The 72,089-nt window shown below is 37.3% G+C and overlaps 2 protein-coding genes across 3 annotated transcripts in view; one reads left to right on the top strand and one right to left on the bottom strand.

Moving 5' to 3' along the window:
• The window catches only part of C1GALT1 (core 1 synthase, glycoprotein-N-acetylgalactosamine 3-beta-galactosyltransferase 1), a 13,959-nt gene extending 9,887 nt beyond the window's left edge, over window positions 1–4,072 (top strand). For both annotated transcript variants that reach the window (XM_050327473.1, XM_050327480.1), the window contains exon 4: window positions 1–4,072. This exon is cut by the window's left edge and continues 375 nt beyond it. The gene's annotated coding sequence lies outside the window, so the exon portion shown is untranslated.
• Window positions 4,073–16,015: 11,943 nt separating this feature from the next.
• Window positions 16,016–70,290, bottom strand: COL28A1 (collagen type XXVIII alpha 1 chain). The gene is made up of 35 exons (XM_050327144.1): window positions 70,170–70,290; window positions 69,119–69,678; window positions 68,463–68,483; window positions 67,849–67,905; window positions 66,557–66,607; window positions 65,996–66,037; window positions 65,300–65,326; window positions 64,160–64,204; window positions 61,606–61,650; window positions 61,188–61,241; window positions 57,309–57,377; window positions 55,774–55,842; window positions 54,545–54,613; window positions 53,548–53,616; window positions 51,971–52,039; window positions 51,180–51,248; window positions 50,378–50,446; window positions 49,348–49,419; window positions 47,566–47,634; window positions 46,929–47,000; window positions 46,258–46,326; window positions 43,200–43,268; window positions 41,421–41,489; window positions 39,894–39,962; window positions 33,078–33,146; window positions 31,499–31,567; window positions 25,153–25,221; window positions 23,059–23,139; window positions 22,932–22,967; window positions 22,690–22,726; window positions 21,827–22,381; window positions 20,156–20,337; window positions 17,653–17,869; window positions 17,036–17,212; window positions 16,016–16,097 (listed from the first exon to the last, which is right to left on the bottom strand). The coding sequence occupies exons 1-34, from the start codon at window positions 70,288–70,290 to the stop codon at window positions 17,043–17,045; spliced, it is 3,480 nt and encodes a 1,159-aa protein (XP_050183101.1). The 3' UTR covers window positions 16,016–16,097; window positions 17,036–17,042.
• Between the last annotated feature and the right edge of the window lie 1,799 nt (window positions 70,291–72,089).

The raw sequence follows: 72,089 nt of genomic DNA, 5'->3' as shown, positions 1-72,089 counted from the left end.
CTGACTGTTTGAGAGTGTGACCTTGGAGCCCTGCTCACAAAGATTTGGGGCCCTAAAGCTGTGAAATAGGAGATTGTTCTATTACACTAATGCCTGGAAGAATTTGTATAAAAAACATAGTGGATGGGTTCACAGATAATCATACAGTATTTCTGTTCCTTTTTCTGTTCTCCTCTCTTTCCTTTCTGTGAAGTCAGTTTTAATACTTGAAATTGGATGCTGCCCAGTCAAACACTTCATGATGGCTTTCTCCAGTGTTACCAACATCTTGAACTTAATTTGTGTATCTTCCCTGTAAGGAAGGGAGAGGCACAATAGTAAGTCTCAAGTCTGCTTTGCCTTAACAACAGACTGGTTATTATGAATAGGCAAAAATTCAAACACAAGATTAATCTGAGTTGTTTCAGAAATGGAATCCAATGCTATGAGTTACTTTTAAAAATTTTAAGCCTCTGTTGTACAAAAAACCCATGAAGTTGGATCACTATGGTTTTAAGGAGAAACCTGGAAATGTTTAAGTTGCTGAGGTGATGCAAGCTGCTTACATATTTGCCTGTGGCTTTTATTTTTCTCTTTCTCTTATTAACTCATTCTGTTGGTTGAATGGAGATAAAAATTAATCTGAGGATTTCTCAACATAAGGTAGATGATTTCTGAAATAGAAGTCTGTCTTCCATCCCACATTCTATGTAAACCAGAAAGAATAGTATCTTAGCTAAGTTACAGTGTTATTGTAACAACCTGGTTTCAGCCACTGTTATAATTAGTTTGTTTCCACTTAATTTTCACATCATTTTACTTAGAGATTGAACTTTTCAGATACAAACAAGTCCTTTCTGAAACTGCAGCAAAGCCAGTTTATTTGGCTGAAGTACTTAATTGCACTTTTCTGAACATTTTTTCTCCATTTAAAAAAATTTTTTCTGTATCTGCTTCTTGTAAGCTTTTTCAGTACAAAGCGGTAAATGATCCTTATTTTGTGCTTTCTGAAGCTGAAGTATATAGTTATTCAGGTAAGCCAGCCTGAATGCAGCAATCTTTCAAAGTGCATTAACTTTCTCCACTACTTCATAAGTATCTCTGCCTCTTAACTGGAAACGCTTTCTTGGTGTGGGACAAAATAGGTGTTTTAATTACAGAATTTTTTTCAGAGGCCAAACCTTTGTTTTATAGAGTTAACATAAAACTTTCTGGTTTTGTCCTTTTCAAATTATTGAATGGCAGTATGGGGGATGGGATTAAGTGTGACATGTAGTATGTCTTTATTCCACACTTGAACAGAAGTTTCTTCATGTTTTTATTACTTTTCACCTTCATCATATTGATGAATTTGGACATAACCTAATTACCTCCAGTCATTGTTTTGGAAAGGGCACATACTGGTAGCAGACAGCCTTAATTACTACTGCTGTCCTTCAGGATGTTCCTGGAAGAAGGTGTTACCATAAAGTACTGGAATTTTTTTTTCCAAAGGTAGTTCTAGTACAGATTGAGGTTCTATCTATTGTCCAAGATTAAAGTCATGACTTTCTTTCTGACCATTGCTCTACAGCAATGGTAATTGCTGAAACAGCTCACAGTGTTGAAATGCTGCATACATCTTCTCTGCCTGAATGTAGGCTGAATTCATATAGTATTCGTTAAACAAATAGTTCTTGCAGGGTTAAATCTGTTGGTCTTTTATAAGCAGGACTGCCTCTGAAGTACTGATAGGGACATGAGCTTTATTTTATGTTCATTGGCTTACAGAAAATTATAACTGCATTGGTTTAAAAAAGGAAAAAGTTTCTGATTTGCTCTAGTCAGATGGATGCTTGTCCAGAGGACAGTGGATGTTACCAAGCTGAGAGGGGCTTCCCTTTGTGAGCTAAATGTTTATCCCATATGCAGCACAAACCAATCATATTGTGAAATCCATATGGAATTGATAAGTCCGCTGGCATTGTTCAAACATTCAGTTAAAGTATTAAGAATACTTAAGGAAGGTATAAAATGAAATCAAGATCCCAATCTAATCTCTTTCTAAATTCAGCCCATGTAGAAGAGCTACTGAACTGCTGTACAGTTCCTTTATTCCTGATTTCTTCCTCAGTTCATCCATGGGGATTAAAAGATTTTCTACCACAACAGGCAGAACTAATCCTGCATATTTTCTGCAGATTTTTGTCATATGTTTGCCCTGTGCTGCCTTATGAAACAACATCATTTTTCTCTTCATATTCCTTGCTATCCTGACTATCCCAACACTGGCTTTCCAGTTTCATCCTGCATAAGTCTCAGGTGGACAGGAGGAAGCAGGTAGTGGGATGTTTGAGCTTCACGCAGGTTCTTTGCTGAGGTGGCAAGGTAAACCAGCCACTGCTGAGCTCATGGTGAAGCCTTTTCTCAGTAGCAGTTCTGATTCTTATCTGCTGCCCATCCGGGACTTGTAAGTTTAGCAGAGCAGGGCAGGAATATCCCTTTCCACAAAACTTACAGGACCTCAGATTGGAAAAATAAAGAGGCAAGTTCCATTTCTGAAGGGAATAAGGCTAAGGACATACTACCTTGTGGTAAGTGGGTGACCTGTCTGGAGAAACAAGTAGCCTTTTCTTCAAACGTCCATTCTTGCTTTGTTTTAAAGTGTCCTTGTGCATAGGCCTCTGAATCTGTTTCTTTTGCCTTTCTAACAGCACTGCAAAGAATTTTGTTTCTTTCCAAACAAGGTAGAAGAGTATCGGGTTTTACATTCTGTGATCATAACAGAAGCCTGTTGTTCTCTTTTGAATTTTATTGCCATAACCATGAGTTGATACCTCTGGAACAATTGGTTTGTAGACAAGATTGGAATTTGAACAGTTAGTATAATTTTCACGTAAAATACTACACTACTATTAGTAGTTTGTTATTTCACTCTCAGATCTTTGTAATTTGAGAAAGTATTTATTGAGTCTGAGCATTTTTGCAGCCCAAGGAAGGCTGTATTTCAGGTGGAGAGACTTTCTGAAGCACAGCAACATCGGCTCACTTAGGCCATGCAGGTTATTGCTCTGTGGTTTGATTTGGTTTTGTTTCTGAAAGAAGTTTCTTGATTTTATAAAATTTGAAAGCTTCTGTTGGCACTGTAGTGATTTAAATGATCCATTTAAAATTTTTGAACTGTTTTGAAATTATTAGGCGGTGGATGTGGGAATGCCCCATAGCGTGACAGAGTAATATTTTAACCTTGTATTAAGTGCTTTTTAGTTCAGAAAGAGAACGCCAAGAAGTTACCTCCTCATCACTGTTCTTAATCAGAGGAGAATATTAATCTTCATTTGCAGAAAAAGACCAATTTTAATCTTCTTTCACTCCCAATTCATTTTTGCAGTCTGTATTGGTCTTATTTAAGAGGTTACACGCTGTTGGTGTTAACATCTTCTCTCTTTTTGTGGAAGCTCTTTTCCCAGTACCTTTTGCCTTTGCCACCAAAGCAAACTTTGTTTTGCTTTGGTGGGAGGTGTATATTAAAAATTGCTTTTTCTTCACAATTCTTTTTCTTTCAATGTTGCCATTTGTTCTGTTTTGCTTTCAGAATTATAAATTTCAGTGAGTAGCTGATAGACTAGCTCTTACAAACAGTTATCTGAGCAGGGTGTTTTGCCTTTGTATGACAGAAAAGTGTGGGATATTTCTCTGCTGTACCTGCTACTGATACTGATAGTGCACGCACAGATGAAAATGGATTTCTCAATACAGGACCACTGGGAAAGGCAGTTTTGTCCTTTTTCTGTCAAAAAATTGTCTGTGGAACTCCAAAAGTGTAATTTGCTTTGTTCTACCATGCTGTATTTAAAATACTCCACAAATGTTATTAATAGTCTAAAAGAACTGAATCTTGCTGCTGGACAGTATTCTCCACTTAAAACCTGTGAATGTTTCACTTTGCAGTTATAGGTAGTCGTGTTCCTAACAGTAGATACAAGTTGGTGACTTGTCTGGAATGATCACCATAAGGATCTGTTTCTTAAATACCTTCTTTGAAGTGCCTTTGACCAATTTTTAGCATCAAAATTAAGTTGAGAATTGAATAAATAAAATAAGTTATCTCATACACAGTTCATGTCTGTCTTCATTTGCCCCTCCTGCATGCTAGCTGTGTGGTATAGCAGCACAGTTGAACCTAATAAAAACATTCTTACTTTTTTTTTTTTGGGGTGGGTATGCGAAATTAAAAACGATTCTCACATATGCTATGATTCTGTAATTCTATATTTATGCTATTAACAAATAGCAATCTACCTTCAAAACAAAGATAGTAATTTTTTTTAGGTGTTAAATAAGTGGTTTTGCAGTGCTAGTACCAGAGTCACATAAGCAGGCAGTTGTTTCTGCATTGTCCTGATTTTTCAGTGTCTCCATGTTATTACAGAGTCCTGAGTGAGCTGACTACAGCTGATACCTCAAAGATAAAGCAAAACTGCTCAAAATTAATCACCTTTGTCTTTTTTCAAATGATTTATTCTTTCAGTGACCCTCTTATTTCTGAAAAAAAAAAAACCAACCTGTTAAGATTTAAATGTTGTGCTTTCTAACCTAGATATTCATGCAGAATAGTATTCAGTGGTAAAGAATATCACACTTTGGCAGATGAGAGGTGTCTTGATGTCCAGAATGCTGGTTGTTGGTAAGGTGTAGGTGCAAGCGCAGTACAGTTGTGTGTTGTTACCTTAAGCACTGCAATAGACCCTGCTAATACTATTAACCCGAATTAATTAGCTGTGTCATTTCAAAGTGCAGGAAATGGGTGACAACCAATTAAACTGAGCTCAAAAGCTGAGATATTTCAGCTAAGGAACAAGAGCCAGTTGAACATAGGATAAAAGCTCCTCTTGAGTTTCGGGCGCAGGTTATGTTTTTATGTGATGCTGCTGTGACTTTCAAACTCTCAGGATCAAACTACACCCAGCGCATTGCAGGGCAGAGCAAAGGCTGTAGCTTCTACTCTAGACAAAAAGTGTTATGCAAGTGTGGGTTTGCTTTTCTTGCTTTTTTTGTTGTTATATTAGTATGTAACAGATGCCACCTATTTGATTACCACAAGTTGTAAGCACACTGAAATATCTTTAAAAGTGAGCTCTTGTCACCAGCTCATTTACAGAAAGCTTAACTGGCTCAAGGGGATTTTCCTAGAGTTCTTCCCTGTGCACTAGTGCCAACTAAAAGGTGATTTAGGTAAACATCTTACACCCAGGAACTGCTAAGTTTGTTCTAAGCTGCAAGGAAGATAAGCCAGTGTATTGTTCATTCTGGCTCTCGCTGCAGAATGTTTAGCAGCCTTTCTTCCATTCTGACAGTTTCACCTTCATGAGGCCCCTCCTGGAGTTCCAGAAATTTGGTGATGAGGGCCTTATTCTGACAACTATATGAGGAGTAAGAAAATCAGAGCCCTGCAGTGAACACTTCCACTGTTCCACACATAAAGAAATTTAACACAGACTTGTTTTGCTCTGCAAAGTGCCTTCTGAGGAGTACGTGGTACCAGCTGGAGCACTGTCACGTTCACACTCTGGAGTGGCAGCAGCTCTGCAGGTCTGTATGTGAGATGGTACAATGCCTTCAGTAAACTTACTGACTTGTAGCAGGTTTTAAAGTCAGCCTAAAGCTGATCATTTCCAAAGCAAGAGTTGGAACCACGTTTTATCATTTAGAGCTGGGTGTTTCACAGTAATGGTTGTTAAATAAGAAGTTAATGTGAGCAGTTTGATTATTTCCTTTAATTTAAACTCTAAAACTTGAGTAGGTACACAAGTTTGCAGTACTATTCCTGAGCTGTACAAAATCAAACTGGTTTGTGTGTGTGTGTGTAGCCATCGCTTTGGCATCTTAAAGCCAAAAAGGCTGGCTTGCTTCTTTGAATTTCTAACCTGGCTTCCAGCCACGCCTTGCCTTCTGATTCTTTTCTGCTCTTAGGATAAAATCCTAATTGGCTGCAAGGAAAGGAGCTTGGTCAATAGCTTCAGTCACCTGAAGAACCAGATCAGCCTCCTGGTGCTGCTGTTTCCTAGTTCCATCCTGAGTTTTTGGTATTCCCCAACAGCTGCTGGATCCTGCATGGTCTCAGATAGTCAAGGTTTTCACTCTTCTTCCTCTGTCTAAGAACTGATCAAAAAGACTTAGATATTAATGTGCATTAGAACCCTGCAGCTCTAAAACCTCGGACTACTACTTTTTTTTGGTTCTGTTTTTCTTTCACTGTCCCACGTGAATTCTTAACTGGGAATCACCCAAATGTTGTGCTCTTAAGTGTTGTCTTCCTGCTCCCTGCACCCAGAGATGGCAAGCCTAACATTTAAGACAAATGTTAACTTAGGGCCAAATCTTGAGTACTTGGTAGAAATCAAAGCAAATGGGTATGTCTCGAATTTTTTTACTGAATGTTTTATTAATCAAGTTACACTAAATATGGGAGTACTGTTAAATGTCTGTTCTCTGACTTTTCTCTCTCAAGTGGAGGATGTGGCTGTAAACTGGAGGCCATATCTGTCCTACATTTGTAGCCCAGATGAGCACTGTGCAAGGATTAATCACAAATCATATGAAAATCACACCTGAGGATCTGAATTTTTCCCAGCACAGAAGAGTGCTTCACCAGCATTTGAACACGTACCATTGGAAGCAGCAGGCTTCACATACTCCACTGTAGTTTCTGTTGAAATCCTAGAGAAATATTGTCAGTGTTTCAAGGACAGGTAGACTAATCAAGTCTAAACCAAATTTTCAAATACAGTTTTGAAAAGCAAACTCTCCTGTTCAGAAGCTGGCAGTGCTTCCATGGGAACAAGGAAGCTTTTGTTCCTACTTGTCAATGCTACCACGTTTTGTAGCAGAGAATAGGCGGTGTCTGTTTACCCAGATTAGAACATCATTTGTCAGTGTAATCAACAGCATCCTGCTTTTAAACTATTTCCCTGTCAACTGGCTTGGGCTTTATGTGCTTTATCTTTGTCAGCTTGCAAAGCTGCATTTCATAAACCTTGTTCAGACTGATTCAAGTAAATATTTCCAGAAGGCATTGGCCATGTTTCATTTTAGCTAAGCCTCATGATTTCTAAATGCAGAAGTTGTCCTATCAAACACAGAAGTTGTCTTAACAAACTTAGATCTGAGTGTCCACAAATTCACACTGTTTCCAGCATCAGCTGTATCTTCTTTCTTTAAAGCCACACAAAAGTACATTTTGGTCTCATTTTAGTAACTGTAAAACTACTAATACTTTCTTCAGGAGAGTAAGTTAGATTCACAGACCCTTTATTATTTCATACAAACCTATTGTAGTTGCAGAAAATTCCCAGTCCATTCATTGGCCAGCACTTCCTGTTCAAGGAACTTTTAGCAATACCAACTGAGAACCAGTACCTTACAGATGTGAAGTGACTCTCTGGTTGGATCTAGTCTTTGTCACACTGGTCAGTCCTGCAGCGAAAAGTTTCAATATTGCTGCATGTTAGTGGTTTTTTGGTGAGTCAGAGTTGTAGATTTTATGGGTATAAAAAAAGCAGGGCTTTTAAAAATACCCATATGTACTGGTGGCAAGCTGACACCCTGAATGCTTGGTCTCTGTGAGCCTCAGAGAAGTGGAGGGCCCATGAGTTACTCTTACATTTGGCATCTAGGAATTTTATTCCTGACATCACTGTAAAATGAGGAAACTATTACAAATGTTTGAAAGCAAGCTTGGAAAAAGTACGTATTTGCTGCTGTGTCCTATTAGCCAAACATATTTGTGGGCTATATGTCTGGGCCCAGGAGAGACTGAGAAAGCTATTGCAGCATATAAATGAACCAAAGATGTTAGCTGGTCCTCTGGCTTTTGCAGTTAGGCAAAGTTAATTACATATGTTCAGCTGGACCACCTTGTCCTTTGACTTTTTAATGTATAATTGCATTATCTAAGATGAGCATAAGGTAAGAAAATGCTGTTATGAAGAACGGGAAGGTCCCATACTATTAATCAGTCAGTAGTAGAGAGATCCTAACATGACTGAAGAGAGCACAATCCCTTTTGATTTTACACTTCCATAATGTGCTACTGCCTGGATCACTGACCTACAAATGTTTCAGCAGGAGCACCTCATCAAGGCTTCACGCGTCTGCTGTGTTTGTCTGCAGTGCTTTGTACTTCCTGCTGCCACTCAACGCGTTCTGTATTTAATATCTGCCAGAATTTTCCCTCTGACTGTCTTCAAGAGCTCTGGACTGTTCAAGAGTGTTAAGTCTGAGGATGAGGCTCACTTTTCCTAGGATATTTGGTGGTATGCAGGAGTGTAGAGGTTTGAGTCTACAAGCTGACCTTGTAGCTGACTCTCCTTTGAGTGGGAATCCTGGGTGGACCGGATGACTTCTGTGATCTCTTCCTACCTGAATTATCGTATAATCCTAAAAGTGTCTTGTCAGCTTTGCAGGGAGATGTTTTGCACCTATATGTTTTACCTTCAGCTCTTCTGTGTCCTGTTGGTCCCTGCTGCTCCCTTCTGCAGCCCAGAGAGCCCTTGCCTGGCCATCAGCAGGGCTGGGTGGTGCCCATCTCGCCCTTCATGCCTCTTCATGTTTTCTTCATTCCAGAGGAACGGTGGTATTGTGAAAGTTCTGCGCATCATTCTGAGGAGTACTACACAAAATATCTCTTTTCTGTCCCATTTTATAGAAGATTAAACTATCTTTTGCCTCAGTGCCATTTCTGTCATGTGGGAAGGGAACTGTTCTGCTAGACTGTGTGACTAACTACAGGATGAGCTTGCCCTCCTTCCAGTGTTATATCCTGGTTAATGCATACCGGAGCTTATGGCAGTAAGGGTCCCCTTCTCGCTCTGTTGCTGTGCAATCACCATTCCTATTGCTTGCTGAACAATGAGATCATGCTTCCTTGGTGTGCACAGCTGAAAGGTTAACCCTGGTGTTGCCACAGTTCCCTTTTACATTACAGAAAACCCTAAGGTCTGATAGCTGCTGGGGATGTAGCTGCTGTTAAAAATGCCATAAAAAACAATCATAGGCAATGTGAGAACAGGATCAAAAATGGGGTTTTTTTCCTTCTTGGAAGTAATAAAGTGGGGCCTGTGCTGCCTGAGAGTATTGTTCCAAATGTTTCTTGAACTCTTTTAGGCTTGGTGCTGTAACCACTTCCCTGAGGAACCTGTTCCAGTGCTGAACCACCCTCTGGGTAGAGAACCTAAACCTCCCCTGACACAACTTCAGGCCATTCCCTCAGGTCCTGTCACTGATCACCACAGAGAAGAGATCAGTGCCTGCCCTTCCACTTCCCTCATGAGGAAGCTGAGAGACCAAGGAGTTGGAGGCCAAGATGTGCATGACTAGCATGTCATAAGTATGAAAAGTCAACATACACCTGAGAGTAAGAATAATCCTGATATGACTGTTGGAATGAGTTTTATATCACAAATAACTTCTAGATCTCATAATAATGCTGCCCTCTCCCATTGTAGCTGTGTGATGAACAGGTGCTGCTGGAATGGGCTCCCATTACACAACAGGATGCTATGGAAAACAGTCTAAGATACATAGAAGTAAAAATATTTCCCTGTGCAAAGTAAACGAATTAAAAACAAACAAGAAAAAGAGTTGAGTGAAATGATGTTCCCAGAATGAAGCCTTGTTCTCAGGGCTGTAACATGAGAAGGCTTTACAGAAAACAGGTGTGTTGGAGCACTGCTAGTTTGAGCTAATTGGAGCAGTAGGTTCAGCCTGTGTCCCAGGGTGTATCCAGGAGGAGTCATGCTGTAGAGGCACAATCCAAAAGCAGAAACTGAAATCTTTATTCCTGTTTCAGACCTCCTGCACCTCTTGCACACCAGCTTATGAGCTCTGGAGCCCTTCGATTTTTATTTATTTGTTTATTTATTGTTAGATTTTTTTTCTTGATTTGCTAGATTTAGCAGTATTACAATGGCTATAGACAAAGGGGGGTTCTGCAGGGGTGATTATGGGCTATGTTGCTCTTTGGCTTTATGGTATGGTATGGTATAGTGCATACAGGCCCTTTTTATAGTTGTTTTCCTGCCTTTGTGTAAATATCTTAGGCCTGCAATACTCAGAATCTGGTTTGCAGCACATCCTGTTTACACAATGTCCAGGTTAAACCAGTTGTAAGACAACTTATGAATTTGTCAAAAAGACCGAGGAGCATGAAGTCTCTACAGTGGCCAGTAGAACATGTAATTTGTGAGATGAATTAAGAGATGTTTTTAAAATGTCCTCAACCTGCTACTGCTGCTGAGCAGGGCTTTGGAAGTTGTTACTGCAATATGACTTGTAAAAAGCTCTTGATGTCTTGGTGTTTGTTTTATAGAGGCATTTTGTTGTTTTCTTCCTGGTGGCACTGCAGGATAACATCGTGGTCCTTGGGCCCTGTACTGCAGTTGCATCATTTAAGTATATCTTACCGACACAACAAGTGCTGTAACGCTTGACTTGAGGACCAGTACAACATCCTTTATCCATGATAATCTAAATTACTGATATGGACTTTAACTTACTTAAGAGAACTTTTGCTGGGTGATTTTCTCTTCTTAAAAGGGAAAGTTTCAACCAGCTTATGAACTGTAAAAAAATCCAACACAACACTGAGAGTGTCAAAAATCTCAAAAAAGCCTGACATATGACTGCTAAATTCTCAACGACTCTGCTCAAAGGATGGTTTTCACTCACACAAGTTCACCTGTGTGCTCTAGAATATCCAGTGAGTACTGTGACTTTTGGTTGACTATATTTACAGTTCATCCATAACAAGAATTAAAAATTTCTACTTGAAACACAGTTTTTCCCTTCAGGCAGAGCTCAGTGGTGCCTCCAGCACCACCCTCATCACTATACTTTCTGCTTATTCCAGAGACTTGTGTATTTTGGCAGCCTGTGTCTTAAGTAACTTATGATCTGCACAAGTATGTGGTGTGCAGTCTGATGCCATTGCAATGAAAATAGTGATTTTCAAACCCAGATTTTATATGTGAATCTCATTATGCATTAATTAATTGGAAAATGCAGCCTCTCTGGTCAGCAGAAATATATCTTACCTATTAATTTGCAATGTAGTTAAGACTTGTAGAAGCTATCCTTTGAGAAAACATGATGCACTAGGGAGTTGCCCTGAATGAAGTAAGAAGTAGCTGAAATTGCCAATTATGTCATTAATGTAATTCGGAAGAATTACTAGCTATTTGCCTTGCATGGAAAAATCTGTCCCCAGCCTCTCTGCCCTGCTCTCCACACCCATGCCTGTGTGTTCAGCCAGGCCAAGACACCCCTGGGCCAGCAGGCAGCAACCAGGCCACAGAATCCCTGAAATCCTTCTCAGAACTGATGCTTTCCAGGTGCTGAGCATTTCTCTCCCCTGCAGCCCCTCTTCCCCATCCCTGCTATGGGAGGGGACGTACTCAGGGGACTTTTTGTGAATTGCTTATTTACTGCTCTGGCAGGTTTTTTTAAGTGCCCTGAAAGCTTTAAGCTGCTGAGAGAAGAGCACCAGCTAAAAAACTCCCAGCAGCATCTGGGATTAGCTGAGTTATTTTAAAGCTAATCCAAAACTCTTTTGGGGGGCTTACTCACATGTTGAGCCTTGTGCTTGCCAGATTTAGTCTTGTCAAAGCACTTATTAACCACTATTTTTACAGTAAGAAATTGTTTTCTTTGTGTCCCAGGGTCAACCATGCCAGAACCATGCCTTCTGCCAAACCAACAAAATGCAAAACTCTCCCTTCTCCCTCCCTGCCCATATGTCCCTGCTAAAAGCAGGGGTTGTGTGACAATGTACTCTCCTCTTTTCGTCTTAGAAATTGCTCTAAAATAGGTCTTATATACATTAGAAAGCCAAAACATAAAGCCTATGAATTACATTTTAGAGCCTTACCCATTTGTCTGAATTTCTACATATTCCTGGTTAAAAATAAAAGTCACACTTAAGTAGAATTTGGCTCAAAATTCGGATTTCATTTATCCCTGAGGCTTAGATCTGATTCTGTACCTACAAAAAAGATATAATAATACTTCTGGAAGTAAAGACCTTTTATTTAGGGCAGTCTCAAGTAAAAAAAATTAGTAACTAAATATACTTTATATTTCTTTGTCGAGCTATCATGTATGGTAGCTGAGATGTCTGCTTACATTTGCCTGTGGGATTTCAAAACCTTATTCTGCTACAGATCAGCTTCAGCAACAACTGGAAAAGCTCTGTAACTAAGAAGGTAAAATGTCACAGAATCACAGAATATGCTGAGTTGGAAGGGATCACAAGGATCATCAAGTCCAACTCCTGGCCCTGCACAGGACCATCCCCAAGAGTCACACCATGTGCCTGAGATTATCATCCAAATGCTTCTTGAACTCTGTCAGGCTTGGTGTTGTGATCACTTTCCTGTGCAGTCTATTTCAGTGCCCCACCACCCTCTGGGTGAAGGACTTTTTTTACTATCCAACTTAAACCTTCTCTGACACAACTTCATGCTATTTCTTCAAGCCCTGTCACAGGTCATGAGAGCGAAGAGATCAGTGTCTGCCCCTCCACTTCCTCTCCGGAGGGTGTTGCCGAATGCAATGAGGTCTCCCTTCAGACTCCTCCAGGCTGAACAGTCCAAGTGACCTCAGCCACTCCTCACATGGCTTCTCCTCAAGGCCCTTCACCATCCTTGTGGCCCTCCTCTGGATGCTCTCTAGTAGCTTAATGCCTTTTTAATATTTTGGTGCCCAAAACCGCATGAAGTACTCAGGGCGAGGCTTGAGCAGAGCAGAGCGGGACCATCCCCTGTGTTGACTGACTGACAGTGCTTTGCCTGATGCCCTCAGGACACAGTTGACCCTCCTGACTGCCAGGGCACTGCTGACTCATTCAACCCCCAGGTCCCTTTCCGTGGCACTGCTTTCCAGCAGGCGAGTCAGCCCAAGGAGAGTGAAATCATTATAAATAATGATAGATAAGTAGCAGCAGGAGGAATAACAGTAGGTAATGGGCATGTCAAAGATCTCAGTGCTGGACCTACAGCATCTCTTATCAAGAGAACTTAGAAAAGTTGCTCTAACTTGCAGGTAGAGCTCGGGTGTCCCAGCACGCACACCTGCCCATGAAGACATTGGCCCATTCACTGAGGGATGGAGGAAGAGGAGTTATTTGGTTTGCTTTACAAAAAAAAAAAAATCCATCAAGTTACCTGTGAGAACTTGCTTTAAACTGTATTTTGCAGGCTTTGAGAAGGGTGTGCTGTACGTACTGATGGTACCAAAAAAGTTAAGAAAGAAACCGTGCAAGAAAAGTGCAGGAATGCTACAATAAATCTATATAGTCCATAAATTTTTTCTTTCAAAATGTAGATGTTGCTATCAGTCATGCTATCAGTAGCATTTTTCTTTTTTAAAAATTTTTTCCCTCCAAAGAATGTGTTTGACAGCCACTTCCAAATGAGGAAACGTGGTAATCAGTTTTCCAAGGATGCTCAAAACTGCAGTGCAGGAAATGTTGCACACCTTCAGTCAATTTAGGCTGACAGAGGAAATCTGTAGTTGTAGAAGAAATAGAAGAGTGCAGACCACAGGATGGTCAATGCAGAGGCAGTGCTATTAAAACAGTCTGAATGAGCCCTAGGGACAGACAGTGACTGAACTGGGTTAAGGCAAAAGATGAATTCGTTTAGATAGTTGTTAGCAAGAGACTGGTACAGTTTCTCAAAGTGAAAAGCTGCTGCTGTTCTATGATGAGCAGATGGGGTACTATTTTCCTGTTAATGTTCGGAGAATTTTTCGAACTCTTAGAATCAAGGACGTCTAAAAAAAAAATTCATCTTACAATCATCAGTTCTATAGAAAAGTCTACATTATTCACTTCTTTTAGCTTTTATGGTTTATACCATTTGGCCTGGTCTAGCAGAAGATGTAAGGATTTAATGATTAAACTATTCTGGCTTTTCAAATTTGCCTGTGACATAAATAAAGGATTTGTTTGCCAGTGGAAACTGTAATGCTCTCAGCAATGATGCTGTATGGTTTTACACTTCTCGGGAATAAATAGACGTTTGGGAAGCAGGGCCCTCTCCTGGTTTATTGCCTCCATGACACCCTTGAGGCAGAGCTGCGTGAGGGACACAGGAGCCAATGCTGCCAGTCGCTGCTCATGCAGAGTTAGAGAAGAGAGGTCCTTTCAGCAGGGACTTATGTGCTTTTTCGTGGTTTACTAAATATCAGAGCATATATTCAGAGTTTGAAGTCTGGGGATACACAGAAAGATCTGAACAGAAAAGGATGCTCATTTCAAGATAATCTGGTTTGAACAGCATACAACTTTTAAATAGCTTTATAGCCTTCACTTTTTCCTCTTTGCTCTAGAGGATTTAGTCAACTCTGCATGAAAGTGGAAAATAAAGGAGTGGTCTTCTCTATAGCACTGGTTTACCTGCATTTAGAAGATTCCTTGTATGCATGTTGAAGAGTAACTGTTAGGGTTTTTTTAAAACCTTGTTAAGTAGCAAATGATGTTGCTATTTGTACTTACTAAAGCTTGTCAGCTTTACCAGAAAGGTTTTCAGTAAACATTATCAAAGATATTGCAAACCCGTAACGTACAGCTTTGTATTTATTCCCAAATTCATCATCCCCAGTATTTCTTAGACAGATCTATGTCCTTGTCTGGAGATCTGGAGCTGAACACAACAGCTAATCCCATCCCCAGAGCAACTGCCCAGGCACAGAAGATTGGAACAGATTTGAAAGAACCTGCAGATTCCTAGACTTCCTTGCAGTTCCAGTGGGCTTTGCTACTGTGGTTTCCAGGTGCAGCTAAAGGTAAAATATTCCTGGTAGGTATAAAATGAAGTGGATCGTCATAGTACACATAGTACAAGGTGATATCTTTCAATTTTACTGTTCCATGTCTCACAGAAATTAGTTGTGCCCTCTGGTGTTTTCTGAGTGAGCATCATAATAGTTCTAAGTATAATAAGAACAGGATGTTTTCTGGGGCTGCTGTCAGTTTTTTCTTTTCGAATTTAAAACTCACTTAACAGGGCCAGAGTTTTGGAAAAAAATTTTTTAAACTCTGCTTCAAGCACAACTTTCTACAGAATTTCTATAGAATTAGGTTTGCATCCTAGCTGCTGCAGACAAGTTCATTTTGCAAGGTACATGCTTGTCATTTGGTTGCCTGGAGGGAAAAACTGTGCAAGGAATCATTTAAACATACCAAGAATTTCCCATACTGTCTGTATAGATTCTAGTCTTTTGTTTGTAAAGAAACAAAAACGATAACAATGCTTGACTTTTTATCAGGTATTGCTTTCCATTTTAATCACATGTTCATCGTTTTCAGTTTTAGCAAGGTGCTCACATAGGATTATGGCTAAAAGTAGAAAGTATATAAGTAAACATTTATATGCATCTTTCAGTGCCTTTCCATTTTTAAATTTAATATCATATATTAGATTTAAATAACTCTTCTTTTTTTAACTCGGAGATCCTGAGAAATTGAAATGTACTGACTAGTGTAAAGGACGTGAGGAATCCTGGTTTTATATATAAATAATAATAATATATATAATAATATATATAAAGATTATATTGATGTTAATGCAAATGTGCTATAATAATGGAAAAAAACCCCCAAACCTCTAATTACCTATAACTGTGTTATTTGCATTCCAAGAAGAGCTCTGATTAATGGAAATCATTATTTATGCCTCTAAATGCTGTGTATTTCAGGAACCACTTACTCTTGTTTAAAACTAGAGCATATTTTATGTTTCCATGAGACTAAGAGACCTCTGTCATTAAACGCTAAGTGTAAGCACTTTTGATATTTTAATCCTGAAAATAGAATCTCATTACTGCCACATGTACTAGCACAAGTTAATGTAAATTGGAGGGAAAAGGTGTGTGTATGTGTGATTGTAAGTTATTGCTATGGTGTTGCAGATAACATACATCATACAGTAATCTGGTTAATGTGCAGACCATACTGGGAGAAGCAAAAAAGTGTGGTAGTAATATATTCATGTTAACACATTATTTTGGATTTTTCTCAGTCAGTTCTTCTTCAGTACACATGAACTTCCAGCTTTAAAGGCTTCCAACAGCAGTCATTGCTAGAAGATATAAGATATTGCCTCATTTTCCTGAAAAGTTTTGAAAATCATGCTCTGCAGTTTTTCTGTTCTGAAAGTTGAAATACAGTATTGAATGCAATTTATTGGGGTTGAGTTACATGGCTTCTGTAAAGGAATTTATGCATCACTGGTAAGCAATCACTCTGAAGGCCCTCCTTCACTCACTAAGTGAATCTAAGGCAGTCACTATAGTCTGATTGGATTTCCAGAACTTAAGGTCCCTCCCCAAAGAAAAGTTATACTGATTTGAGAGGGACAGTTTTCTAAGTGGTGAAAAGAATAAAACAAAGGAAAGAGGATAAATGGTCAGTGGAGAGGAATCACTGAAGGATGGATGCTATGGTCTGTCCTACTCAATATAGTTTTAAGTGATCTAGAGAAGGAAGTAAAAAGAGGTGACAAAGTTGGTGACAATACTGTATTCCTCTGAAGTAGTAAAGAAAATGAGTGGCTGCAAGAAATTGCAGAAGGATCTTGTGATGTTGACTACATAGCCTGTGAGTTTAAAAGGAAAACTGAGTTTTAATAAATGTAAAATGAAACACAAAGAGGGAAATGATCATGAATTCACAAATAATATGACAGATTCTCAGTTCATTCTGTAGATGAAGTGTTGGAAATATAATCTATGAAAATATCATCTTCAGTATCAGTAATGGTCAAAAAACCAAATACGAATGTTAGAAACTGAAAGATAAGAAATAGAGAACAAATTAGAAAACCTCATTTGTATAAATCCATGACTGCCACCTGCACTTCTGATCTCACCATCTCAAAAAGCTTCAGACAAACATTCCAAGGTTGATCAAAGGTATAAAAGATAACACGCATGTATAATTTGAGAGACTTTAAATAGACTAAATCATTTTAACATGGAAAAGAGGTGATCGAAGGAGGACCCAAAGGAAGCAACTTACTTATTCATCAGTCAGCGCAGGTTTCTCGACATTCTTTTTCTGTTTCAAATCTATTGTTGGTACCATTACAACCTCCATACCAGAACTGGCCACAAGAATTGCCATTCCTGTCATAGTACCATTTCACCACATAGTCCCGACAATCCCCTGGTTTCATAGGTTCCAAGCACCTTGGATCTGAAAGTAAATCAGTAAAAGTTAGCTTGGATTCTGGGGATAAGTTATGTTGTCTTAGAAGTGCCTCCTTCAGTAAGTGCCTCCTTTTTCTTTCTTGTAATGCCTGACCAAATGCCATTTCTATTAATGAGTTACCTGAACAGGACTAAAAAAATACAGGATCAGTTTGAAGTAGCACTGCCTAAATCCTACTTTAAATCCTGATTTAAGGATTTAAAGCTGCTGTTTAAATACCTAAGCATGCAATTGATATGCAATGGTATCATCTGGGTCTGAAAATCTGGCTTTGACTGCATGTGGTATCTGAAGACAGAGCACTCAGAACAACCAAAAATGACAAAATCCAAGCTGTACTGGAGGACAGAGTGGGGTTTGCCCATTGTGGTTTTTTTTGGTGCAGACTTGCTACGTAGTATTTGAGGACAGTATTTATTACTTACCTTTCTGGATTGTTGCTACCTGTGTTTGCAACACAGTTGGCTGGAGATCTTCAGTAGCAGTTCCTGTGAAGGAAGGATTCACAGCTGGATGCACAGGTCTGGTTTCAGAAATGTCATAAACTGTGGGAAGTATTGATTCTTTGTGAGCAGAGCTGGTCATGCTGTGGTCCTCAGCAGATCGCAGTGGCTCAGTATATCTGGACTGTGGTGGACTATTCTGCAAAAGGAGTCAAAATCTTAAAATTTTGTCTGGGCTCAGGTGCTATGAGAAACAAAAAAATTGATAAAATTTTTAAGGAAACCTTTGTTAAATAACGTGTGAAAAAATACGAATAACAGCGGGTTGATTTGGACCTCCTTCTAGTGACTACTCAGTATGGAATCATAATTTTCTGACACTGAGAGTGTAATGAAAAGGCAAAGTAAGGCAATCAGTTTAGTCACTAAGACGAATTCATTCAATTTAACCAACATTTCAGTCTTCACTTGGTCTGTAATATAAATAAAACAAAAAATTGAAGGAATTTTGGGTAAGTCAGTGTTGCTTAAAATCTAGTACTCTCACTGGGAATGATTTGACATCTTCAATCTGTCAAGACATGGAAAATGGCTGGCAGGAGAAACAGGATACTTGTTATTGATAGAAAAACACATGTACATTACACTCTTCCAAAGATCTTTTCAGATGTGAAATCCCTTGAGTACAGCAAAAATTTCCAAAACTCCTGTTATGAGGACCACATCCTATTAGTCATATTGTCTCACAAAAAATTTGTCCTTCTCCTTATCAAACCAAGTGAAAAATCACTTATTTTCATATTTCTAGCTAACAGTCAGTTGCTAATCATTACAATTTTAGATTTTACCTTGATAGAAGTGTTAAGCAGCCAACCCTGCACTTCGAATTGCAACCCTTATATAAAAATTTACCTATCTAATGATTAATGTATTCAAGAAGATTTGTAATCTTAGTACAGCATAGTACAAATAACTGCCTTAATCAGACATGTTGATTACCTACTGAGAACAGAAAGGAATTTGATACTCTTCAATATCTTTCCATTTACAGGCCACAACTGACACAATCAGTTTAAGGAAACTCTTCAGAGTCATTGGAACTCTGAAAATTGAAGTCTATGTGCAATTTAAAGGTGCAGGCAGTTTCCTTTAAATATTGCATTTCTTCTCCAAGTCTATGAAAAGACTGTGTTTATTTCTGATAGTAGTTCAACAGTTTTGAAGATTTAACTATAACCAGGGCCAGCCAGAACCAAGTGTGTGAGAATCTAATCCTGTCTGTGATCCTTATCACGTGCTTTGTAAAGTCAGCATCTTTAAATCTAGGTTTACATTTATTTTTCTTCATGATACAGAATGTCATAACTGACCCTCAGTATCACACAGATCTGTCTGGAGGTTTTATAAGCCCAAAACCAAACTCAATCACACCTACCAAGGGAGCTCTTGTTCTTAGAAATTAACCCAGATTTTGAAAGTGAACAATATAATTATTTATGATATTATATAAACAATAATAGAAAGAATTAATAGTGGCTAATCCCTTGACACCTCCAGAGTAAGTTAGTAATATTTAATTATCTCTAGCCCGTATTCAATTCAATTAATATTTAAATACCAGTATCATGGTCCACTATATCCATTACATGCAGCTACAGAAGTTTATACATCAAATATTTCAAGTTTATTCAACTGGTTACAGGGGCAAGCAAAGCTCAGTTTTTATCATTGACTATTTTTAGGCAAAGCAATAAAAACACCTTAGAAAGTTAGTGCTGGTCTACTGCAAAGGTGGCAAATGTCCTAATCTGGTACTACGATAGTTTCTGAAAAATACTGAAGACCCTTAGAGGGAACTAAGGTGATTCACACCTGCAGAAAATATTTATCTGTTGCATTAAAACTCCACCTGTTCTGTCTATCTGTGCAGCAGCACTGTGTTGGAGGGCAGAACCTTAGTGCAGGTCAGGAGAAATGTAAAGCTGGAGAATGAATGAGTAACATGAATGAGGAGTCCTAGAAGCACAGCCCAACATGGAAAGTGAAACAACACTGAAGGTTTATTAACTTGGAAATACAACTGGAAACAACCTGGAACATGTGTGACCACGACAAGAAGTATTGTATTAACAAGCAGCTTGCACATAAATAAATGTCTTATACACTATGTACCTGCCTCAATAGAAATATAAGATTTTTCACTGACTTCTGAGATGAGTAAGAACTACAAAAAAATGTGAGGACTGTTGGCATTTATTGCAACTAAGAAGAAATATTACCCTCTTTCTTTCATCAATGTCTGTTCTTAACAAATAAGTTCACTCTAACTTTGAAAGTCTTTTTAAAATATTTTGGTCTAGCTAACTGACATGTTATTTGCCTGTTAGAAGACTAGTGAGTAGTGAAATAAAGATGGTAAAATATTTGAATTCAAATAAATACACGTATTTTAAAAACATTTGGTAACTGTTACTTCTTTACTCACTGTAGGAGTTCCTTCTGTAGGAAGCATATCAGTCTCTGAAGTGGTCATTTTAGATAACTGGCTATTAGTACCTTCACTGGCAATTCGAGATTCCAGACTTGGAGATGGAGATGAAATATTAAATTTTCTGTAGTCTGCAGACTCATTCTCACAGATTTTTGTGATCAGTTTATTTTCAAGTGCTGAAAAGATTAATGAAATGATTAAGTTTTTTAAGGGTAATCAAAAGAAGTCACAATGATTCAGCACAAGCTTTTAGTGCAGTATTAATACTAAATCTTTAATGATAGTGACTTGTAAAAGACTATGTTTTGTAGTTATGTCAAAATGCAAATGAGAAGTAACAAAGTAACACACTCTCTGAATTATTTGATTTTAAGGCCATGTTGTTCTTTTAAGAAGAAACAGATGAAAATAATAATAATGGCCAGTCTTCGCGAGCAAAGATCCGGGGAAGGTCTTTACACCTTCCAGCCTGCGCATTGGATTTTTTAGGTGAGACACAGTGTGCGCGGAACTGAGCCCACCCTTTAATCCTAAGGTTCATCTGCCGGGGCCAAGCGAGCTTGGACGGTGGCAGCGAGGTTCTCAGGACGTAGATGGGTTACCTTTAAGGGCTAACGAGCTCCACCTGCCCGGGAGTGGCCCTGACCGGGAAGCGCCACGCCCTTAACCGCTAGACCACCAGGGGCTCCACAAACCGATGAAAATACCGAGTTCCTTTAGGAAGCAGAAGGCATAACGGCAAAGGAAAAAAAAAAGAAAGCAAAAAAAAAAATATAGTAAAGAAAAGAAAAGAAAAGAAAGTGTTTGCATGTAAGAAGGAAAAAGAAAAACTGGGCAACACTTTCTACTTATTTGCACAAAAACCCCCTGTGACTAAGAATATTTTTATGTTGAATGCTCGAGTCTGAGTCAGAGCCCCAAGTCTGATCCCAGCTGGGACCAGAATCTTAGCTTGGACTCTCTTCTTAATGCCTTAAATCCAGACTTAACTCCATCTACAGTATCAACATAGCAAAATAAGATTTTTCTCAGGAAAAATGTACTTTATAGGGCTGGTCTATAGTTAGTCTACATCAATATATGGGGCTTTTTTCATGGGTCATTATAGATTTTCTCTGGATTTTCTCCTGATTCCACTTGTGGCCACAGGATTTTTTCAAGCCACATACATTGAAACACAAAACTTACTACCACATCCCATTCCCTTGTGTGTGGCTTCACCACTTTTCCTCTAGAATCAGGATGAAAGCGTAGGTTTCTCTATGAATTTCAGAAAAAAAACTGAAGGAGTGCTTGTAAGAGATAGTGGAGGGATTTCAAGACTGATGACAGCCATAAGAAGTAGAGAGAAGGAAAGAAACAGAAATGTTATATCAAAGTGGAAGGAAATCTGCACCTCTCTAGGATGAAACCATGGCCAAACACAAAAGGACTGTGAAGGAAGGCTGATGCAAGCTCTCACAAAAGAGGAGTGCCCCAAAGGAGGCGTGGGCTCAGAAAACTGATATTCATTGTGGTTTATTGCTTCTGCAAGAGGTAAAAATTTGGAAAGGTTTCATTTGACCAAAGAGGACATGAAATAGAGGAGTGAGCTTTATTCAAAAGAGGCCAAACTGTCTTATATGCTTATTTCAAGTTTCCTCTTACTAAAATAGTTCCTTTTACCTGAAAGTGTTACGAAGTCATCTATCTGGTAAACATGTTCCTCATCAGGGTCTGTTGCAATGAGCTGCATTTCTTTCAGAAAGTCATCAAAATGAGAGTCAGTCCTTTGAACAATCCCAATGACAAATACCTCAATATTCATAGCGTGGGCCTCTCTTACTACGTTATCCAGTTGTATTTTATCCCGGGTGTCTGCTTGTCCGTCTGTTATTACAACAGCCACTTTCCTCACTGCCGGGCGCGCTGCCTGAAACAACTGAATGGCTTCTTGGATCGCAGAAGCTGTGTATGTGCCTTCTCCTAAGTAGGGCATTTTGTCAACAGCTGATTTCAGGTATTCTTTGGTCGTGTATTGCTTCAGAGAAGACACCAAGTCGACTTTATGGCTGAAGTTGATAATGCCAATGCGGGTTGTAGCATGGTTGGCTGATACCTTGTCAATGAATGTTTTCGTAAAGGTTTTGATAATTTTGAAGTTATCTGGTCCAACACTTTCTGAACTGTCAATGACAAATACTAGTTCCAATGGTGTTACTTTACATTTGATACCACAACCTAGAAAGCAATCATTTCAGACATTTTATGAGAAACCACCTTCATAAAAACAAATTGAACTCTTACATCAGATTAACAGTCAGTTAAAGCTCAGTTAATGAATTAATCTCTAGATACTAATACTGATCAACAGAAACAGAGCTGGACCAAATTACTTTAGGTATAGGTCTGGCAACATAGCGAGCATCGTTTTCATATCAAGGGTGTCCTTATACACAAACATGCAGAGAAAAATCTATTCAGTCAAGACAAAAGTCACTGTGTTTTAATTTTACCAGAACAATTTTTTTCCATACTGGAATGCTTACCACATATTTCACTGATAAGTCTGATAACTTCTTCTCTCTGAAAAAGAGTATTAATTTGTTGTGTGTTCTAGTTTTACGAATGCTGAAATATTTATTCATTTATTTATTTACAAAAATGCAGGCAGTGCAATGTCCCATAAACAACCTTGTGTAAGACCACATAACCTTTAAATATTTTCCCAAAATAAACTCATATTGCTTCAAATTAATTAATTGTTAAATGAATTCATTTACATACTTACCGTAAGACCAGGTTCACCTTTTCTTCCCCAAGTTCCCTGAAAATGTGTACAGTGAGATAAATTAACAAAAGCCAAATTTGTCTAACTTCTATTGTGTAAAATTAAGTAATATGAAAATGTAGTTTACCTTTGGTCCTGGAGGTCCTGGATCTCCAATTTCTCCTTTGGCTCCTTTGCTCCCTGGATCACCTTTATCTCCGTAGTCTCCCTAATTTAAATCAACTGTGTTAAACTCATAAACTCAGTCATAACTACAGTTTTGTTGATTGTCAGAGCTGTAGGTAAGGATCGATGAGCTTTTAAGATTAATTTACTGATTTGTGTGTGTATGTGTGTGTGTGTCTGGCTTATCTTTTATGTATTATGGAGAGACTATCTGAAAGCAGGCTCTAAAACAATGTTTATACTGGACCTATGTTAATGCAGACCTATGGAGAGATGTCACTGCCTCAGATCAGCCAATATGCTGAAACTCACTCTCTGTAGAGAAACCAGATGAAAAAATGCAAGCTTGTAAAGAACAAAGGCAAAGGCATGCTTGGACTGCTACATCCATTGGGAAATACATAGTTTCACATTTAGAAGCAATTCTGCACTTTTTCCCTCAACTGACTGTACCTCCTGATTTTCAAAAAGTGGGAGGGTTCAATATTATGAGACAGTTTTCACATAATGCAGGTATAAAACATACTGTAAATACATTTATGTTTTAAACTGACACTTTTTCAAGAAGGATATTGTGCAGGACAGCTTTTTTACTTCTCTCTGGAAGTTACTAATCAGCTTACATTTCACATTAAACTTTAAAGCTTAGGACTTTACCTAGATTACTGTCCATTTTGATATTATTTTTCACTATTACCCATCCAATGGAATCACATAGGTAGCTCCTGTGTTATAGCCTTCACTATGGTGATTGTTACCTATTTTAAGGAACCCTTTTGACTCTCTCAGTCTGATTCGGATCTTACTCAAGCTGGTATAAACCTGAAAATTGTATGTAGCTCCTCCACAGCTGGTTTAAGAAAACCAGTCTCAACTAAGTAAGCTCTTGAAAGACAGTTCCTATTCTATATCACAAAATCATAATATCAAAAGCAAAGGATATCACTTTCTATTACCTGTCCATGAATTGAATCTAACCTCATCAAAGTTAATGTCAGCATTAATTATAATAGGAAAGCAAATGCGGTCTGCTGACTGCTGTGGTACTGCTACTCTCTTACACATAAACATACTAAAACCTGATCCCTTTGGTATTTAGCACATATATGAAATTCCTGCTGAACTAAACTATTCCTTTTCATGTGTGACAAGTCTGCTGTATTAATAACAGACAGAAAAGTGAGTATTTGGAGAGATTTACACTGGGCCACAAAGACTAAACAATATACAAGATGAATATAAAGATCAATAAAAATATTGCAGTTATTATTATAGTATGTGGCGCTTGGTATGTGAGAGAAACTAGAATTAGGAGGCAGAAATTTTTATCTGTATGAAAGAGCTTGGTATTCGCTGTTGCATAAAAGCTCCAAGCTGCAGTAGCTTGAATAAGTCTCAGAAAGTGCTATATAATGTGAGCTAGTGTAGATCATACTGCCATGAACATCATTACTGCAGGCAACACGTGGCTGCTGGTGCTCTGAATAAGTACTGCCTGCCTCAGGTGACTAGAGAGGGGACTGAACTCTTTTTTGGGTAACTTAAAAGTTAGGGAGCACGATCATCTCTGTTCTCCCATGAATACTACCATGTCAGTTCTCTTCCTTAGCCTTTTCAGACAGAGCCTTCATAATAAATGCAATATTTCATCTGTTTTGCAGTTATTGTAGGGGGGCTGCCCAGCACCTCCAGGCATATGCTGTGAATTAAAGCAGGTTTACTGCATCATGCATTTACATCAACACTCATTCCCCCTGGGCACATTGCTGTCACTTGTGTATGAGCAGAGCTGCTCTGCACATCCACTTTGACCAGGAGCCTTGGTTTTGTTTGGTTAGGCAGCTCCCATCAGAAGCTGCACATCTGAGAATCTCTAATAAAGAGACGAAGTATTTAAATTTTCTTTGCTCAAAATTTGTTAGATGTGAATAGTTAAGTGCAGAAAATTCTCACAATTTTTATACCAACAAGAAAGTTGTTCAGTAAGGAAAGATTCAGGCTTGGGCTTCAGTCATTGTAGGAAAAATACAGGAGTCAAACAAAATCTGGGATTTACCTTTGGTCCAGGAAGGCCAATTCCTATTGATCCCTTCTGTCCTTGAAAACCTTGATTTCCTTTTTCTCCCTGAACAAAATATGGAATTTAATTTTAACTGAAAATTAAAGTTAAATCTCTGTTGTCTCTATTTACTTTAGAATATTCTGCATCAAAGAGAAAGCCAGATATTTGTATTATGCAACGAAGCACAAAATTTTCAAGATAAAAGTGGTCTGACACTGGAGAAATAAGCAAGTGGCTATCATTCAGAATATACATGAAACCTTTCAAAGTATATAATGAAGAAGTATTCCTGATTAACTAAATGAAAATTGTCATTTCACTGGAACAAATGAAATACAAAAGTAACCTCACTGAGGCTCAGAGAGTTATTTCATCCTGTCTACAAGAAGTAAAATGAGATCCAAGACAAAGGTTCTCTAGAAATACAAACCCAGAATCTCACCCAGACTTCGTTTTTCTGCTCTAAAGTAAATAAGAAGACATCTCTACTTGTCCCAGTGTGCAGAGCTGAACATCTTTCTGCTGATACTTCAGAGGACAGTACCAGTTTAGTTACAAAGCTCAAATTTGTTTGTAATGATTGTTACACATGCCCTGCTGCATACACACAGACTTGAAAGGCATGTCCATGCTAGCAGTATGATCACACAACGTTACAAAACACAGCTATTATATAAAATACAGAGAAAATTCTTCACAGCATCTGGCTTCCAAAACTATCTTGCTTTATTTAATAATAGGGTAACACAATTTTTTTTTTTTTCAGATCAACTGCTGTATGCATTTTTTAAATTCAGCTAGAGGTGATTATATTCCCTGGTACATAAATCATAGAATCATATAATTCAAATGCTTCACCATAATTCATGTTACATACAATACATAATTGACATAACAGCAGTGCCTGGTGCAGATAGCAGAACCAGCTACAGAGAATGCCAATGAGATCAGGAGCAGTTATCACCTGTACCAAACCTACCCTATGAGATGCAAGTCCAAGGTTAGTCAGTTCTGGTTTTCAGTCAAGAGCTCTCAGACTGTCCCACCAAGGCATCTATTACCAATACTTCTGTTACTGCTCACAGATGGGCCTAAAGGGTCGTATTGCTCATAATGGACAAAGAAATTAAAAAATGTTTCCAAGTATTAAGAATCCAGCCTTTACCAAAGGTGCACTAGTGCAGCAGGACTGGCCACTGACCATTCCTGGTGTGCTGGACAGGGGCTTATGGATTTCTGCAGGCGGAGAAAGAGCTGCAGAGTGCACAGCGCACAGCCTCATCAACCTTTTCTTCCTGGTATTAAGGGCTTCTGACTCCCATGAGTTGGGAGTTCACCAAGAGTCAGGCAATGAGACGCAGCTCCTTGAAGACACTACGTACTATGAGTCATGTCCCTGGATGGTTTTCCCTGTCCAAATTCCAGATTTGACTGAGATCCTGCTGATGTGGGAGCTTCTGCTTGCACAGGGGTGATTGTGGTGCCCACTACACTCCACTGTTCACGCCTCCACTGGAGCAAAGCCTTTACAGCCCTGCCCTGTGGGAGCCTCTTGGTCCACTAGCCCTAACTCAGGGAGCTAAAATGCCCTGCTTGTCACTGGGGCTACATATCACTGACCTTATAACTGCCAGCCTCTTGCCTCTGTGAGCAGAACTTCTCCTGTTCCCCTCTCCCCAATTTCTTACAGCAGCAAAAATTCAGAGACCGTTATGCAGACTCTGGAGACTGGAAAACAAACTGTGATGCACCAAATTACACAGCTGACCCACCAGGGGCAAAACCCAAATTTCTTGCAAATAGGAAATACTCCTAAGGCAATAGGATGCACAAAGCAATTTCTTTTGCACTGTTGTAGGAACTCATAGTGACTATTTAATCTAATTTACTTTAAGTCACTTTTTAGCAGGACTGTGCTTCTTGAGCCCTTCATTTAGGGATTAATGCAAATGGCTCTTAAACACAGTGAAACAGTGTACCATCTTGTTTCAAGGCTTGCTGTTCAGCAGTGGCTTTGACTATCTTTCCTGGCTAGGGTCATCACAGAGCTTCCTGACCAACACCTTTGCAGGTCTGCAGAGCACATATAGATGGACCAGAATTAAGATGTGGTGTGTATTCCAGTGATTCTTCACTAATATTAAATGTGAGATCCAATGAAGCTATAGATTTATTGCTGCTGTTTGTTATTGCCTATTTGACACCGTTAGGATGGTGTTCAGGCAACAAAAACTGAATGAGACCTACTGTTCTAAACAAATTCATGCCTTTACAGGTGACATTTCTCACAAGCACATGTGTGAGTTTCATCCTTTAAAATGTCAACTGCAGAACCAAATCCTGCTTCCACTACTTGTGCAATCAATCAACATTAGAAGGATTTACCATAGATGCCATAGCAGACCATTCAGTAAACCCCAAAAGTATGCTGTATTAATTTAAAAATATTTATAGCTTTTCCAGTTGCAAATCCATGAGCATAGTTAAATTCAAACTTGACCATCAGCCTTACCATAAAAAAAAAGTGGTATGCATGTAAAAATGCAAACTCTTGAATCCCTGACCCTAATATCCCACTATATTATGGATCAATAATCAGTCTTCTACACAAAATGTCATTCTATGAACTGAGTGCAGATCTGACTACGTCTAGACTGTGGTTTTGAAAGGAAACCAAGCATAAAAAAAGAAAACCTGTAAATGTAGCTATCAACATAAAGTTACATGAAACCCATCTAATTTTTGGCATTCCATTCTTACCATATGCACACTGAGATCTCTTACTATATATAAAAAAATACCTGGAGTGATATTGATAGTTCAAATTCAGGAAGATAGTAGATTTAAGCTGATGAAGAGTGGCCAAAAAGAATGAATCTTGACATGTGAAGAGATAGAAAGACAAAACAGATAGATAAAAGCTCAGCAGGCATCAGTATATGGAGGAAACAGGTACACTAGAGCAATTTGCCAAAGCTGTTCAGAAATAAGCTATTCTTAAGAATTATATAAAAATAACCATAATTTTTAAAAGCACTTGTTAAGGAAAGAAAATTGAAATGGCAAGACTGTACCCATACAACTCATGGGGTACTACAGAGACAACACCAGCTGAGTTTCATCCACCACATCATCACAGTTTTGGTTTCAAATCCAACGACAAAGATCTTCCATAACCAGAACACATGTAACTTTCCAACACCCCTAAATTCCACATCCTTACTTTACAAGCATACATTTGTCTGACTGTGTGTTGGTGAACTGTACTCTTGTAGTGGAAAACTTTGATAATAACCCAAGTGTTCTATACCCCTGAAGTATGCTTTAGATATGTATTCATAGAAGTGCCAACATAGCATCCAAACATACATCTGTGTGTATATAAACACATATATATAGAGAGAGGTAAATATATTGTCGTGGTTTTGCCCTGGTTCAATTTGTTTTTACACCTCTTATACAATTACTGTCAGTAATTGTATAATTGAGAGAAGGTTTATGCAGATAAAAAGAGACTGAATTTGGAAAAAAAAGTATGAACATTTATTATTAACAAGTTAAAACTAAAGAACTATACTTATAACAATTCTACTTAAGTAAAAGGTACTATGTATTTACAGAAAATACTTCCCTCCCCTCCGCTTTATATCAGTCCAAGGAGGAGAAGCAGTTTTTGTTTCCATTCTCAGAGTTCCAGGTCTCCTCAGCAATTCTGCAGTACTCTCGTTGTAGCTGGAATTCTTTCTCCTTCTCTGTGTCAGCCTCCAGGGCTGGGCCTACCCCCCTCCTGGATTAAGACCAGAGGCTGGGGGTTACCCAGGTTCTGAAGGTTTTTTCTTCCATAGGCTTGCAAGGGGACACTTGCTTACTATGGATCTTCTTCCCCAGGGTTACAGGGGATAATGGTTTAAGAGTTCACCCCTGTTTCCCTATGGAGGTCCCTCCCCATGGGAGAACAGTCCTTGATAGACCTCTCCAACATGGTCTAGCATGGATCCCACACATGGATCCCAACATCCCTACCTGAGCCGTCTTCTGCTCCAGAGTAGGTTCTCTCAGGGTCACAAATCTCCAGCACCAGCAGCATGGATCTCTCACTGAGATCCCAAGCTTATCCGAGCCATCGCACTCCGGCATAAGCATCGTCCCCTTCAAGGGTCACAAAGTCTTCAATAGGACTCTGCCTTACCTAAGCCACTTCTGCTCCAGCATAAGGCTTTCTCTCTCTGTTAAAGTCACAAATTTCTAGTACATCCACAAGCTCCTCTGTGAGCCACATGGGGGTCTCTTCACCCCAACAAACTTTCACAGGTGGCAGGGATTTTATTTTTCAGTCTTTTCCCTGCTGAAGGGAAGGAGAGCGAAAGGGAGAAGAAGCAGCTCTCCTCCCTTCGAACCTTTCTTTTCTCTCCTCCGACTGCCAGCTTTGACCTTGAAAGTCCTTTATCTCTTCACTGGAATTTCTCTGCAGCGGTTTCTGTCCAAGCAGTTTGTCTTTTAAACATTTTTTTCTTCACTCTCTTACAGAAGAGAAGGGAGGCTTCAGTACTACACCTGCCCCTCCCCGGCCCAAGCCGGGGGAGGAGGGGGCCTTGGCCCTCCTCGGGCCCAGTACTTTTCTACATGGCTGCTGTTCCTAATTTCAACTGTGCACCCAACCTTCTCTTCTGTTTTCTTAAAGGTGTAATTAGCAAAGGCGTCACTGAAAGTTTTGATTGGTTTTTTTGTCCGGAAATCACTTGGACAAAACCATCCTCAGCCCCAGGGATGAGCTGGTGGGCAAAACCATGACATATATAGATATGCAGATAGAGAGATGTGAGCATATTTTGGGTGATGTTTATATTTTCTCACAAACAAAAATTATATAATTTGTATATTTTATCATTTGTCATCTGATACATTTGACTGCTGAAACACTTCTGTTCAGAATGGTGATTATGCTTTTATATACAACCTCACATACCCATAGAATTAACAAAGATATATCCCAAATATTAGATTTTGGAAATACAGCAGAAATGGTTATTAAAGATGGGCAGGAAATAGTTTTCCTATAGGTGACACAAACTTTTCTGGTTTTCACAAGAATAGAGCAAGGAGCCTTCAAAGATTCAACAAAAAAGGGAGAAAAGAAGATAAGAAATTATGTCCTCACATTAAAATATGTAATAGCTTTGTGGTTACTGTTAATTAATATAGAGGCAAACTGCAAATGGATCAGAAACAATGTCTAGACAGTCATGACTCTTAACTGCATAGAGATCTCTGTCTAGGAAAGCCTGCAAACAAAATAAATCAGAACCTGCAAAAGTGACTTAACACAATAGGGGGAGAGAAAGAACAGAATGAAGTATGTTTTTGTGCTATGAAACACCTCACAGTGAAAAAAAGAATTCTCTGCAGAATAAAAAGGGAAATGATTGAATGGAAATATAAAAACAAAAGACATTAAAGATGGAATCAAAGCAAGTCCTGAACAAAGTAAATTCCAAAGGAACCTGTGCTTTTCTGGTAAAGCCTGTATGAAGTAATTCTACAATGAACCAAAGAAAGATTCTCCTCTGGATGATTTTTCAAACAATAGACATTTTCATATATTTGTTTGTTTTATTCAGAATGTCATTATTTTCCAATGAAGACCTGTTTGTCAATGAATTCCACAGTGGCTTTAGTGTCTACAGCAAATCAGAGGACAGAGAGGCACCTTTTCTAATCCATCTAGAACAATGCCCCTTTTACTGACTTACTGGTGATTTGACAACCTAGACTTGGAGACCTGAGCACAATACTCCTGATCAGGAACATATTGCATCATATGCTCAATTTTAAGCACACTGATTTAATAAAAACGAGAGAAACTTGGGTTGTTCTCCACTAGAGCCTCCAGTTTTAATAATTTCTTCTACGCATTTATGACAAGGCAATTTAATAACTTTGAATGTCCAGAATATGTTGTCATATTTGTGTTTCTGTTTATAGGGAGAGAAGTTGTGGTTATGGAAGGAACTGGGTGAATAAAAACCTTCCTTTAATAAAAAATAAAAACTACCCTTTAAATCTAAGTAAATCAGTTAGACATGGCAGAAATGAGTTTATTTTTTCAAGTTAAGTATATTTGCCATGACAAGAACTATAGGAGAGCAATTGGGTGCAACCAAAATTGAAAACTCAGCAGATAAAGTAAATAGTATGTAATGTATGAATAAGAAACTTAAGTGTAAAATGAAATATTGCAGGCATTCACCTACTCAGTGACAGAAAGGAAGAGAGACAATCAATCTCCTTAACAGTCAGTTTTAAGAAGAAACTGGACAGATACCAATTTAATCTGGATTACCTTGCTTCCTTGTATGCTGTTGCCAGGGAGTCCAGGTGGACCAGGCAAGCCTTTCTGTCCCATAATACCCTATGGGAACAGTGAGGCAAAAAAGAAGAATTAGGAGATAAACTCCTGGTAACACTAAAGAAGTCATCTCAAAGTCACTGCAAGCAAAATTAAAACCATGTCAAAGACTAGTTCTGATTCCTCTTTGGTTTATGGTTTCTCAGTGTGGGTCTTAGTAATTATCTTTGGCAAATTCCTAGGGAAGCAAAGGAACAATTAAGCTTAAAATAATTAAAGAATAATATTTGCTCATGACATAGTGTGATATTTTCCCCGTTTTTTCCCCACATAGAAGACAACAGAAAACATCTTTATACTTTTAGTGGCTTCCTATAATCCCTCCACACAAGAGAGGCATAACAGTAGAAGCACAGAGGACCAGAGTGCAAGTAAATCTGTCAGGCATGTTAGCTAGTTCTTGTGCAGACCCTGTGGTGCCACAGTCTCGGGGAGCACCAGGCATTCAGAAAATTGTAAGTGGGAGGGCAAGGATCAAGCGGGATCTGCTGATTTGTGTCGATACAGTCAAAGTCGGGTAAAGCCCTTGTGCTTTGCAGGCAGGCTAATCTAACATTTTTAATTCTCAAAGGCTTTGTGGTAACAGCACAGAGTGTCACACATTTGTAGCATTTTGACACTAAGTCCAAACTTACTGTTGTTAAACAGGCTGTGTCAGTATGATTTACCAAGGTACTGGAATTGCTGCAGCTTTCAGGAACCAAAGGAAATCAGTCACATCCTAAAATGCTCTCTGGCTTATTGCGTTTCTGTAAGGGGCTGGTAACAGCAATGTGTCTTAATTCAGATACTAGTTTATACAAAAGGGCAGTGGAGACTTCTGTTACCCTCTGTTAATTCTAGAAAAGTTAAAAAGTCATAACTATTTTTAAATTAAATTAATGCAGAGAAATACATAAAATGTTTCTCCTCATTGCCTTTGTAAAAATAATTGATGGATACACCTGCAATAAGGAAATCCTGGTAAGTACAGAACTTCTTTTCTTCTCAGTATGTCTTTTTTGAATTATAAATCACTTTAGTGCAGGGAGAAAAAATTGCCCAGATGTTGCATGCTTTTTTATTATAGAATTAGTATTTTGTTTTCATGTTTCTTTCCTAATGGTTTTACTAATCATATTAATTGGATTTGATTTAATTGAGCAAAAATTGCAACATAAAATTCACATTTAATGTATTTTCCACCACAAAACAATATCTTGGAAACAGGATAGAGACCAGCAGAAGAAATGCATCTTTTAACTGATTTACCAGTCTAATAGCTCTGTTCAATTTCCAGCTGTAATCTCATAAAGTTTAGCTGAAAATGCAATTTTTATCCTGTTAGGATCCCTTCCTAATTTGGTTGGTAGAAGTGTATGGTCAGTGACCATGTTTTTATGCTTGATTCCTCTTGCAATTGCACTGATGTAAATCAATAACTGATGAAGATCTTTTGGTGTCTGAAAGACCAGAGTCTGGCAGCCAGCATCACCAAACAGCACAAAAACTTCATCACAGCATCATGACCAACCTTGGGACCAATGGTTCCGATTCCTGGTGGCCCCGGGGGCCCTGGATAGCCTCTAATTCCACGGTCTCCCTGAAAACAGTCACAGAAATCTCAGTCATTTATCACCTAATAACTATTATATCTTTCATCCACTTATGAGGCAGTCAAACTAATGAGTTTAAAAAACAAGCCAAATAAATGCTACATGAATAAACAGCTGCTTCATAGACAGGTATAAAAAAAAGCACCCAAAATACAGCACCAACATTATTTATGCTCTACAGGAAGGTCCATGTGATCAAAATCACCTACAGAGTTAGGACCCTATCAGATACAGAAAAAAAGAAAAGCAAACCCATTTGGAAGCAATACCATTTTCCCTTCACATTTTGCAGTGGTTTACCAGGATGGACAAGAAACTTACTGGTGGGACACAATAGTGATCATGCCCTTTACTGATATTGTGCTTGTTCTGACACTAGAAATATTTAATTTCCAGAACTGTCACACTTAAGCAATTATGAAAACTAAATGAATTTTAATAGCATTAATATAGAAGAATAAAAAGAACAGCCCTTTGTTTTCTTAGAAAGCCTTAATGCAAATACTTTTATCTTGATTTCTTAAGGAAATGAGGCTTGAGAGATACTCTGTCTGTCCTTCTGCTTGTCTGTGTTGGTCCTCTTTTTTCTTCCAGTATATTATCAAGTCATCAGTTGATTTCAGTCAAATTCATCAGAAATGTATGACCTTGAGCATATGCATTCTTGACAGTTTTGATGATAGATAGAGGCTGGGTAATGGCAGGAGATTCGATCTGTGATTTCACTGAGAAACAAAGAAAACCCAGAGGGGACTCATCCCTTAGCCACCAGGAAGAGAGAAGGCAGCAGTTGTCTAGTCAGGGGAAAATGAGTGTAACAGGGAGCCTAGTGCTGCAGACAAACCCAGCAAAGGAGATGAGGGTCAGGGGACATTGGTGATAGTGGAAATACACAGCGATAGAAAAGGCAGTTTTGTTTTCCTCAATCCATAATTGTACAAATGAGGGAATAGGCTCACATTCAAAACATCATCACTGGAAAACTCCCATGAGTTTGAAAAGAAAAAAAAAAGTTCCTAACTGATGAGTTATAAATGCAGAATATTCTGAATCAGGTTTAGCCTGATATCCCTAAACCTATGACTGTAGAGGCAAGTGTAAAAGAAAGAAATTTACTAATAAGCTATTGATCATCCAATATATTAAAAACAGAGCAGAAGAAATTGCATTTCTTGACATAATAATAATAAAAATTAATTATAAAAACTCTTCATTGTACTTATTTTTGAACTGGGAAAAGCTGTAGAAAAGACTGTGCCTACAGAGGGAGCATTCGATCTAGGAGAGAGGTGAAAGTATAAATCACACAAATCACTGATGTCACTTGAGTTGTGGTAGGTGAAATGAAACAACATATCAAACAGATAAAAAAGGAAGGAAAGAAACAGAATCTTTTACTGATTTTCTTTACTTCGTGGGAGGAATGTGCACAGCCATTATAGTGACTGCTTTTAGGTGAAATTCCCAATGTTCAATCTCTAAGGCTAAGGCTTAGCCTGAGCTTATAATGCTTTCCTTCTTGATGTAACATTTGGCTTTGGAATTTCATTTCAATTCTTCTTTCTTTCAAAGCACTGGAGACTGGCCAGTTTGAGTCAGGACACAGGCATGGTACATGGATGCTCTTAGCTTTAAATTGGTGTGCCAGGCTGATTGGGTTAAACTGACTGTCACGTTCAGTTGTGAGGAAATTTCTCTCTCAGACAACCTAAGGCTTTTATGTCACACCTTCCCTGCCAGTGCAAAGAGCCAAGACATTGGCAATGCCCTTGAACCATTTTTCCAAAATTTTAGCTATAAGCTCTTAAAGATTGCAAACTTAAGTATGTAAATATTGTAGCTCTTTAGTCTGGTACATGGTAGTGGGAAATGCCCCTCTACAGTGGGATGAGTGGGAGATATTTCTGATGTTTTAAAATATGTCCAGTTTCTCAATTCTGCCTTCAATGCATTTTCTTACAATTTCCTTGAGATTGTCACATTATTAGGAAATACTGAGAGTCTTGCCAAAGGTAGCCATTTGTTATCAAAGGCTATTTATTGGTACTCAATGTCCCCACAACCATAATACAGCCTTAAGTGGTTTGTAGCACTCTTCATGAGCAGAAGTTGCACAGAGCAGCCAAAGCTTTCCTTGCCCAAGGAAAGCCTCTCTCTGAAACCTGCTAGAGGTGCCAGAGCTAGGAGATACACAGAGATATATACAGATAAGACTTTTCATTATAAGTACTTTTTAGGAGATCCTGGGCTGCTGTGGCCCAAGAAACAGACTGTGAGCTGCTGTGATGGAAGCTGAATGTGAGGTTACCAAATATAAATGATTTCTTATGGTGCAGTATCCCATATACCTACAACCTGCTCTTAGACCAGCCTAGACCACAAAGAGCGTAAGGGTGACTTGAAGTCATCTGCCTCTTCCTCCCATGGGTAACACAGTCTTAACACAGGGTCGTTGCAGGTGAAGGATTGAATTTTAGCCTCACATGCTTAGTTAATACCAGATGTCTCACTGAAAAGCTCTTTTGTAGAGCTTTATAGTAATCCTCAAGGTTTCTGTATTTCTTGGCTTAAAGAAAAAGACTTTTATTTTGCTTTATGAGTTGTGAAGTGGAGCAGTTCTTTTTTTCTAAGGTGTCACACTAAACTGTCCTCCAGAGAATTCATTTCAAGAAGGATTAGTACTGTTCTTTGATGAGGTCTAATTTATTTCCTGCATTGTGCTTGTAGACAAGCTTGTCACCATCAGCAAAACAGTGAACTAGAAAAACACCACTGAAACAAGAAATAAAGAGCTGAGTCAAGACAGTGTAAAGTATGGGATGCCTATGTCTGTTCTGTACCATTTATTCAAGAAAAATTCATTAAATGACCTAATGGTCACTGAAAAGTAAATCTTGGGTTCCAAATATATATGCCTCATTTAGTGTAAAGCATGTGTATTTGACACTCAGAATTACAGCAGACCCTGCAATACTGTAGTGACAGCTAATGGATATAACAGGATCTGTAAGAAGAAAATATTATAAAAAAAGATATTACATCTCTACTTTCCACATTTTAGTTCAAATAGTCAGGCCCCAAGCTGCAAAGGTTCTTTATATTGCAGTTGAATCCAGCCCAAACGTTTGTGCACTAGGGACTGTGCTAGAGATTTTAATAATCTTTCTGCTACCTAGTTACTTGCTTTATTTCTAGTGCTGGGCTCTTGCTCTTGAATGTCTGCAACCCACCTCCTAGCTGGCAACAGTGGTTTTAAATCAAATTTTTTATTGTATTCTGACATTATGTGCTTCTGTTTCAATGCTACAGAAAATAGGTTGCTGCCAAGATTGAATGCATCCCACATGTTACAGTTCTGTTTTCATGTGAATTTGACCTCTGATACATAAAATTCCTGTCTAGCAGTGTGCACATATGTGAGCCATTTCTGAAAGCAGAGAGAACAGAGCTCTGATTCAAATGAGTGAAACATTCCTTTATAATGATACTCAAAGGAATTTCAAATTAACTAGTGTGTAAATTTATGAGTCTCTTTTATCAAATAAATGTTCTTTTTTATATGCAGAGATTGTTGCCATTTCTATATACACTTTTTTTTTTATGTGGAAGGGATAAGAGGTAGCCAGTGCACTTATATTTTATTTGAAAAAAACCAGAAGATTGTCTATTTTATGTACTAAGTTCTGGTGCAATTCTTGCAATTCAAGTAAATTCTTCTTCCTTGTGGAACCTTTGCTACCATGAAGTTACGCAGAGATTAAGGATTCAAAATGGGCAAACAGAAGCAAAAAATCAGGGAAAGAGACGTTTATCTATTTATATAAATATACATATATAAAGTTTCTTTTTTTCCATTGCACTCTATACCATGTCTGGTGTGGATACAAAGAACTAAATCAGAGATGTTACACCTTGTTGGATAAGGCATGCTTTTGTGCAGCAGTCATACACTGCAAAAGCTACAGCTGCTCACTATGTATAGAACAACATACATTTCACCCCACATGACTTGCAGATCAGATCATCCAGTTTAGCTTCATCTGAAGGAAATCCACTTCCTGGCTTGTGGGACCATTGAAACCCCTTTTTGCCTAAGATAAGGATAAGAGTTTCTATTACTAGATATTCCATTATACTATTTCCTGTTGTTGAGAACACAGCTACGCTGGGCAGGGCACGTCTCCGGGATCAAGGACTACCGCCTCCCTAAGATTGTGCTCCATGGCGAACTTGCCACTGGCTGCCGCAAGAGAGGAGCCCCGAAGAGGAGATACAAGGACTGCCTGAAACAATCCCTCAGCCTTGGCCATATTGATCATCACCATTGGTCTGCCCTGGCCTCCAATCGGGAGGCCTGGAGACACACCATCTATAACGCTGCTGCTGCTTTTGAGAACACAGGTAGAGTCGTTCTTGAGGGGAAAAGACAATGCAGGAAGAACTGTGTCTTGCCTAAGAAGACTTTCCACTGTGCCTTCTGCAACCGGACTTGTCTATCTGTCATTGGCCTTTTCAGCCATCAGCGCGCTTGTAGCAAGCGTGGGTAGAGCCCTTCTCAAATCTTCGTCTGCAAAGCCTGGCCATGATTTCCTGTTGTGATTAAGTACTATGAAATTATAAGCCTCACAGCCTGCTATTTCGCTTTTGCTCAGTCAAATCTAGGTCAAAGTAACAGGTCTTTTGCCAAATTTGTTATTAATCGATAATGTTCAACTAACTCAACACAGGTCATATTCCTCCATAAAAATATGCTACCAATAAATCTCTTTACCACTACCATGAATACACTTCACTCCACAGATCTTGAGGAATGGTAATACTTTCTATGGTCATGGGTGGAGAAGGGACCAACAACTAAGGACTTGATGTCTCTATAAAGGAATATGAACAACTCTCTTCAACTGACAAAAATTTACATTACTTGGAGCCAAAATTGGAAACTGTAAGTACTATAATAGGTAACCTATTATTTAATTAAATATATTCAACATTTTATCAAAAGACTTACAGTGGTTTAAGAACAACTGACAAAAAGGCTAGATCCCATGTCCTCCACTGCAAAAACTGGACACATTTTCTCTTACTTTACAGCTTTTACCTCCTTCTTTCTAATGCATTTTATGATACACTATTGCACTTCCATCGCTTCCATGAGTTGGAACTTTTCTAATAATTACACAGCCCAGCAATTCTATGAATTCATGATTATAAGAAGAAAAGGAACTTGTGACCCACTTTCTGATAATATCTCATTTAAGCCAGGCACTATGATTTGCCTAAGTGCATTTCTGTATACTTTTGTATTTGTGATACTTTTCAGAAACACAACACAAACATTGATTTTAAAACTTGCAGCTGTGAGAAATTTCACTGCAATTATTCTAGTGGTTTCCTTTCAATTAAAAAATAATCTTTTATTTCCATTTTGGACTTAAGTCAAATTTCTTTATATTCACCTCCTATAGGCCCACTGAAATTCTGATTTATATTTCTGGGGTTTGTAATCTTTAAACCATGGTATTGTAGTGGGAGATCATCTTATTTGATTACTTTACATGACTTCCCAATTCCTTTTCTTTGAGAAACATTACTTTGCAGAATTATACGTTTAGGAAATTATGAGGAATTCCAGACAAAATTATACCCTTAGACATTTTGTAGTCATAAAAACATTTTTAAAAACATTAATAATAATTTCCTATAAGATTCTAGGATTTTAATGAAATATTTTTCTGTAGTACCAAAAAAAGTGTATTATAAGACTATATCATATAGAGTCTGATATCTCAAATTGGAAAAGATACAATCTCCTACAGAAAAAATTAATTAGTTTAGCAATAGGCATTTTCTGTAAGTTTATCCTGAATAACCTAATTGACATTACTTTTAGTTCTTTAGTAGTTTGTGTGATGGGCCTTGCATTACTTGATGTGCAATGCCTCATATTGATAAGCAGTAATTCAGAATGGAAGCACAAAGCCACGTTTCTCAGATCTCAGTGTCAGACCATTTTGTGGTAATTCTACAGTCAAGTCATTCTAAGAAGGAATGTCCTTAAGTTTTTCCTTTATTGTGGATATCTTTAAGAGGTTTATTGAAGTTTATTTTAAATGGGAATTCTCATGTTCTGGGAACTGAAGTTGAAAGTTCTTTCTGTTTGGGAAAAAACTTCTTGGGCAATATTTATTTTGTTTTCTCATGCAACACACTGCTTGTTTCCTATTCTAGTTCCTTTGTCAGCTTCTTTGTTTTCTCTGTCAAGTTTTGTCTCTAAGCAAACAATAATTTTAGATAAAAGTGTATAGTCTTCTCTTAGGAATCCATTTCTAGGAATTTTAAAAATATTTCACTAGTTCCATGTAACCCCTGACTTCCTTTTGGCCTCATGCTTTGCACTTCTGCAGAAGAAAGGAAGGGCATAATTATTAGGCAATACCATGCTTGTGTTGGAATCTGACTTCCACATGGAAACACCAACATCTAGAAACCTTCTGGGTCTTTGGATGTGTGGAAAATCTGCAGATTTGCATCAAGTCTGGGGATAAAGCAAGAACTAGTTTCTATCATGTCAGAAAAGTCTATCAATCACTAGCTTTTCTTCTAACTGAAATGAAAAGTGAAAAATGAGAATGCAGTACTTTGTCATTTTTTTTATTCTAATCTAATGCATTTTTTGAAGATGCTTGTCTACCTTGTCTATGAGTTAGATGCATTTACTCCTATTGTGCAAGTACCTTTGGTCCAGCATCTCCCACGCCTTTTGGGCCTGCTGGTCCTGGAGGTCCTGCTGGTCCTGGAGGTCCCTGGTACAGCAGAGGAATAAAGCATGTCAGTAGTTGTCCTAAGGGAAGAGTACTTCTATGCTTCAACAAAGAAGAGAATTTCTTCACATTTCTGATGTGTACTGAGTGACAGCCATGCTCAGTCCCAGGTGGAAACATAAAAAGACTATTAGAGTGGTGGAAAAAAAGTACGGCTCTTGACTGAAGAACATTTGAGTTGTTTTCAGCTCAGAGAAAACAGTGAGAAAGCAGACAATGCTCCATGATTCATTAGACATTAGACAACTGGAATACCAGAGGTAACCCACCTAAATTTGGAGGTTAAGTAACCCTGTGTCCTGGTTTCAGCTAGGGTACAGTTAATTTCTTCTCAGTGTAGCTGTTACAGCGCTGTGTTTTGGATTCATAAGAGAATGTTGTTGATAACACACTGATGTTTTGGGTTTTAGCTAAGCCATGTCTATCTTAAGTCAATGACTTTTTTCCTTGTCTTATGTCTGCCAGTGGTTTATGAAGTTGGTCTTTCCAGATCATGGGGCACAGAAGGGCAGGGGAAAGATGGGTGTTACAGCCCAACAGAACCTTTACACATTACGTGAAATGTGTCAGGTATGTGGCATTACACCAGGAATTCTGAGTGAGTGCCTTATGAACTAATTCTGGTCCCGAAGGATCTTCCCAGGAAATCTTCCCAGGAACAGTTTGAACAATAGGAAAAAAAATTGGAGAAGTTGTGACTTATTTGAAAGCTCTCAGGCCCCACCTCAGTGCATTTTGAGTGCCTGCATCATTGTAGTTTGAAATAAAGCTGGATTAGAGACACAAAAAAAATAGTGCTAATGGAATTTTGACGTGGTGGTTGAAGGATGGTAACAGTACTTTCACTCACTAGTGAGAGGCTGGTAAACATGTCTGTATGGTTTGGATGACTGAAATTTAGGATGGTATGTCCTTTTAATGGAATTTGGTAGCTGGAACAGCTGTATTAACCCCCTCTGGAGACATCCATGAGAAAAGCAAGGGACAGAAAATCTTTGGATAAGAGGATTTAACCTCCTAGTATGAAAAGCAGCTGAAAAACCCAGGAATTGAAACTGCAAAATTTGACCAAGCAGATGGTATTAGAAATCTTGAATAGAGAACAGTAAAGAAAAGGGAGGGAGGGAAAAGAATTCAAAGCAGGGATTATATTAAACATGTATAAGCAGTCATAAAGATTTTTATACAATTACATGGTATCCTTTTCATGATGCTGAAATGAGAACTGTTTATATGCAGTTCTGACTGCCTGTAGAGCTGGCACTGTATCTACGACAGGAAAGGACTTCAAAATATATATGAAACATTTAAATTATCTAAAGGAATATTAATTGCACTTAGTTAAGTAACTAAATCTAAGCAACTGAATATTGAGTTATCACATGGTGATTTTCTTTTTTTCCAGTAGAACACAAAGTACAGAATTAAAATTGTACTTACAGCTTCACCTTTGTGACCATCACCTTTTGCTCCAGGGGGTCCGGGTGGTCCAGGTAGTCCTGGGTTCCCCTGAATATCAAATAGTAAGTCAGAAATCATGCCAGTAACTGGATCTTCACAGTGTAACAAATATTAAAAATATGTAAGGAAACTACTTAACATCTTTTTGGAAATATAGAATAGTAGTTAGTAGCTCCTGCAATTTGTTCACAAAGTTCAGGAATTTTTGTGCTGTTTTAATTGGTTTTTGAATTGATTGAATTGACATCTTAGAAGGAGTTTTTATTAGGAAATGATTAATTTCTAGATTTTTAATTGCAGAGAGAAATCTTCAGAATATTGACTTTATCTTCAGCCAGTACGAAGTTAAATTTATTTTTAAAACCTTAAACGTTTATGAATTTGGGGCTAAGCACTGACATTTGAGCAAGGAACTGAATAATATTGAAACATAATATGGCAGCCTTAAGTTGTATGTTACACATTTTGCACTTCCAAGTATTCACATTGGTTCTCTCACAGAGTAATGCAAAACTGCATTCTACAAGGGAAAATAGTAAAAGAAAGAAGTACAACCAGCTATAAGAAAGAGATAATTTCTCTTAGTTCAGCCTAAAATGCTCTGTATCAAGAGACAATCACTCCTGCTGTTGACTCTTCCACTGACTTCCACTAAAGATTTATGCATCTGCAAAACCTCAGTGCTTCCTTTCACGGCCAGAAGAGAAGCAAACAGCAAACTTTTCCTCTTTCCTCATTCCACTGATCGTTTTCCTGACATTTTACGAGAAACTGAGCTTGCAGTAGACTGTTCTTCACAGAACTGAGAAAGAAAACATTACTTTGAGGAATCCCTCAAGATATGCTGTTGGTCTGTGCTGTAGATGTTCACATGACAGCACAAGCAATCAGAAATCCCTACTGTTGCTTGCAGGTCACACATCCACCTCACTCCTAAGCATGATATGGATATGGCCATACAGAGAAAACTGCATGCCTTTCACTCAGTCCCACAGAACCAAGAAATGTTAATAGACTCTACAAAAGAGTGTTGTAGAGTGTTGTAAACAACTTGTATTGTCAATATACATACACATAACATATCCTCAAGAATAACTACACATCAATAGCAAATATTTCCCTGTCTGTTTCAGTAAAGGCAAATAACTAGAAAAATGAAACTAAAAATGACTGAAAACTGCTGTTTCATCCTTGTAATGCATCTGTAAATTTCTGCAACAACATAATACTTCAAGAAACCAAGAATGGAGTCCTGTTAGCAGCTCAGATCTCAGCAGCTGGTCTGTCTGAATACAATTTTGAAATATTTTCAAAATATCTATTTTTAAAATCCTTTACGTTAGGTCTTACTTGTGCTTTTGAATGTGCGAGGCTGGTAATACTGAAATGCTGTTATACTGAAATACTGTTAAAATAACTATTAACTCTTAGTTTATACTCAATAAAGAGAATATTGCTCATAGAAAGCTATAAAAGACCACATGAGCTAATGACAGGTGGAGGTGAATTTGAAGAACTATCTTCCTAATGAACACTTCCTGCAGCAAGTTTCAAGGGTGAGGTATACTCATTTAAACTATTTTGTGTTTCTTCTTTGAAAAGACAATGTTTATTTTTAAAACAGACTTAACCTGGAGTGATGGAAAAATTGAAGAACTGGTAATAAAAAAGTCATTCAGGTGGTGTGCATATTTTCACAACAGTTTTGCATTTGTCTCATGTTTATTCACTTTCCATCTTTTGTCTAAAAACTCCTACCATTGGTCCCATTATTGAATTTCCAGGAAGTCCATCATCTCCCCGTGACCCCTTGGGTCCTGGATCCCCCTATCCAAAAAGAAACAAATTCAAAATTATATTCAGTATATTCCGCGCTCATTTCCAAAGTTTTACTGAAAAGAACAAGTATTCAATTCTTTCTGACAGTGACAATTCTTGAGTTAGGTAATACAAAATCAGTATTTCTAGAGGAATATTTTACTACCTTGATTTGACCTATCTTATACTTTTGTTACTCTGCAACTATGTCAAAGATTTTGTTCTGCCTTTTTGAATAACTTGATGGCTTTAGTTTTCAACTGAAGGTTGAATATCATAATTCAGTTTCAGAGGCCAGATGCACCTGTGGCTTCTGCCTGCTTTTGCTCACACCGGCAAGGCTGCATGACTTCATTTCTACCAAAGCACACAGAGAACAGCAGGGAAATTCAAAGACAAGTGCTGACACAGAGCATGTTTAGAAAGCCTATTGATGCAATGGTGCAGCATTTCACAATTGCAAGCTCCACAGTCTGAAGACTCAGGGAGAAACTTGAGTTTTCCTCAAATATTATCCAATTCAACTGTTTGGTAATCTTAGCTCTGTCAGTGGCTTTCCTGGAAAGCAATCAGGCTTAGAATTCACGTTCCTTATGTTATCCCTTCACAGAGAAAAATTTTCTCCTTCTAGTGTTTGATCTATGGCAACAGATGTTTCACTTTACATTAAGGAACTTAAAAAGAAAATTTCAATTTTCAATGAAACATTTACAGTTTTTCACGCTAGTGAGAAGGACAGGCAGTATTTCAGGAAACATTCACTAGGGAACACAGACCAAATATTCTATCACAATCACTGAGCAGCTGTAGCCATGAGAAAAAAATATTAGAAAAACCAGCTCTCTAATGTTACTGTCTCCATATTAGTAACAGCATAATGGTTGTCAAGGGAAATAAAACTCCAGCCCCCAAAGGTGAGTGTAGCTTAAAATAAATGAACTTCCAACCACAGAATCACAAAACATGCCAAGTTGGAAGGGACCCACAAGGATCATCAAGTCCAGCTCCTGACCCTGCACAGAACTATCCCCAAGAGTCACACCATGTGCCTGAGAGTATCATCCAAACGCTCCTTGACCTCTGTCAGGATGGTGCTGTGATCACTTCCCTGGGGAGCCTGTTCCAGTGCCCAGCCACCCACTGCGTGAAGAACCTTTTTCTAATATCCAACCTAAATGTCCCCTGATACAACTTTAGGCCATTCCCTCAGGTCCTGTCACTGGTCACCACAAATGGATGCAACCATAGCAGTCCAGGAGTTAAGACCTCTGGCAATCACCCACTACTACCTCAGACACTTAGAGACGTCCCAAAAAGACCTCAGACCATGGTAACTCCCAGCTTTGAAAAACATTCCTTGCATTAGAAGTTTACAATGTATTTCTTTTCTACTGCACATACTAGGATGCTTCAGGAACACAATTACTAGTTACCATTGTACATCCATGGTGGAAAGAGAAAACAAACCTGTGTAGCCTGTTGCATTACTATCAACAGTCAGAAACACAGTAGATATTTGTTTGAACAGAGAAATTATTATGGAGCTAAAGAGACAAAGTTTTATATATTTTCTAAAAACCAACTTGCATTTTATAATTACCCAAAACACTTGTTTTCTCTCATCAGCCACTGCATATGTAAGCACTGCTCTAAAATTCAGTAAAGGGTTTGGAAAAACTCCTACAAACTTCAGTGGATTTTGGATCATGACCCATCTGCTATAAAAGTGATATGAACTGTATTGAACATAATAAAATCATAGTGAAAAAGGCAAAAAAGTCTGAAAAATTGTTATTTTTCAGCATGAGTTTTATCAGTGAACAATCTTGACTTGCTTACTGCTCTATTAAAAAATGTCACAGCAATGAGAAAAATGTGAAGTAAGACCAGTGTAGTGAAACCTGTCTTCATATAAGTCATGCCTTACACCATGCCACTTGTGTATTTTCCTCACATAAAATTTGGTACATTCTTATGGTTTGAAACCATTATAAGAGATATGAGCACTTCATGTCTCCTTTTCTGTGTTTGCCTTTTAACTTCAGGTGTACCCTGAGCTTTTTGCATTCCTTTCTTTCTTCCTCCTCCATGCACAAACAAGTGCAAACCACATCATAGCACTCTGTGGTGTCCTAGAGCCAGACTGACTATATTGTATGTGCAATACCCTCATTTACTTTGTGTGGGTGCACATATATTTTTAAGGAAGAAGATAAATGGGGATGAAATCACTTCAAAGTGATAGGATGTAGGTGAGTGATTCATCCTCTCTAAAAACTAACACCAAAGCTGAAAAGCATCAATAAAAGTTGAAGTTATCTGACATATTATAAAAAGAGTAACTACTTTATTCTTAAAATAACAGTGAATTTTCAAATGCTTTTAAAACCTTCAAAGTCAGATTTACTTTTGCTGGATCCACCTATTTTACTCAGCAGGACAACTCCCACTCATGTCAGGCACATTTTCTCCATAGAGAAAATGAGATGGATGAAGCCCTAGCTATCTTGTATATGTAATTTCATTTCAAGCAGTACCTACACTTGGAAGTGACATACAAACATCCCTCTCCCAAAAAGTCATCTAGTTCAGCATATAACTCCTTAGAACTACACACACACATATTCTTGCAGGGTTTTAATGCCATGTTCTAAGATAGAAAATGCATAGTAAATTCTGGAAAAAAAAATACTTCAAAGTGATTCATTGCACAAGAGGGACCAAATCACAACAGAAATCTAATAAGGACCTTTCATTTTAAACAAATGGCTTCAGGAGACAATAACTATGTATTGAGTTCAGCATGATGTTAAAATGGTCCTCAAACACTCTCTGTTAATTTTTAATACTTTTTTGTCCTTATTTCTGAATTCACTCTTGTTGTTACTAGAACGTGGAATTTCAACTTTTAAAAATTAAATACTTTTAATTTTGATAGAAATGTGCATTAGAAACTTTCCAATCTCTGGTCTCCAGGAAATGCATATCAGATAATCACCTTTGGTCCAGCAGGTCCCTGAATAGATGATCCAGCTGGTCCAGGGGCTCCTCTCTCTCCTGGTTCACCCTGTTACAAATGGTATAATCTAGATTTAAATAAATGGTTTCACTTTCTGAACTGAAAATATCTACATATAGATCTACCTGCAAAATAGGCAATATTGGGGAAAAAACTTAAATCAACTTACTGTTCTTGTGAAACCCAGTCCAAGTTTCATGTTTTAAATAACTACTGGTTGAATGACTTTTTTAGCTTTAATTAATTTTTTGTGTCCAGCTTACAAAGCTAATGGAATGACCAGAAGACTTGTAGTATTTCAATTTCCTTATCATGCAGAGTGACACTTACTCACAAAATATTATAAAAGAAAGTTATTGATTCAAAGTAAAAATTTGCAAAATGCTCACGGTTAGAATCACTTGGACAACTTTAATTTAGCTTATCAGTGCTCATACATAACTATAAGGTACGTAATTGTATGTTTACCTATTGTTTCTCTCCTTGGGACCTCTGTGTCTTTTAGACAGAGGATGGAAATATTTCTGCCTTTCCTTTGTTCTGTTAAGTCTCTAAGCATTAGGTGCTTGAGAAATCTGTACATTACAAAAATTCCAAAGATTCTTTTATAAAGTACAGAGAGAAGGGTTACCATGGAGGAACAAGCTTACTTTTGGTCCAACTGGGCCTCGTAGACCTTTATGACCAATCAGTCCTTGGGATCCTTTTTCTCCAGGGTCACCCTGATGAAAACAAACACCTTTTTTTTCAATCACAGCAAATCACACAAATAGCCAAAACCACAGTGATAATGACACCCATAATTAGAAGGGTAATTAGATGCTCCACTCCAACTAAAATCCCACTCAGTTCTAGTATTTGCATCAAGTGTCATGAATTTAACCAGATGGGAGATAAAACCTGTCTGTCTACTAATACATCTTTCCAGGCTTTTAATTTCATATTCAGATATCTAACTAGTCTCCTAGTTTCTCTTAGCTTCTCTCTCCCTATCAACATACTGAACTAATTTGTCACCTCCTAACTTTATTGAAAACTCTGTACTGAATTTTTAGGAAATCTCTACTACCCTATTAACTTAAGGTTCTACATTTATAGTCTGATTTTGCTACACTTGTTCAAGTTATGGAACACATTGCTCTCTCTTAAATCCTTTTAAATCATCAGTTAAAACAGAGTAGCTACTTAAGATGTAATGAGGGAAAAAGTAGGTCAGAATCCAAACCCTTGTAAAATAGGTCCTTCTAAAGTTTGTAATATTTTTCCAGTGTGCATGTCAAGCCATACCTTTTGACCTACATCTCCTCTGCCAGGGGGTCCTTCTGGGCCTCTTGGACCTTGATCTCCCTTTTCCCCCTAAGAGATATTAAGTGGTTAATTACTGTTCATGTAGCTAATTTTATTGAATCAATAGACTTACAAGAAACAATGCTTGCATAAACACTTTCCTCAAAAACGTCAGTAAGTACCTGGTTAATTTTTTTCTTCCTGTAAAAAATAAAGTATTCTGTCATTTAAGCCCCTTCTACTCTCCTGCATCTATATTCCTTTTTTGTACAGACATTTGTAATAGTATTATTTGCAATTGCGTCAATCTTTCATAGGAAGAATTGCACGCATATACTCATATGAGAAAGAGAAATGCTTGCAAAGTTATCAGAAAAGGTCTTGCTTAATCAATTCTAAGCAAAACAACTTTTAAAAATCAGTAGTTTTAGACAAGTCTGTAGCCAATGGCCAATCCAGGCTGCAAATATTTGCCAGGAACATTGCTTCAAATAATTCACAAAGAGCCCACACAGAACTTTCTATTAAGGAACATGACCTACAAGCTGTTCTGTGCACAGAATACCCCTGAATACCCAGGGTAGTTGCTCAGTCCTACTATTTTTACTTTCAATGGAATACAGCAATGAAGGTGACAGCACAAAGTTAATCACCAGAATAAAGGCAATATGCAAGAAAAAAATCATTCCCAAATAAAAAAAACCACTTGTAGCTTTAACCTAACATTTTCTGATATTTTGCTACTGATACAGTGGGATCTTAATTCTTCAGCGGTGAGTGATTTCAAACTTTTAAAAAATTATTAAGTAGTAACAGAAATGCTACATATTTTCTCACAGTAGAAGGCTTACTGCCTCAGCCTGTAGTTTGTTAAACTGGTATTTGCACTGCCCTTTCAGATGAAAAAAAGTGAAACCACAATCTTAAAAGGTGAAAAAAAGTGAAGCCACAATCTTAAAAGGTATTTATTACAGCTTTTCAGATATTTTCTGACTAAAAGCCCACAGTCAAAAATGCTGATTTGCTTACTCCAACTTTTGTTTAGTTCATCAATTCTATGTCAGCCAGCTGCTACCCTCATATACATAAGAGCTGCATAGTAGCAGAGTTTGGAGGCACCTGGATGCTCAGCAGCAGTTCGAAATCAGCCAAAGCACTGACTTTTGCTCACTCAGCAGCTCATTCTTTTTGGAAAGAGTAAAATTAAAAGCTTCCACTTAACTTATTCTAAATTTACTATCGTGGGCACCCTGTTTTGCACCCCTCTAAATTACTGTTTAGCATTTTGAATTTATGTTTCTTTTTCTCTGTGCAGAATTTCTCCTAAAACCTCAAAATTTCCTTTGAAAAAAAAATAAAGCAGCCCTGGTTTCAGCTGTTTGTGCTGATTCCTGTACCAGGCTGACAAGTTTCAGCCACAGCTCACCACCCTGCTAGATGCTCTGTCACATCAAATTGAGCATGACTGCTCAGTGTCAGGAAAAATCTGAACAGGCCATAAGGAAGAGGCTGAAGACATCAGCTCTCTTTTGTCCAAGAAGAAATTTAACACTAAGCAATAGCCCATAAAAGGCAGGGCAGCTAAATCAGTTGCTGATTCAGATGGTAACCACTGTTAGTTTGTTGGAAACATCTCACCCAGTCCCTTATCCCTGGCAAAAATACTGGCACATGCCTTCTTCTAGGATGAACTCCTTACCATTGCATAGCTGCAAATGATTGGTTGTTCTTTCATCACCATTTTTGTACACCTTTCAAATGTGTGAAAATACATTTCCTTACCTTTTTCCCTGACTGCCCAGGATCTCCCTTCATCCCTGTCTCTCCTTTGGGTCCTGGTAGACCTGTATCTCCCTTAAAGAAGAATAAATCATTATATCTGCATACTTCAATAAATTCTTTATTCTGTAAAATGGACCAAACAGTTTGTGAAAATATTAAAGATAAACAATATTTTTGCTCAAATAAAGGTTGTTATTCCAAGTAGGTTAAATATTCTATAGAGACAGTAAACTTTCTACTCATAAAATAAGTATTTTAAATTGCTTTCCAAATTCCCCACCTACTTCTTAAATCTTGTGTTTGTATCAAATAATTTTATATTTATTCAGTGAGCAAAAATATAATTGAATGCTGTTTGTTATTCTGTGCATGAGAACAATATTATATGAATGTTATTTACTTACTAAGTCAAACATCTAGGACTCAAGAAATGGTCAGCCAAAAATGCCTTACTAGAATTGTCAACTGGACACTAATCCGTCACTGGTTGAACAAACTAGACAAGGCATTACTTTTAATATTTGCCAGAAAGAGTTGAAACAATCCATAGGAAGTAGTCCTGCCAAGCACTTCTTCCACGATTTGGAGAAAAAATCATTAAAAACAAAATGTCCATGCCATCTTACCTAAGATTTTGGAAGCCCTACTTAAATCATTAAGGATATGGTTTACAGTTATCAAAGTGGCAGCTGAGGTCAAAGCTTTAAGTGTTTAACAACTCTTTTAACATGTAAGCAAGTACGACCATCACTGTCACACAGACTGGTGGTTTTTTTCCAAATCATTGCAGAGGGACAAAGTTAGTAACCTTTCTAACAGGCCTTGGACATAACTCAGTAGCTTAGAAAACATTTGGGGATACTCTGTTTCAGTTATGGCTGCAGTAACACTTTCACAAGAGTCACTGAAATTCCCTCTTATTCTGATCATACTTAATTTATACCAAAAAATCTTCTACTTAGTTTATCAGCAACTAGTGAAAGAATTAAAAGACCATGTCAAGAGAAGTTAAAAATAAAAGCAGGCTCACTTTAGGTCCTGGCATGCCAGTTACTGAAAGTCCCGGTTCTCCTTTTTGCCCACGTTCACCTGGCTGACCCTGGTAACAAAAAGTCTTTAGTTTGACAGAGAAACACAATGTAGCTTCATTCATTACTTGCACTATTTAACTGTTTTACACATAGAGGTGAATGTGGTGATCCTTATGTGTCCTTCCAACTTGAGATATTCTAAGTTATGAAGTTTTCAGCCAAGTAGTTTTCAATTGGAAAATTCTGTTCTTTAAACCCCCTGACAGCTTGTAGGGCTGCATCTATTTCATTTAAGCTTGCAGTGGGCAGAAAGTCTAAGTGAATTCTTTCAATTTTCTCCTTTTTGGTTTAACACATTTTATTTTTTACTTTAGACCACTATATCAAAAAATCTTTGGTCACTGAATGAAAAATGACCCCAAATAAATTAAAATCAGAAGTTCTGCTTAAGAGAAAGCTTTATTCTCACAATTCTTCCTTTCAGTAGTTCTAAAATAGTTAAAGAAATAGGAATTCCATTCCAAAATTTCAGATTTTGCTTTACCACACTAAGATAAACTGTGATACACAGAATTGTCCCACTACATAACACGTTTCACAGCTACCTAGTTTTGTCTACATTAATATTAAACATTGCTGCTGTAACTGCTACTTACATCCAAAAGTAATGCCCAGAAGAAAATTACTGTATTTCTCCCTGCTTTTGCTATGGAGGCTAATATTTTCCTTTCATAAATCAAGGTGAGTACAAAGCATTCTTCTGATATACAGTCCTTTAAAAAATAATGTCTGAACTATTACCTTTGGACCTGGATTACCAAAACCTTGAGATCCTTTTGCCCCAGGGTTTCCTCGTGGACCCTGTATACCCTACAAAGCAAAATAAATGAGTTAGTGCATTACACTCTTCCACTTCTGAAATTCACCACGTGTCCATCTTTCAGTTAATAATGATTTTATCCTATCTCTAAAAGAAATCAATTTGCTTTCCTTGTCCTCAGGCTTAGTTTAGGGATCTACATTTCATTTTTACTTTGCCACTATCCTATGGATTTCACTGATGTATCCAGTGTAAAGACAATTACCTTTCATGGAGAAAACAAATGGGAAATGTTTCAGTATCTGCACCCAAGTCCTGATTCCATGGGCTGCTATGGTGGAAGCATGAACTCTTTCTCCAAAATTAACAAAACTCAAAAGATCTTTTGGGATGTTTCAGTTTTTCTTTATCCAACTTCTAAAGGCTGTGTTCAAGTTTCAAAGGGCTTGAAATTTAGAAGTGGTGGATTCTTACCCTTGTGAAACTCTTCTCTGTTATATATCCCCATCAGAACAATGCACCTGATTTACCTCCTATGCAAATTATTACGCAGATAAGACAAAATTTACATTTGCTTGATTCTAAGACCGTTCAGATCAGTTGAAATAAGTTGTGTTTACAAGCTTTGCCTAAAGGCTACAGTTTGATACTTTCTAAAATGAATAATAAGTATGAGATTTTTAATGTCTTTACATCAAAATTAGAACTCTGATAAAGTATGAAATGAAAACTATATGCAAATACTCATTACATGTCCAAAACGGAGACTTACCCGGATTCCTGGATTGCCTATTCCTGGTGGTCCTGGTGGGCCCTGTGGTCCTACTTGGCCTTGTTCACCCTGTAGAAAAAGTATTCCCAAGAAGTGAATTGCCATAGTCCATGCTAACTGATTAACATATTTCAACTAAATACAGAACAGCAGTCCTCAAGCTGCATTATCTTGAAGTTGCCTGCTTCTATTTGAATTTAATGTGTCTGAAATACCTGGAAGTCTGCCTATGACAACCAATCTAACAAAAATAATACCTCTTTTTCCCTACAAACTCTCATTTATAACATTAGATGATTACACCTCTAAGTTTATTATTAGAAGGATCTATAGTTTATGTTTACATACTGAGATTAAAGATCTTCTTGTACAGAAACATACACAGTTTCTTGCACAACACTCAGAAGAAAAACTGGCAAGTGTAAACAGAGTAGCTACAGAGTATTTTTGAAAAATCTTTGTCATGTGGTATTGTAATGGTACAGCATCTGGGGAAGAGACAGAGGAATTGTGGCAGAGGGAGTTATGGGAATAGAGGAATAGGGGGAGGCCATGTAGGTACTCAAAGTGGCACAGACACATAAAAAAGTCAAGGATGTGTGACATCAGTCCCTAGAAAACAAAATACAATTAGTTTTATTTATGCCAGAAACTTTTATTTACTGAAACAGTCCCAATCGCTTACTGTTCTGCTCCATGGCTGCATTTTTTCCTACACAGACACAGGAATTAGATGACTCATTCCTGTGCAGATAACCAACCTGTCCTCTAAGGCCTCAAGCAAGATGGTCTGGCACGTGCTCACCAAGTACTTCTCTCACAGACAGGCCAAATCAGACCACACCACCTCGGCTGCTCTGAATACTTTGGAGAGCCATTTGACTGGACAGTGTTTACATTCACAAAGCACTCCTGTCCACTCCTCTCATGGAAGCTGAGTGTGGGACAATGAGGACAGCAGCAGTTGTGGGGACAGGAGGGAAGGAAAACAACAGAGAATAAGAGGAGGGATATGGCACTTAATGGTGAGAAGGAAGATCTGGAACCACTGCTTCTGCTCTGTAGGGCATCAAGGCGTGATGCTTCAGCTACTCTCAGCAGATGCACAAGATACAGGCTGGAATCTCATCATACCAGTGGAATTAAAATTGTTCTGGATCCCTCTGTGGGTGACTGTGTATCAAAAAACTAATCAAAAAATATCAAAAGCCAGAGTGTTTCTTTGTTGTTCCAGGTCCATTAGCTTAGATGACTTATAAGGATTTTTACATTTTAAAAAATATTTTTATAAAATTTAAAATATTATAAGTAGAATATTTCTGAAATAATTTTAGGAGGAAAGAAATACATTTCTGTCTCATACTTCCAGCTGCATAGAATACAGTCCTTAGTGCTCTCAGTTAACATTAACAGGCTCATCTATTTGTATAGATAAATGCAGCCTATGGAGCTGCAGGGAATGGTGTAGCATAATTCCTCACATTCAGGTATTGTTCTGATATTGTGTGAAAAATTCATTATTAAATTATAAATATAATTAACTATAGATACAATCAGAAAAATATTCTGTGCCTCACCTTGTCACCTTTGACTGGTTCACCTTTCAGTCCACGAGGACCAGCTACACCTTCAGATCCTTTTTCACCCTGGAATTATGGGACAGTTTTGAAACTGTATTTGGGAATTTATAAAGAACACCATCCTAGACAAACTGGTCATCAGAATGTGGTTAACGAGGAAAAAATTATTCCTTCACAAACAAACTGACAAAATAGTCAGTGGAATTATCAGTATTAGAGAAAAGCAGTTACAACTCATATCATGCTTGACCTGCATTCATTGTGTTGTTGAACACAGGACTTCAAAAGCAGAAAATTAAATATTAGGAAGAAGGAAGCTACATTTTGAAAATGCAATAATATGTTCATTAGTCAGAGAGATCAGTTCAGAATCTGCTTCAATGACATGACTAATGTCTTTTCCATAAAAGGAAGGAAAATCTTTTTCCTTAGTAGTTCAAGGCTCTAGAGAGTCCTGAAGCCACTGGAGAAAGAGGGATGCTTTTTGATGGGAAGCCCAGTTGTGATTTAATCATAAATGTTTGCTTGTTTGTACTTATTTTTTTTAAAAAAGGAAAGTTGACATATATTAACCTAGCAAACTCTCCTAATGAGATAAAAGTCCATGGAGACTCATACAACCCAACTTTCAGTTTCCCAAAATGGTAAGGCAGACTGAAAAGAGTTGCTGAACATTTTCTTCCAGTACAGAACACAAATAGCTTCATAATTTTTCAAGAGACAATTTATCTCATTATGCTGCCAAAATAAGTTATCTTATTAAACACACAAATAAGAGACTCATTAACTTACTACTGATAGAGGGACTGTACAAGTATTTTTGTAATTCCCTTGACAGAGTTTCTGGACTCAGAGGGATATTCAGAGAGCACAGTGATTCAGAAAACCAAGACCCATCACCCGACATTTTATAGCAACGGAATTATCGGTGGTCTTAAATAACTTAGTACTGTAAATTTGGTCCACAATGTTAAAGTAACTTCCATAAAACTACCTTTTGGCCTTGAATGCCCTCTCCTGGCAGACCTCTCTCACCTGGTAAACCAATGGGGCCTGGTGGTCCCTGAAAGAAAAGAAAAAATATACTCAAATTACATTAGCAATTCAATTTTTTATGACACGTTTTGTCTAACTTGCTAGTATAGGTTCTTGTAACACTTGTGACTCTGATAAGTAAAAATGCTTCCATAACATCTGTCTGAGCCCAGCCAATTAAAATGAAGTGTAGCAACTGTTAATTGGGTGATTTAGATTAGAACAAGCCAAGATGAATTGGTGTGAATTACATATTTAATGTCTAAAGATTGTACTCTTAAAACTCAAATGAACCTGTAGATTTATTTATAATAAATGCATTTACCCCAGGGAAATGTATTCCCTATAATTGATTAATTTCATGAATTTCATAACAAAAATCATCAATTCAAATTTTTTTTCACACAAAATATCAGGTTAAACATACAACATTAAAGAATGTTAGTTTTGTCTTAAGCAAGATCAGAAACAATTATTTTCAGAATACTTTCTTTTCTTCAAAATTCAGCTACTTTCCTTGTTTAAAGCTATTAAATAGTTTAATAGTTTTTAAGGATGGTCTTGATTATACAAAAGTTTTCCACATACTTTTCTGGGGAAAAGCCTTTCACAACCACTAAGTGACTTTCAAAAATACCATTAGAATGACTCTAGTGCCCATCCACATTTGTAGCTTCTTATACACAAGAAAACCCCACGTCATATGCTTCAGGAAGAAAAAGCAGCCAGTGAGCACTAAATCAAGAGCTTGCCAAAGTTCCATAATTCAGAACACAAAAACATGTAATTTGGGGCTTTGTTTTTGATGCGATCCAAATTACTCACAGAGATTGAGGGATGTTTCAGCTTTTGCATTTTCATCTTCCTAAAATTTATTTTAGGCAACTTTTAAAGATTATCCTCAACTCAAACAAGTAGGAGTATATTGCATATATAGGAAAACTGGGCACTGTAATTTTGTTCACATGGACCAAGTAATATTTTTATTTCCCAAAAATTCGTTTGTATGTGGTTTTATTCTCCAACTTAGGCAAGACACAACTATTGCTGCAATACTGGGCTGTCATAGCTGAACCTGCTTCTGCTGCTTCAGACTAGGTACAAGGTGGTAGCCAATATAGCTACTGTCAATTACACTCAGTAAGACTTATTATATTTCAACTTCGAATGCATATGTCACTGACTTACAGGTAATCCTGGCTCACCAATTCCAGGAGGTCCTGGCAATCCAATTTTACCTTCTTGACCTGGAGCGCCCTTGGGAAAAAGACAATTAGAAAGTTCAGTCCTAATTCAACTTGATACTTTTGAGGAGCATAAAATTTTCATATAGATGTCTTATGGTGTCAGCAGAGAGATCTGAAATCAAATGTGTAACTTCTAAAGAAAAGAAAAACCATAAATGACATTTTATAAACATTTGAAAGTACTTTTCAGTTAATACTTGGAGCACTAGATTGCATTCCAGCTCTCATGACATAGGGTTAACTGCTTAAAAGTGTGGTCTAAGAGATGACGGGAATCAGGGAGTTAAGTTAGACTAAATTTGGGTGCAGTACAACTCAATCGTGAAGCAGGAGTGATCAGGCGTGAGGAATCCTCCCCATAGTCTCTGTCTAGGTACTGGAACTGAAGCCTGTTTCAGTGGAATACTGGATTGTATGGAAACTCCAGGAACTGTTTAGTTTATGTATCTTCTATTTATAAGGTTTCACAGTCTTCACAATTCCTCCAGTTAGTTCTGAGGACTATGTGCTTCAAGGATAAGAGCACAGAGGATTTTTATCTCTCTCCAAAGTAGTAAAAACAGTGGGCATGACATTCTTTTTCCACAAACTATTTGTACTTCTGGAAGGTCCCAGTGTTGTTAGTTTTACACAGCATAATACTCGTTTCTGAGCTACTGTAAACCTTCTCTATGTCCTGGGATCTGCCCCACTGCACAGAAAATATACAGGAGTTCAATGAATGTACAAATTAGAGCAGTAAAAGTAAAAAAGTACAAGTATATTAAACAGTGGCACTTGGCTTCAAAAAACTGGGAAATGGCATAAAGCTACAGCAGAGACTCAGCAGCCAGAAGAACTATATTTAGGTTTAGTTCTACCCAATTTTCATTTCTTGTCTGAGTCTGAGATGTAGGTCTCTGACAAAACTCCCATAAAGTAAGTAGTCACGTTTCCCACGCAGATGCTTTTGTAGTTTTCCAAAAGGAGATCTGGCTGGCCAGCATAGGCAGACATGACTTCTAAATTTGCAAGACCAGATCCCACTGTCTAGTCTTTTGCAATAAAATGAGATGGAGGAATGAAATGTTGCATGAGAAAGAGAATCTTATAACCCATAAGAATATCTCTTCCCTCCTGAATGACAAGGCAAACCTGTCACTTGACTGTCATAGTGACTGAGATGTACTTTCATACCTTGAAGTACGGTTTACTCTTTAGTACAAGCATGTGTTAGTGCTTTTAAATGATATCACATAGTTAGCCTCCATTTAAATGGCATTATTTATGATTTCTATCAATAGGATCATCATAAAATTTAGGAGTTGTTGGAAAAGCAGGTCTCTTATCTCCATCCTAGGTGAATACAAAAACTTGTCAATCACTTTTACATTCAGATGATAAGAGTACAATTTTGATAAAACAGCAGGTGGAAACTTCCATCCAAAAAAATTACTTCCCACAGTTAGCACTTTACAAACATATTGCAGAGAGTACCTTGGGTCCTGGTTCTCCAATGCCAAGGAGTCCTGGAGGACCAGAGGGACCTGGAGGGCCTTGTTCTCCCTAAAGAAAAAACCAGCAAGAAACTCTTAATGCGAATGGAACCTTAATCAAATTCTGCCAGAGTGTCTTTCCAAAGCCTCATTTAGGGCTATAGAAATAAATTTTCAAAGTAAAAAAACAAACACAAACAAACAAACAAGATCAAAACCTGTCCTGAAGATGTATGTTTAGATTAGAAGCAAGGTCAGTATTCTGGCCTACAAGTTGCTGAGATAGAAAATAATGTTATAAAGCCATTCTTTAATATGCATCAGGAAAGATAAAAGACTATTTTAAAGACTGTATATTTAAAACTTCATATGGTTATTAGTAAATCTGGCTTTTATCTTCTACGTTCTTGGTGCTACAGGTAATGTGGAATTTACTAAAACCATAAAGTTCTGGCAATAATATAATTATCTCTACATGTAGAGGGGAAAAGGCTGTTTTTCAGAATAGCTTTTTAAAATAACTTTCTTTAGCACTTTCTTTAACATTCTTTTTTCTCTTCCTATTGGGTTTTTCCTTCAGGTGGCATCTAATATCATCTAGAGCAATGGGAAGGAAAATTACCCTTGATATGAGTGTAATGTTTTTATATATTAAAATTGTACCCTTTTAAGCTTGGGACATACTTAACAGCCTAACCCCCAAAAAACACACCCCCATCCCAAATAGTTCATTATGTTAGGATGAGTACCAGTTAGTGCCAATATAAATAACTTCTTCACTTTTCAGGAAGCCCACATGTATTTTAAGGAGCACCCCGTATTTCAGTCTATAATGTGATAATGATTAAACTATGGTAAAAAAATATCTTTTAAATCTAATGATTTTATCTTTAAAATAAACATTGGCAACAACAATGCAAGTAGATATAGATATTTTTAAAAATATTATTGATATTTTGTATTTCTAATTTAGTTGAGATATCTAGGAACTAAACTTGTTTACAAGAAAACTGGATTTTTCAGTCTCCTGGGAAAGATGTAACTTGCTACATAAGTAAGGAAAGAATTCATAAGTCATCAGAGAAGAAGTAGCATCCCTCAGCTGTTCATTCTGGGACATGTGTTTAGGGAAATACGCAATAACGGATTTTTCACAGGATTATGCCAAGATGCTTTTATGGAAATAAATGCTTTGAATACCCACATTCAAACTTAACCTTTTCCTTATAAGTTTGAATACATGCCTATTCATACAACTTTAGCCTCTAGTTGAGAGTCTTACTATGCGAATTAAATTTTCCGGAGAGGCTCCTTACAACAGCAATGGATTTTAAGAAGGGATGGAAGTCTTATGCAGCCAGTGAAACTTCCCATTGAGAGATTAGCCAGCAGCTTAAGAGAGAATAAGAAAATACATATGAATAAAGGAAGTATGAAAAGTTCTTTTAAGTAATTTCTTGGACAATGTTTCTGGACTCCATGCCACCTTGCTTCAAGGCAAGTCAAATTGAACTAGGTGAAGGTGAAATGCCACCAGCCCTCTCCTGCTGGTGGGTGCCAGAGCCAGCAGCACCCAGGCAGCACACAGATGGCACTGTCCCCAGCTGTGCCTGCTGCCTGACACTGTGAGAGGAGGGACTCATACCCATACTCTGCCTTATAGACACATGGGATGGGCTGAGCTGGCCAGATACATGAGTGAACTGTGCCCTTCACAAATGAAACCCAAACCATCTGTAGGATGAGCTTGATCTGGAGTTTATATTTTGAGGAACAGAATCTCCTCTTTCAAACCTCTACATGGTTGAGTAACAAAGAATAAAAGCTCATCAGCGGTGTCCTGTGTTATGTCACAGCAGTACCAATGCCACCAAGATGAAGTCAATAGTTCAGATCAAAAAGCAGAAAGTATTAGCATGGAAAGGCCATGGGCATAAGCAACTGCAGTAAGAATAGACATTTATTTTATCCAAGGCAGTTATAAATAACTGCCACTTTTCAGAGATATTGTGTTATGTATCATGAAAACTAATTTTAAAAGAGCAATTGAATAGTCCTACTGTAAGGGTAAAATATATTGGAAAAACTGGTATGTGTCTGAACCAAAAGAGGCCTTGACCTTTACTAGCTGAATGGGTGTTTATTAAGCTGTAAACAATCACTGATTATCTGTACTGATAACTAAAAAATTTTTCACTCATCTCAAATAAGCTCCAAAATGCCAAAGATTAGTTTTGGCAGTAGGTATGGACAAGAGATAACGTTTAAACATACATATGTTTCTGCTATACTTTTTAGGTATAATTATCTAAGTATAATTGACTTGATGATGTCGGAGGTCTCTTCCAACCCAGTTAATTCTATGATTCTATGATTCTATGATAATTATCTAAGGGTATTAATTAAACTTCTCTGGTAATATTTTTATTATGATAGATGTTTGAGCATGGAAAAACCTTGACTACAGACTTCAAACAATGTGTTGTGGAGTTGAAAGCTGAAAAAAAAAAAAGAATCTTGCTATTCTCACTGAAAATCTGCAGCTAAGGCCTAAAAAGAGACCATAAATATTGTATCCAGGTAGACGGATTCTAGAGAGAGCTGCATGTATTTTACAGAAGTGAAAATGTGTGAAGAGACTGACAGGAGGACAAATAACATTCAACAAATACAGTTTAGTACATAATAAATGTATCTGGTAGTACTATCATTGTGAAATGACAGATAAAAAATTACTGTAATCTGCTGTGCTGAAGTTAAAGTACAACATGACTTTTCCACCACTTGTATGAATAGTTTCTTTCAGATTCATCATCCTCTTTCTTTTTCCACTTCTGAAATATTCCGTAGTAGCTTTGCTAATCAAGAATTTTGTTGAGAAGATGAAGAAATGAGAAGTATGAAAAAGCATTTGTCAGGAAGGGGAAAATCATGATGGATGGCAGTATTCCAAACTTTTTACAATAAACATTTCCCATAACTAAATTTATTTCCATGAATCTTTAAATGAAACTGTTGCCTAAGAAACAAAACATAAGTATTTATATATTGCATCTTTGACAAACAGCTTTACATGAATTCAGTTGCCCTGTATAACTTAGACTGTGTTAACCAGGCCATCAATAATCCTGTGGTAGAAAGTCTTTGTATCAAATTAATAAATGAAATATCTTTCTATACCGAACAATGATGTTAACAGTGGTACCATGGGCAAGACAATTGTATTCATATAAAGCAGTTTTCCAAAGGTTTGCAAATCAAAAGACTGCGTAAATTATTCAGATACTTTATCCAACTGATTTTGCTTGACAAGCTGTAGTCTTTAACTCTAAATTATCTATTTTAAATGTAAGTAAGGTATTAATTGTCATAAAATTTTTCACTTCTACCAATTTCAAAGTTATCTTGAGTTTTTACAGTACTCAAGCAACTAAAAATTACTATAAATACTCAATCTGAAGTTTTTAACCATCATCTACAATTACTTTAAATCTTTAAACACAAGGCATTATAGGCAAAAATATTCTAGGAAAAAACTTCCCGACTGACTTCTTGAAGAAGTCAAGACACATATTGAGGTGAGTGAAATTCCAACCCAAGTGCTGTGGCTCTAGGCAGGAACTTGATTGCACCTTATCATGGCCCTACAAGATATTCTTGGAGACCCAGATGGAGAACTGGTTGTATGTGCCAACAGTAACAAGCCTTCATCACATGATGACACTGTGCAGCACCAAGCAGGTGGGGCACATTATTGCTGTGCAAATAACACCACAAATAAAAAACCTGACAGTAGAGTATAAAGATTCTACAGAGTTTCTGCATCCTCTTTCCCTACATAAATAGCATACGCAACTACTCATATACAACTACATCTTACCTTTCTTCCTTGAATGCCTTTAGGGCCTGGCTCGCCTGGAGGTCCACTGATACCCTACACAGAGGTCATAGTAAAGAATGAGCTGCTTTTGAAGACCCATATAAAGTTTCCTTTTAATTTTGCCTGAAACAGGGTACAGGTATAATATAGCACAATTCTAATTTCTAAAGGACAAGAGTGTTCTGCATCATATCCTGTGAAATGCCAAACATATTAAATACTGTTACCATTCAACAACCAGTGTTGGCAAAAAGGGCAAGATGATTATTTGTCAGGCTCTGCTGCCTTGGCAGCTCTCCACAGAGTTGACAGCTCTCCACAGCAATCTTCCTCCCCACAGAGTTGACAGGTTGTATGTAGAAAAGACTTATAGAATATAATGGGTTTCTTTTTACTTGGTAGCTGTTAGTTCCCTTACCTGAGGTCCCCGAAGTCCCCTAGGGCCTGAAGGACCTTCCAAACCCTGAGGAAAAATAAGATTTGGATTAAAAGGAAATTGCAATTATATGTTATAAAGTGTCAAGAACTGCAGTGTACATGTAATGACTCATATCTCTGCTCAAGCATTTTCTAGGGTTAAAATATTTTTCGTATACAACAAACATTGTGAATAGTTATTCAACATCTTAGCTATTTGATTGGCAAGTTGTTATTTCATTTAAATACCAGGTATTTAAAGCGTAATAGATACAGAATTCCTACTAAAAATGCTGCTGTGTTTATACCAGAATAACTTCAGGTAACTTTGCTTCACTAACTCAAACTGCAGAATCACACTAATAATTCACAAAATCCATTAAAAATGCATCCAAAAAATGTAAAATGCCATTCTTTTTTCTTCCATTAGCTGTCATTTCTCCATTTAATGAGCTCTTACCAGCCGCCACCACTGTAGATTGTTCACAAACCTTTGTGCTGTGCCGTATTTTCCTTTAGTCACCATAATGGATATTCTACAGAATTTCAATTCCATTGGAGTCAAAACTAAGTTATAATTTATTTCTAAAGCAAAAATAGCTTTCAGCAAATAGTTAATCTGGTCTTTTCTTTCTCTTACTTTTCTTTTAATTAGCAACATCTCCACACAGAGGCACTGGCAGGTTGCTGCATTTTTCAAGGCATGTGTCATGTTCTAAACTTCTAATAGCCTTGATGAATTTAGCAGTGATACCTACATAGCCACACTCCATCGACCACCCTCTCCTACAGATTCAGTCAGAATTGTTAAACTATTCTCTACTCCCCGGCATTTGCTCCCAGGCAAAGCATCAGCTGCCAGAGAGAATGATAACCCCCTCAGTCCCAGCCCATTTCCAGCTCAACAAGCAGTGGAAGGCACAAACGATGATACAGTGATGCAATTGTCGCTGCTTTGGGTAGCGTATAAATGTATGACTTGAGTCAGTTTTGATTTAAAAGCCAAACAGAACCTGTGTGAATTTTAAGCCTGAACAACATTTGAAAAAAACTCTGATTCAAAGCACCAGATCCTGTATTGGATTCAGTCTGATGAGTGAGCTGAGAAAGTGGAAAATGCAGTGTTTTCTCAAATCAGGAACCATTACTTGCAATTACACTTCAATATCCATCACTCCAGTTAAAGATCCACCTTTAGAATATTGAATTTCTCATACTTTTGGCCATATGTGTCCTCCTTAAATTTAAAAAAATACATAACTGTTTAATCCTCTGGATTTGTAAATGTGAAGATGGATATTCTGGAAGAGACCATAATTTTTATTTGTTCACTAAGTTCTTGAATTGCATAATCTATTATAATCTCTGTAGAGGTTCAGTAGATAAAAAATTTTTTTCATCATTGTCCTTAACAGAAACAAAGCAAGCAGATTTCTGGCAGCCCTGACATATGTTTTCTCCATTCAGATTTCTCGGCTGCTTTGATTTTGTTCTCTGCCAGTTTCTGAACTGTTTCCTTTTGACTTAGTAGACATTTCACATAACCTCATGCTATTTCTCACATTTTGACTGGATAAAGAAGTTATGATCTTTCTTTATTCCTCTGAGAGACACAACTTCCTCCTTTTTTCATTGGTATTTCAGACTTTTCTGAGTCACTTGCTGCTGTTTTGAACCCCAGTATCTCACAAGATATTCTCAGCCTTTAGATTTTAATTATAGTATAATACCCTTCTTTCTTTGCAACAAATACTTCTTGTATGAATATTTCCTAATTCCTTCCTGAAATTAATCATCAAATAACAGCTTCCAATAAACAAAAACTTTCCAGGGTGCTCTTTGATAAAGGTAAGTATAAGATGATAAACTGGAGAAATGTGCTCTAATAGAATGATAAGTGCGATCTAGTTGGTAGTACTTAATTCTAACAATAAATTGGTGGTTTACAGTACTCATACAAATCTGCTTATATAAACTCAAGATACATGATGATCTCACTCAGAAGCACACTTTTCCTTCCATCTTTCAGAATGTAAAAAAACCAGCTAAAAATCTATATTCATCCACAACACTTCTGCACTTCAGGTTGAAAGAAGAGGACTGGATAGATGTGAATGCATATCAACACTGGGGTGAATGCATATCAACACAGATGGGCTGGTAAACCTGAAAGTTGTTCATGGTGGGTAAGAACCTGCTTCTATTGTAATATGACTTTATACACTCAAACTGCAATTAAAATTTTAAGGAAATAAATCTGGTGCTCTCTGTAAAATGCTCAGTCCTATGTAAGCAGGGCTTAGCACTGGTCAAGACAACTTTTGTTTTAGGTAAGGGTCTGCATTTCTTCTGCAAAATGAAAAAAAAAGAATATTGGTGAACTGTGGGATGAGTTTCTATGAATCATATTTCTGCTATGATGTATCTCTAACACCAAGGAATGATAAGGTGCTCCAAATTTACAATAATCTTTTCTAGCTATGTTTCTGAATATGTTACAAGATTTTCTGCTATCTTAATCAACACAAAGCAGTTAAAATAAAAATTATACTTACTCTTTCTCCTTTTATTCCTGGGGTTCCACACTCTCCTCTGTCACCCTTTATAAGAAATCGAAAGATTCACAGCTAAACAAGTTGTGTGATTACACTGCAGCAATAGAGGGTTAGTAGATTCTGAGGACCTGGAATTGGCATCACCAGATATGGTCTGTAGAAGATATACTCTGTTCTACTCAAGATAAATGTATTTCTCTCTGAGAATGCCAACAAAATGCCCAACCTATATCATAAGATGATAATTCATTTAATATCTAATAAGTTTTGCTGTGTTTTTCTACCTCACTGCACAGCCTCCAGAGATTCTCTCTATGCTCTGATTTCATTTCTCTGATGTCTGAGATTTTTCTGAAGAGCAGTTGTGAGATTGTCCAAATGGAATGAAGAAAGAGAATAACTAATGTGTTACACTGATGATTTAACATATCAATAGACACATGGAAAGTAGACATACGAGTCCACTCTTCCCATTTACAAGAAATGTTTCCATATTAATTTTTCTAATGAATACAAAGAGAGGTACTGCTTTTACTAACAGTGCAGAGAGATAAGTGTCCAAACCAAGTAAAGTCAAAATGGGATTATTTCTGTTCCATTTCTGGCTATGATGTTCCAGTTTGCAGTGTAACTTTTGGCTTTAGAATCTTGTAAGTCATTGAAGTGTATAATTTTTCAAACTTCTTGGAGAGCCTATCTTGAGAATTTTTTTGATCAAGCATTAGCCCTTACAAGTTATAATTAGTTTAAAAGTAAACTTCCCTGTGGTAAGCTTTTTGACAACTAATGATTGCCACATTGTGTTTATAGTAAACAATTTCACATTCTTTTTACTTAACCTCTTATTTAACCCTCAATTTTCTTTTCCTTCCAGAAACGATATTTCTGGTGGTTGACACTTTTATTTTTATGCTTAAATTACATTTTCTGATTTTCTTTTTTCTTTTTTCTTTTAACTTTTTTTATTTCCCACAATCCAGACTGTAAGCATTTACACAAATTATGAATTTACTTCTAGGGACTGCATTAGGAGCTCTCATGTCAAAAAGCCAAGACAAGCTTTTCTTTCCATTCTTTCACATACACTGTCAGCAAGTGGCAATTTCTTTTCAGACTACTTCTATTCTACAAAAAACTTACCTTATCTCCTTTGAAGCCATGAGCTCCCTAATAAAAAATTAAGGAAAAAAACAAGAAAAAAAATCATAAAAGAGAAAGCAAAGGTCTAATGTGCAGCTAATTTAAGTAGTAAAAAAAACAATTCCCATAGTGAAGAATTGTGTTTCAGAAGTTTAACTATTTACAACAATAAAATATCTCTCTGGAACTATTTAACATATAATTCTCTACAAATCTGGATGTGCATTTTTTACTCATGTATTAGCTGTAAATATGCCACTCAGCTTGCCAGCCTCTTGGTAGATATATGCTGCCATTTAAATGAGACTTTTAAACTGAACTAATCTTATACAGGCAGTAGAGTTAGTCTTTCTCCAGTGAATCAACATGAATTCAGGCTCAAAAATATTAGAAGTCACTGGAGGACTACCTAGATGTTTTTAGTGATGACATTTTCAGTTCTGCCTTTGGGATAAGCCTATTGCAAGTCAATACAAAATCACATGGATTCAAAAGTTCCTCTGTCAGCACCCCATCTCTATACCATAGCACATGGTTAGATGGCGTCTCTCAGTATAGATGCTTCTCTACACCAGAGTTTAGTTTAGGTGCTTTAAATACTTGAATTAAGTAGAAACATGAAAAATGAAAACCACATTTTTGGTTCAGAAAATCCAAAAAGACCAAATATGAGTTAGCACTCCAGTAGCCACATACCTCTTCACCTTTTTCTCCAGGATCTCCTTTTTGAGTATCGCCCTATTGGATGCAAAGAAATACAACTGAAATATGTATTGCCCTTTCATTTATTCCTGCTACACTAAAACCAAGAACACAATTTAAGGAGCAGAAGTGGCTTTTCCCTATTTACTAGCATTCATACTTCCTCCTTTCACAACCAAGGACACACAATTCCTGAAGATTAACACAGAAAACTCAACTATTGTCATTAGGTGACTGAAATCTTAGTCATTAGGGCAGGTCACTCTGATCAAGAGGTCTGTGAAATGTTAGAAAGCTCTGTGGAACTTAAAGCGCTTTCAGCTATATTCAGACACCTCTGCTATCAGAGAAAAACCGGAATGACAGACAGTGTTAACTTGTAGCAGTTTAGTTTTAAATTTTTCTCTCACACTTTTAAAGTAGCTAACTCTAAAGCTTTCATAGCAGAAGTCAATATATAAATTCTATTTTAAAATACTTTTCCTTTGCTATATTCACTTCTGTGATCTTCATAACTAGATAGAAATTTGCTTTATTTTTTTAAATTCACATTACCTTGTTTCCTTTTGGTCCTGGCTCACCTTTTTCCCCTTTGCTACCACTGCCCTGAAACAAAGAAGAAAAAAGTTATTACCATTATGAAGATAAAATTCCACAGATACTCTAAGACTTTATCTTAGTCCCAAAATTATTCTTGTTCCAAAATCATTCTGTAATAAGCATAGATAGAAACCCACACTGATTAAAGTATGGTACACATGACAAAACATTCATTTAGCTAAAATCACTCTGGTATTATAAAGTATCTGCAAATTTTTTTTAACATTCAATCATAAATAAATTTTCCACAGAGCATCTGAAAAATCTAGTGGGGAAGGCATTACAGAAAACATGCAGAGTTCCTCCTTCCCATTTCTCAGTTACCCACCACTATCTGATCTCAGTTACTCACTATCTGATCTCTGCATAGAAAAAACCTGAGTACAGAAGAGTTTAGTGTAAATACTGAACATCCCTCAGGAAAAAATTACTGCACCATTATTACTCTTTGGAGGATCATGAAGATGGGGACTAGAGAGTTTGTATATACACATATATATAATAGGTTTCATCTAACAATTTTGCATAAAATCACATTGAAAACCCTAAAATTTAAAATTGCAAACAGAGGTTTTAGTTCAAATGCAAATTATCTCGATGCACATCATCTAGAACCAGGGGACTGAATGATAGGCCCTGGTGCCTTAACCTGCTATAGATATGGTTGACCAGTCTAGGGAAAAAGGCAAAAACCTCTGAATGTACTTTGGTTGTCTCTGGGAAAGCTATCAAAGACATAAAATGGATCAGAGAGGTCACTCACTGTCTGAACTCACACTTTTCCTTACCAGAGCCAAGAAATAGCTACGTGTTTAAGTGTCATATCAGACCTTTCCTCTGCAGCCCATCACCCTCAAATTTTGAACCTTTACCCCTTACACAAATAGAACTTTCTGACAGAAGTAAACCTTTGTCTAATGGACCTTGCCTTCCCCATTGCAGATTCTTTTTTATTTGGGCTCCAAAATCATGTACCTATTTATCCACAGTGTTTTATTACCCAATAATATAAATACACTTTCAAGATAGTAGTATCTGATTGTGGATAGAGGTTTTTTTCCTGAGCTCTTTTAATAGTGGCCTTTCACAGTGATACGCTACAATACAAATCAATCTTTTTGCATTACATGCACAGCTAATGTCTTGCTTTTTACATAGTTGACATAGTAACCAACTAAAATACTGAGTAATATTGATCTTGATTAGAATTCATATTCTGAAGCCTTTTCAAATGAATGAGTACTTACAGAGTCACCTTTGTCTCCTTTTACTCCCTTTTCACACTCACAGTTCTTCCGCACACACTACAAGGTTAATAGAAACATAAAGGAGAATGTTTTTTGAATGTATTATTGCAAAACTTTAAAGCAAACATTCTTGTTTTGCCCAACCACAGACTAGAGAACATGAAAGTGGGATAACAGGAAATAAATTATGTTCTAATATATTGATTTCTCATATAATCAATATTAAACTTCCATATAGCACAATCAAAATCAGTTTCTTGATTTATTTATAACAAAAATAAGTTACTCTAGTAACTACAATGTTATGCTGTTTAAGACAGCTATTGTTTTCTAATGAGACCACTAATGAATTTTCATGCGTTGTACTGGCCCTATTCCACTCAAGTAGGTATTTTACTGTTGATAATACCCACTAATGAACAAATGTAGATATCTCAGGAGAAGGGATGGAAGAAATGGACAAAAATTAAAATAAAACCAACCATGGTCAGAAAATTTACTTACAGAAAGAAGGTGATTAATCCTTGAGCATCAGTGCATTACAGAAGTAACAGACATCAGGAAATCTAGTATAAATAGGAATAATCAAACCACACAAAACTCAAAAAACCTACCTGCTTCTGTAGCAAGGCTTCCTGAAAATAAAATAAAATAAAAATATTACTTTCATTCAGATTTGATTTAATTTGAGTACTAATTTTTCCTCTCTAGTTTATAGAATTTTCATGACAAATAGAGCCTTTATCCTTCATTCCTTCCTCTCAGTGGTAAAAACCAGTATGTGAAACTACTCATATGAAAAAGAGTTCTTGATAGGAATAGAGGGTTATGTGACCCATAATGATTGAAAACACATGAGATGTAAGCAAACAGTAATAAGGAACAATGCTAACCACAGGGACTATGACAAGACTTTCTAATGAAAGACCTTACCATGGAAGGCCTACTAATAGAATATATAGGGGCAGGACTCAGTGATTTCATCAGCCTTACATATGAGAACGAGCTAGAACGAGCTACCTTCTAAAGTATTTTCATATGCTCAGAGGCACACTCTGTGTGTCTGGGAAACGGGATCAGTACAGCTGAGCTATTGTTGTCCAAGCACACAACTCCTTGGAGAGTGGCTGGGAGAAGGAAGCTCCCTGTGCCCTGATTTCTGACGTAGCAAAGAAGGCACCACAAAACTGTCTTCAGGGCTTACTTATCAAAGTTAAAGAAAATCTGCCATGGATAGACACACGACAAGATTAACATCAGCATTACTTACCAGTTCCAGTGCAATATCAGCTACCAGGTTCTCATCATCCAGGCACAAGACAGGTTTAGAGGACGAATCACCAGATATTGTGCGCAATTTTAATTCTTGGACTGTTTTCTTAGAGAGGCCAATGGTAAAAAAATGTATTCCAAGACTTCTAGCTGCTGTGGCTATACTCTGGACATTAGGGCTGTTTGGATGATCCACACCATCAGTCATCAAAAAAGCCACTTTCACACTTCTCTTACGACCTTCAGTTTTAAACATCTGAGTGGCATTGGAAACTGCATAATAGGAGTAAGTGCCATGGCCAATAAGGCCCAGAGAATTAATTTTCTCTTTAAAATTCTGGACATTTTTCCAGGCTGTAAAGGGATGATCAATACTGACTGTGCTGCTGAACTGCATACCTGCCAGTCTGACATTATAGATCTGAGACTTAACTGGCTTCATCTGGAAAAGGCTGTCAGTTATGTTTTGAACAAAATTCTTCTGTAAATCAAACAACTGATTTTTGGCACTTTCTGAACTGTCGAAGATAAAGACTATATCAATGAGACACACAGCATCTGTAATGGAACAAGAAAGTTAAATCTATGTGATGGGAATACCTGCTTAACAGATTTCAGATAATTCTCTGCAACAATACCAATCCTCAAATCATTTTCCCAAGGATTTTTCTGTCTTTCCAGTAAAAATGCTGAGGGTAAATTTCATGGTAAAATCCAAGAAATTCTAATGAAAATTTTTAAGCTAGGGTCTTGATGGGATTGGTTTAGTATTTTAATTGATTCTGTATACAATTTTCAACATGCAATTTCAAACTAAAAAGTAGGCTTCTTCAATTACTCTTAAAAGAGATATATGTGTCAATGAAAATCATTGATCAAACTGGAATCCATGTCCAAGTAAAGGTCACACAGTATTCTGCAGGTCTGACATTCAAAATAAAACATATTTCATAAATTCACATACAAGTTGTCAATTACTGACTAATTATCCTGAAATACATGGAGACATGCAACATGGACAATCAGAAATTTCAAGAAAATGGTTTTACCTTCATCTTTTTGAACAGGAGAGTAAGTATTCTTTCCTTTCTTTCTGTTTTGCCCATTTACTATCCAGTTTGTTGTCATAGCCAGAAGTAAAAAGAAAAAGAAAAAGCGTTTTTCCTGCATAGTGTCTTTCATCCCCAATTAGACAACTTGTCCTTCCTGTTAAAAGTAAAAATCCATCTGTGAATACTTCATTAATAGACGCAAATAAATAAATACAGATACTTAACATACAGAATATGCATCTGTGGGAAGCATAATTCTAAAGACAACATATAAAAAACAATTGTAAAAAGTCACTGTGTAGATAATTTAAGCATAGCAGCCAGCACTATCCCAACTGTGGCTCACACGTATATTGGAACCTGTTTTACTAGAGAAGAAATATGGGCAGAACACAGTGCTGCCTTTTTATTCTTAACAAAAAGTCAGTGTTATCTTTAGCTTTCATTTGAATATCTAAAACAGAAGGGTAAAATAAATTGTTACTAAAGCATATTGTGATCAATGTACTTTGATATTAAAATAATTATATTAAATTAGCAGAAATACAGAATGCAATTTGTTTCTTGAAATCTCTAATTATTAGGAATAAGCAAATTTCTGGGTGTTTTAGGATGCAGATGTATCACCTAGGTCTGAAGTATCAGTATGAACAACTCATTCTTCTAAGAAACAGTGCCTTAGTAATGAATTATGCATTATTAATATTACATGGATGTTATAGAATGTGTGCAATATTTTTCATAAAGACAATATTATATTATAATCACAATATACACTAATAAAATTAAAATTAAAATATTAAATCAGCAATTCAACATATTTCTAGACAAAACTCCATTAAAACTGATTTACAAAAAAAGGCCCATAATTTACAATAATTCGTTTTAAATAACATTATCAGTTATAAACAGCATTAATAACAAAGACAACATATTAAATATAAATATCCTTCCTAAATTCTCTTCTAAAATGCATCAAGCAGCTACATACATAGAAATATTACATGAAGTCCTCTAAACAGAGAATGGAAATAACTAAGTCTCTTACCTTTGAAGGCATGCAAAAAGCAAATTGTGGATTAAAAAAGCTGTCAGTGTAGAAAATAAGCCCAGTAGGTCATACTGCAAAATATGTTTTGCTTACCAAAATAAAGCAATCCACAAAAAAAATAACCAATCCACTTGCAAATGTCTCTGCCTTGCATGTAGATCTTTTATGGTCCAGAACTGTTGTTTAGTTGGCCAAAGTTTAAATGAAGACAGTCAGGCACTTAGCCAGGGCTAAGTGAGAGACCAAGACATTTTATTAAAGTGACAGTGTCAGTCTGGGACTACAAGTGTTTTCCCAATTTATTGTGAACTTTCACATTAAAAAATTACTTTTAGACAATCTGCATCTTTACCCTTCACTTTGCCAGTCACATCTTCAGCTTGTCCATGTTAATGTTGCAGCACTGACTAGATCAGAGACATGAGAACAATACTGTATCTTTTGTAGTCTAGAACTGAAGTGTGACCTGATGGTTTGTGAGTCTGCCAGGACTGCATCGTTCAAAGGTGGTAATTGCGATAGCAATTACAATAATAAAAGACATCTTAAAAAAAAAAAAAAAAAATAGAAGAAGGCAAAAGTCTTCCTGAGCTGGTGTCCTCAGAAGCTCTTTCTGCTCTTTAAATCCTCTGAGGGGGTCAGACACAGACATGATATCTAAAAGGAGTTCTGTCCTTTAGGTAGCTCTCAGCATGTTGCATGCAAATTGTATTTGTTGTATCTACTGGCAGGCTTCAGAATAAAACTGTGTTATCACACTGTTAAATAAAATGTTGGGGTGAGGGAAATGATTAGTCTCAAGGAATCATGACATGCCCTGAAGGAGTTCCGTGCAGACGCCCAACAGAAGGTTAGCAGCCAGCCTC

Source organism: Myiozetetes cayanensis, unplaced genomic scaffold, assembly GCF_022539395.1.
Source record: "Myiozetetes cayanensis isolate MyiCay16 unplaced genomic scaffold, myiCay2020 scf1, whole genome shotgun sequence".
NCBI classification, from domain to species: Eukaryota; Metazoa; Chordata; class Aves; order Passeriformes; family Tyrannidae; genus Myiozetetes; species Myiozetetes cayanensis.
The sequence above is the reverse complement of the archived record's forward strand: the minus strand, read 5'-3'. Positions and strand labels throughout refer to the sequence as shown.

Coding starts and splice junctions, on each gene's coding strand:
- COL28A1 (XM_050327144.1), bottom strand. CDS start 70,290: ATGCAGGAAAAACGCTTTTTCTTTTTCTTTTTACTTCTGGCTATGACA. Junction 51,249..51,970: donor TAGGCAATCCAGGAATCCGG/GTAAGTCTCCGT, acceptor TTTGCTTTGTAG/GGTATACAGGGTCCACGAGG. Junction 22,968..23,058: donor CAGGACCTCCAGGACCAAAG/GTAAACTACATT, acceptor ACACATTTTCAG/GGAACTTGGGGAAGAAAAGG.